At 35.2% G+C, this 72,089-nt stretch overlaps 2 protein-coding genes, 1 long non-coding RNA gene and 1 pseudogene across 3 annotated transcripts; 2 read left to right on the plus strand and 2 right to left on the minus strand.

Moving 5' to 3' along the window:
* Nucleotides 1-10,815: 10,815 nt before the first annotated feature.
* Nucleotides 10,816-12,459, minus strand: LOC107887862 (uncharacterized). Its single transcript, XM_016812083.1, has 4 exons — nt 12,416-12,459; nt 12,104-12,325; nt 11,227-11,782; nt 10,816-11,121 (listed from the first exon to the last, which is right to left on the minus strand). Exons 1-4 carry the CDS (start codon nt 12,457-12,459, stop codon nt 10,816-10,818), a joined length of 1,128 nt encoding a protein of 375 aa, XP_016667572.1.
* Nucleotides 12,460-19,534: 7,075 nt separating this feature from the next.
* Nucleotides 19,535-23,297, plus strand: LOC107887176 (phosphoethanolamine N-methyltransferase 1-like). The gene is made up of 12 exons (NM_001398424.1): nt 19,535-19,804; nt 19,993-20,117; nt 20,419-20,556; nt 20,635-20,772; nt 20,956-21,099; nt 21,223-21,333; nt 21,427-21,568; nt 21,935-22,215; nt 22,397-22,558; nt 22,634-22,687; nt 22,783-22,857; nt 22,945-23,297. Exons 1-12 carry the CDS (start codon nt 19,792-19,794, stop codon nt 23,047-23,049), a joined length of 1,488 nt encoding a protein of 495 aa, NP_001385353.1. The 5' UTR covers nt 19,535-19,791; the 3' UTR covers nt 23,050-23,297.
* Nucleotides 23,298-25,337: 2,040 nt separating this feature from the next.
* LOC107887175 (uncharacterized) lies at nt 25,338-26,365 on the minus strand. The gene is made up of 2 exons (XR_001681049.2): nt 25,902-26,365; nt 25,338-25,648 (listed from the first exon to the last, which is right to left on the minus strand). It is a non-coding gene; the product is annotated as an uncharacterized lncRNA (long non-coding RNA).
* An 11,724-nt stretch (nt 26,366-38,089) lies between these two features.
* LOC107887174 (U11/U12 small nuclear ribonucleoprotein 59 kDa protein-like) lies at nt 38,090-42,291 on the plus strand (annotated as a pseudogene).
* The last annotated feature ends 29,798 nt before the right edge of the window (nt 42,292-72,089 follow it).

Genomic DNA, 72,089 nt, shown 5'->3' on the forward strand with positions numbered 1-72,089 from the left:
AAAAAATACGAGGCATAACTCCACAAATCTCTATCTTGACTCGTATTTTCACATCACCACAGGCTTATCTCGAACTATGTAGGATATTAACTGAGTCGAAGTTGTGTTTAAAAGCTGGAAGTCTTCTAGTCTTCAACTTGTCAAATCAAAACTGACCCAAGTCTGATTTCCATGAATGCAATGCCCTATCTTTTCAGAACCTGCATCCAAAAAAGAACCTTTCTTATTCGAAATAGTTATACCTTTTTCCCTCCTATGACCAAGTTGTCTCCACTTCAAACAAGTCGACTTTGACTCCTTAACAGACAAGGGATGTCTTGTTTCATCGGTCATTGTTGATCCTTCTAGAACATAAAGACTGTCAATCTTTTTACCTTTCATCAAAATGAGAGCCCCACAGGATAAATTAATAATGTTTGACTCGATGTTAATTCTACAACTCTTCGAGTCCAAAATTCTCAAGAAGATGAGATTTTTATTTAAGTCAGGCACATGCCTGACATTTGACAATGTCCTAATTGTCCCATCGTTCATCCTAATATGAACAGTACCAATATCGGTTACCTTACTGGGTGAACCATTCCTCATGCGCACAACTCCACATTCATTGAATTGTATATGGAGAACTAGTCTGTGTTGGGACACATGTGAAAAGAACACCTCAAATCCAAGATCCACTCATACGTAAGCTTGGAGTTTTCACTTATTGACACCAAAAAGAAATCATCACCCTTGTCATTGTCCAAATTAGCACCAATTAAATCTTCCTTACTCCTCTCAGTAGCTCTTTTATTTCACTTTTTGTAGCAATCTGCCTTGATGTGACCTAACTTCTTACAATAACAACATCTCTTGTCCCGATTCCTTAATGTTTCCAAAACCAAGGCCTGTCTATCTAACATGCTATGTCACACCCCTTACTCGTATCTAAGGCCGAAACAGGGTACGAGGCATTACCAGATTTAACCATACACATAGACGAAAACCAGGCCATTAAATTTCATTTAATTCAAAAATGTTCGAACACATGCATAGACTCATATTTAAAGACATATAACGTGGCATAAATGAGCACTTACACATCCATAATCATGCAATAACATGTCATTCAATTTAAACATATATGCTTACCATCCTGTATATAATATACATTCTTACATTAACTAGAACTAGACATGCTAAATCTTATTCTCATTTTATACCATCATAATGTAGTTACCAATTTGTCCATTAAACATCCATATTCAAGGCAACATTACTCATTTCCATTTAATTCATAATCCACTGGCCTGCATTTAACTTACCTGATGTATTACCAATCCTGCATAACAAAAAAAGTTAACTATATCATCACATCAAAACATAGGACATGGCATGATTAATTAAACTTATAAACCATAATGGATAAGGACCACATCTCATGATCATATACGATAACTCAATGCAAACTAATAGATATGGTCAAAGTCATAATAATAATAAATATCACAAACCAACTTCCTATACATGCCACTCACTTGATATTTCTAATATTTGAATTAATTCTCCCAAAAATGATAGTTTGATAGTGTGATTTTGCCTCCGACGATCTCAAACCCCGAGCCGACCTACCAATACTAAAGAAATGGAGAGGATGGGTAAGCTTTACGCTTAGTAAGTCCATATGAAATTAATAAGCAATTACTAACATGCTTTTCAAGATAAAACACTACAATTGTACAATTACACATGTTCAGGTTAAGCTATTTTATCGAGTTATAGTTACTAAATCATTCATATCTGGAGCTAAAAAACTCCAAATTTAGTTTCGTTAATTTTACTTGAAACTAGACTCATATACCTTTCTCCCATAAAGTGTATAGAATTTGTGGTTCAGCCAATTAGTACAGTTAATTCAATAAAGTTTCCCCTATTTCGCTGTCCAACAGTTCTGACCTCTCTTCACTAAAAATTATTTATCTCATATTTCGGAACTCGGATGATGTTCCCGTCCATTCCTCCTTAAAGTAGACTCATTTAGTATTATATTCATATAAATTATAGCTTATAATTATTTTTTTGAAATTTTTAATGATTTTTCCAAGTCAAAACAGGGAATCTTGAATTCATTCTGACACTGTCTCAAAAAAATTAGAATATCACCTAATATAGAATCTTTTGCTCCCCCTGATTCTTTTATATGAAAATAGACTCATTAATATTTAATTCCATAATTTTTTTGAAATTTAATTCAACTTACATAATTTTTGGTTAATTTTCAAACTCACGCAACTGCTACTGTCCAACACTGTTTTACTACTAAAATTCACTCTTACATAATTTCACTTAATCCATTTTGTCTTATCGAAGTTCACTCAAATATCAAGCACATTGCTCATAATTTTCATAAACATATACTTGCACTTATTCATCCTATAATCATGTTCACATGTATTTTTACTTAATCGATTTTCCCGTTGAACTCTTCAGAATAATGACTGATTCTCACTTGTCTGCACATATTTTCACACTTATAGACAAGGTTATCTGGTATGCATAGTAGCCTGCACTTAGTACTACACATGCAACCAATTATCCGGTACACATAGTAGCCTGCACTTAGTACTACACATGTGACCTAACCATCTGATACACGTAATAGCCTGACTTAGTACTACACACGTGATCAAAGTTATCGGGTATGCATAGTAGCCTGCACTTAGTACTACACATGCGACCAATTATCCGGTACACGTAGTAGCCTGCACTTAATACTACACACGTGACCTCACAATAGATCATTCGTATCGTTTCTATTCTGAAGGCTCATTCGGGAAATTCCTCACTTTCTAACATGTTACAAATTTATTCATAGTCCTTTTTCAATTTGTAAATTACAACAAATAATCATTCTATAGGCAACCACATTTCATATGATAACAAAATATAATAAAGTAAAAAGAATTGATAAATTATTTACGTACAAACTTGTCGAAATCTCATAGGTACAACCGTGTAGCAATTCATACAACCCATGTAATAGTAATTTAACATTCAATTCATGTAACAATAATTTGCCATTCAATTTCACATGACACAACAATCATCACATTTTCCATATCATATACACCATCCATCAACTTCTCCTAAACATATTAAATCATACAATTTATGCCATAACAATAGAAAACTACAATTCAAGTATGGCATTGCATTATTATTAACACACGAACTTACCTCGTATACGAAAATGGTCATTTTTACCATTTTGTCCACAACTTGGTATTTTTTTGATTTTATCCCGAATTTCAATTTTCTTCGTATACGAAAATGGCCATTTTTACCATTTTGTCCACAACTTGGTATTTTGCCAATTTTAGCCCGAATTTTAATTTTCCTTACTCTATCATTACAAATATAGCCTAATTAGGACTCACATTATTTAAATTGACCCAAAATCATATTTTGGAAAACTTACAATTTTGCCCCTAAACTTTGTCAAAATTACATTTTTGCCCCTAGGCTCGTAAATTAAACTTCATTCTATTTTCTTATGTTTTATGAATGCTGATAATTTTTCCCTTCTATAGAAATATCAAGTTCACACTCTAACATGTACTTATGAACATTAGGTATTTTTACCGATTATGTCGTTTTACTCCTTTTCACGTAAAATCACTTAGTAAAAGTTGTTTAACACAATTTCAAGCTTCATATTCTACCATAAAACATCAAAATAAACACATTTCACCTATGGGTATTTTTCCAAATATAAACCCTAGGTTAAATTATTGCTAGAATAAGCTTAACCAAGTTGCCGGGATTTCAAAAATGTAAAGAACTTTAAAAACGGGGCTAGGGAGCACTTACAGTAGAGCTTGGGAGTTTGAACAAACCTTAACCATGGCTGCTGCTGGTAGAAACGGTTGAATGAATAAGATGATAGCTAATTTGGCATATTTTCCTTTTTAATTCTTTTAATTATTAGTTTACCAAAATACCCCTAAATTAAAAATATGTTATTTCACCCATTTCATGTCTATTTTTGTCCAGCAATTAACCAATGGTATAATTATCATTTAAGGACCCTCAATTTAAAATTTCATAACAATTGGACACCTCTAGTATGTAGAACTCAACTTTTGCACTTTTTACGATTTAGTCCTTTTGACTAAATTAAGTGTCCGAATGTCAAAATTTTCGAACGAAATTTTCACCAAATTATTCCATGAAATCGTAGACCATAAAAATATAATAAAAATAAAATTTTCATCGTCGGATTTGTGGTTCCGAAACCGCTGTTCCGACTAGGCCCAAAATCAAGGTGTTACAACTCTCCCCCCCTTTAGGGATTTTCGTCCCTGAAAATCTTACCGTAAAAGTGGTCTTCACTTAGATTCCTCAATCTCATACTTGATACCAAAGTACTTCGCTCAGGCGGTGCCTCCAATACATCTCTTTAATTTCTCATATGATTTGAAAGCTTACAGACTCAACTCCTAATTGTTCTTAAATTTTCAAAGGCTTCTCAGTTTCCCATGATATCATGACATAAAACCCGGATCTCAATTTGGTTTATGGAGACTAGAATTCCAAGAAATCCAACAATCAAAGGGACATGCACTCTTCCGAAATAATCATAAAAATTTTCATCATCAATAAATCACAATCCAATAACATCTGAATCAAATTACAGTACACGTCATTACTCTCTGAATAAATAGGCAAATTTTCACTGTGAGATTCGTACAGTTCCTTCTGTATAAGCCTCGGAATAATAATACCATGAATCAGATCCAATCTGAAATTCAACATCAGAAGTCGATCCTCATTGTACTCTTTTAGTTTACTACTCACTATCACATTTTCCTTATTTTCTTGAAACACATCACCCTTCATACCACAGTGCATTACTGAAAATTAGGAAATCTTTACTCAATGCAGACTAGTCCAGTTCAGACGCTTTGTTTAGCAATATTCTCATCTGTCCAAATCTTACTAACATGTAATAAAACTTTCAGCTTTCGCAAGATGAAAACTTTATCATTCTTAGTAGCTTTAACTCATATCAAAATTTTCTAAGAGATATACACTTCTCGTTCAGACTATTTGCCTTTTACCCGTAAAGAAATGAAATTCTATTATCAGATTTGGGAAAAATGGTCCTGACATAATTGTCATATGAAATCTTTCAAATAAATAATTCACACAAATTAAACACTCGAGCCGATTTAAACACCGTTGAATGACATTTCAAGTAATCATTTCTTCTAGTTACTAAACAATTCATCATGCAGTCCTTTACTATTCATTCCTTACGCTAATCAAGACCATCTCAATTGCATTAGCTCAAGTAACCAAAATATCTCAATTGAAGACATTAACTATAATTGACTTACTTGAGAGAAGTAATCCACCATACCGATTGAAACTCGCGCTTTTATCACTTATGCCTTTACTGTTGTCAAATCCTTACATGAAAATTTGAGAAATTCCAATACTAAAATCACCACATTACCAAGATCAAATCGGAAGTATAGTCATGCTTGCCATGATTATCACGAGCTGAAAAACGCACTTCGAACATAAGTCATAATTGACAAATTATGGAATAAAAATAACAAGAAAACCGAATAAAGAAATCTAAGATACGATACCATGCCGAAAAATGAAAAACCAAACTCATAGGAAAATATGAAAGATCTCGAAAATTCCTCAGAGAAAAGAAGTCCAGAAGAAAACATCATTTAATCCCACTGGAATCAAATATAACAAGAATAATGTATCTTCCCATACATATATATCAAATGGAGCATCAAGTAGAAGAAACAGTATCATAATATCATACATATCCTCTCATCAATTCTTATCAGATGAAATGTAATAAAATGCCCGAGGAAATACATCAATACAAATTATAAACCAGTCAGACTACCAATGCTTCTATCTAACATCAAGATTAGAAAACATTCCCATATAACAAGAATTTCTTAAAAAGATCAACAACCATAAAAATTTTTCTGAGAACTTAAAAAGATCAACAACCATAGAAATTTTTCTGAGAACGGATAAATACATAGAACATTTCAGAAGAAACTGTTAAATCTATTCAGCCGTAACTGTCACACTCAGATATTACACATTTCAAATATCATTTCCCACAACTAGTTCTGCCATCACAAATTTCATGTTAGACCTTTCACTAAAGAAGACCAGTTCTGAATAAATTTTGATTTACACTTTTCTCGACCTTGTACCTGAATAACTCAGTTTACCAAAGTAAATTCATTCTCTAACTGGGACAGTGTAGCTCCAATAATCTTTATGTCAACCTGATACTTTGCTAGCTCTGACTTTACTTATCAACTCATTCTCAATCTCTAATCATACTTATAATTATTCTATCATTGAACTCTTTGGTTTTTCAACCGGGAACTTATTCAGTACAAATCTCATGAAATTCCATTATAAGCACCACTTCGATAAGGGGGAGGGGTTGTAGGGCCTCTGACTCGACTTTCTTATACATATACATATGACACAACTTTCATCATCATAGCAACATCGTCAAAATCATGTCATTCATTTCAGGCAACACAACATTCATGTTGGTTTACACCAATTTTCCAATTATCCCATCCAACTTGTCAAGTAAGCCAAGTGCACTACATCATATGAGCATTAAGCAAATATAGATATTTATCACAACATAAACTTTTATATCACATGTTATCACATGTATATCATAAACTTTTATTCATACTTTTCTGTACCGAGACTTATCATAATCATAATTTACTCAAATACCTTCAATCACCTTGAACATGGTCGGTGCAACTCAGTTGGAGAGTACCTTTGTCTAAATAAGACGGTGCTCTTACGCGTCGGGAGACATCACACTATCACGGATCCGTGGCATGTATAACTAGACTTTTACACAGGCTAAGTTAGTCCGAGAACTGACTAAACCATAGCTCTAATACCACCAAAAGTAACACCCCTTACCCGTATCTAAGGCCGAAACAAGGTACGAGGCATTACCAGACTTAACCATACACAAAGACGAAAATCGGGCCATAAAAATTCATTTAATTCAAAACTGTTCGAACACATGCATAGACTCATATTTAAAGACATATAACGTGGCATAAATGAGCACTTACACATCCATAATCATGCAATAACATGTCATTCAATTTAAACATATATGCTTACCATCCTGTATATAATATACATTCTTACATTAACTAGAACTAGACATGCTAAATCTTATTCTCATTTTATACCATCATAATGTAGTTACCAATTTGTCCATTAAACATCCACATTCAAGGCAACATTACTCATTTCCATTTAATTCATAATCCACTGGCCTGCATTTAACTTACCTGATGTATTACCAATCATGCATAACAAAAAAATTAACTATATCATCACATCAAAACATAGGACATGGCATGATTAATTAAACTTATAAACTATAATGGATAAGGACCACATCTCATGATCATATACGATAACTCAATGCAAACTAATACGTATGGTCAAAGTCATAATAATAATACATATCACAAACCAACTTCCTATACATGCCACTCACTTGATATTTCTAATATTTGAATTAAGTCTCCCAAAAATGATAGTTTGATAGTGTGATTTTGCCTCCCACGATCTCCAACCCGAGCCGACCTGCCAATACTAAAGAAATGGAGAGGATGGGTAAGCTTTACGCTTAGTAAGTCCATATGAAATTAATAAGCAATTACTAACATGCTTTTCAAGATAAAACACTATAATTGTACAATTACACATGTTCAGGTTAAGCTGTTTTATCGAGTTATAGTTACTAAATCATTCATATTTGGAGCTACAAAACTCCAAATTTAGTTTCGTTAATTTTACTTGAAACTAGACTTATATACCTTTCTCCCATAAAATTTATAGAATTTTTGGTTTAGCCAATTAGTACAGTTAATTCAATAAAGTTTCCCCTATTTCGCTGTCCAACAGTTCTGACCTCTCTTCACTAAAAATTATTTATCTCATATTTCGGAACTCGGATGATGTTCCCGTCCATTCCTCCTGAAAGTAGACTCATTTAGTATTATATTCATATAAATTATAGCTCATAATTATTTTTTTGAAATTTTTAATGATTTTTCCAAGTCAAAACAGGGGATCTCGAATTCATTCTGACACTGTCTCAAAAAAATTAGAATATCACATAATATAGAACTCTTTTGCTCCCCTTGTTTCTTTTATATGAAAATAGACTCATTAACATTTAATTCCATAATTTTTTTGAAATTTAATTCAACTTACACAATTTTTGGTGAATTGTCAAAGCCACGCAACTGCTACTGTCCAAAACTATTTTACTACTAAAATTCACTCTTACATAATTTCACTTAATCCATTTTGTCTTATCGAAGTTCACTCATATATCAAGCACATTGCTCATAATTTTCATAAACATATACCTGCACTTATTCATCATATAATCATGTTCACATGTATTTTTACTTAATCGATTTTTCCGTTGAACTCTTCGGAATAGTGACTGATTCTCACTTGTCTGCACATATTTTCACACTTATAGACAAGGTTATCTGGTACGCATAGTAGCCTGCACTTAGTACTACACATGCGACCAATTATCCGGTACACATAGTAGCCTGCACTTAGATCTACACATGTGACCTAACCATCTGATACACGTAGTAGCCTGCACTTAGTACTACACACGTGATCAAAGTTATCGGGTACGGATAGTAGCATGCACTTAGTACTACACATACGACCAATTATCTAGTACATGTTGTAGCCTGCACTTAATACTACACACGTGACCTCACAATAGATTATTCGTATCGTTTCTATTCTGAAGGCTCAATCGGGAAATTCCTCACTTTCTAACATGTTACAAATTTATTCATAGTCCTTTTTCAATTTGTAAATTACAACAAATAATCATTCTATAGGCAGCCACCTTTCATACGATAACAAAATATAATAAAGTAAAAAGAATTGATAAATTATTTACTTACAAACTTGTCGAAATCTCATCAGGTACAACCGTGTAGCAGTTCATACAACCCATGTAATAGTAATTTAACATTCAATTCATGTAACAATAATTTGCCATTCAATTTCACATGACACAACAATCATCACATTTTCCATATCATATACACCATCCATCAACTTCTCCTAAACATATTAAATCATACAATTTATGCCATAACAATAGAAAATTACAATTCAAGTATGGCATTGCATTATTATTAACACACGAACTTACCTCGTATACGAAAATGGTCATTTTTACCATTTTGTCCACAACTTGGTATTTTTCTGATTTTAGCCCGAATTTCAATTTTCCTCGTATACGAAAATGGCCATTTTTACCATTTTGTCCACAACTTGGTATTTTGTCAATTTTAGCCCGAATTTTAATTTTCCTTACTCTATCATTACAAATATAGCCTAATTAGGACTCACATATTCAAATTGACCCAAAATCATATTTTGGAAAAATTACAATTTTGCCCCTAAACTTTGTCAAAATTACATTTTTGCCCCTAGGCTCGTAAATTAAACTTCATTCTATTTTCTTATGTTTTATGACATGCTGATAATTTTTCCCTTCTATAGAAACATCAGATTCACACTCTAACATGTACTTATGAACATTAGGTATTTTTACCAATTATGTCGTTTTACTCATTTTCACGTAAAATCGCTTAGTAAAAGTTGTTTAACACAATTTCAAGCTTCATATTCTACCATAAAACATCAAAATAAACACATTTCACCTATGGGTATTTTTCCAAATATAAACCCCAGGTTAAATTATTGCTAGAATAAGCTTAACCAAGTTACCGGGATTTCAAAAATGTAAAGAACTTTAAAAACGGGGCTAGGGAGCACTTACGATAGAGCTTTGGAGTTTGAACAAACCTTAACCATGGCTGCTGCTGGTAGAAACGGTTGAATGAAGAAGATGATAGCTAATTTGGCATATTTTCCTTTTTAATTCTTTTAATTATTAGTTTACCAAAATACCCCTAACTTAAAAATATGTTATTTCACCCATTTCATGTCTATTTTTGTCCAGCAAATAACCAATGGTCTAATTGCCATTTAAGGACCCTCAATTTAAAATTTCATAACAATTGGACACCTTTAGTGCCACGGACTTAGGATTTGTGCCTCACAATCCGTGCGGCCTTAGGCAGTTTCTCCCTCCCGAAAATGCCTAAGTCAGCCTAACTCCCACAATATGAGGATTCAACAGAATTTCTCCACAAAAACCCAACTCAAACGAAAGCAACTCGAAAACCAACAAGATGAACGAAGAACAAAATAAGAACAAGCCATAGAAAATAAGAACACAAGAGAGAGAGAATTTTGAGTGAATGCTCTCAAGAATTATTATTGCTCAAAAAAACTCAAGTGATTTACAATGTGGGGAGAGGTCTCTATTTATAGTTGGGCCTCTCCAAATCTAACGGTACAAATCAAGTACATCAACGGCTACGATTAAAGGGTATCTACAAATCAAATCTCTAAGATTACAAAATCATATCTTCTAAGATTACATATCATATCTAAGATTGCATATCTTCGAAGATCATGTTTCCATATTTGTCGAGCTTGTAGATGGACCTTCAATCTTTTCAAGCAACGGGCCAGTTCGATTGGGCCAAATGACCTCCTTCATTCTTGATGGATCGGACAGATGTGTCATGGTTGCGGGCTCCCATGCGCAACCCATGACATTCTCCCCCATCGAATCTAGCGACGCCCTCGTCGCGTCCTCCGCATGGTACCGATCTATCTTGTCTTGGAATTGCCACAAGGCTTCAGCAGGTTCCAACTTGTCTCACTATCCGAAAATCCCTTCCATCGGACTAGGTATTCATGCCGCGGTCGATAGTACTTCCGTCTGACCGCACGATCCACCTCGATGTTTTCGACCTCTCGATCATAGGCAACTTTTACCTCCATTGGTGCTCGTTTGGACTTGCTTCGATTTGGGTCTTCTTCATCTTCATGGAATGGCTTAAGCATACTCACATGGAATGCTGGATGGACTTTGAGCTTCTTAGGCAACTCAAGCTTGTAGGCCACCTTGCCTACCTTCTTCACAACTCGAAATGGCCCCTCATATCATCGTACGAGTCCTTTGTGTAACCCATCATGTCGTAAAATCAGGTGTAGTTTAGCAAGAACTGGGTCACCAACCTGGAATTGTACATCCCTTCGATTTTGATCCGCCCACTTCTTGATGCGCTTACTCGCCTTATGTAGACAAGCTCTAGCTAGATCGTTTTGCTCTTGCCAATCCCTCGCAAATCGATAAGCTGCTGGATTTGATCCCGCATAACAAGTTGCAACAGCATTGGGTGTAAGCGGCTGTTGCCCCATCACTATCTCGAACGGACTCTGGTTCATTGCACCATTTCGTTGTAAGTTGTACGAAAATTGGGCCATGTCCAACAACTTCGGCCAATCCCTTTGCGTCGCATTTACATAGTGCTGAAGATACGTCTCCAACAATGCATTCACTCGTTTAGTTTGTCCATCAGTTTGGGGATGCATACTAGTGGAAAAGTTCAAGTCTGAACCCATTAACTTGAACAACTCTGTCCAAAACCGACCCGTGAATTGCTCATCTCGATGACTGACGATGGACTGTGGTACTCCCCAATACTTCACCAGATGTATAAGGAACAAGCGAGCTGCGTCCTCAGCGGGACACTCCTTGGTTGCGGGGATGAAAGTTGCATACTTCGAAAACCTGTCCACCACAACAAAAAATACTCACAAATCCATCAACTTAGGTAAACCCAAAATAAAGTCCATAGATAAACTTTCCCATGGGCGCTCCGGAATGGCCAAAGGTTGTAACAAACCAGCAGGAGCCTTCAACTCGACCTTGTCTTGTTGGCACACCAAACATGTTTTCACATAGGTCTCCACATCATTACCCATGTGAGGCCAATAAAACCGATCTTCCAAGAAAGCCAAAGTACAGTGTATACCTGGATGGCCAGCCCATTTGGAATCATGACATTCCTTCATGACTTTTTTTCACAAATTCCCGTGTTGAGGCACATACAGACGTTGCCCATGACTGTATAGTAACTCTCTCTCGAGCCAAAACCTCCTCGTTCTTCCTTCTTTGGCAAGCTCAATCAGATTCTTGGTTGTGGGATCATGGGACAATCCTTCTTGAATGCACGCCAATAGGGGACTATCGGGTTGGCTTATTGTTGCAAATTCCATTTTCCGGCTAAGCGCATCAGGCACAGTGTTGGCACTCCCCGGCTTGTATTCCATGCTAAAATCAAACTCCGCTAGGAAAATCTGCCAACGAGCCTACTTGGGGGAAAACTTTTTCTGGGTTAGGAAATACTATTTGCAACATTACCAGTGAATACCACGAACCTGGAACCCAGCAAATAGTTTCTCCATGTGCGCAAATAGTGCACCACCGCAGTCATCTCTTTCTCTTGGACCGTGTATCTACGTTTCGTCTCATTGAGCTTTCGGCTCTCAAAAAGCAATGGGATGCCCATCTTGCATCAGCACTCCCCCAATTGCGTAATCCGAAGCATCCATGCATACCTCATACGCCTTTGAAAAGTCTGATAACACGAGTACAGGCTCACTCATCATTGCTTGCTTCAATTGGTTGAAGGCTTTCTCATACTGGGGGTCCCAATCCCATACCTTACCCTTTTCAACAAATCCGTCAAGGGTGCAGCGATCTTGGAATAGCCTTCAATGAAGTGACAGTAATAATTTGCTAGTCTAAAGAAAGACCGCAATTCCGTCACCTTAGTTGGTGGCTCCCAATTGGCAATTGCTCTAACTTTACTAGCATCCATTCGAATCGTGCCACTTCCCACAATATGGCCTAGAAATGGCACCTCCCGTTGAGCAAGTGAGCATTTCTCCTCCTTGACATACAGCTCATTTTCTCGTAGGGTTTGCAACACCTCCCTCAAATGTCCCATATGCTCCTCAAGCGTCATATTATACACCATAATATCATCAAGATAAACAACCACAAAACAATCTAAGAAGGGTTGTAGTACCTTATTCATTAGGGTGCAAAATGTGGCTGGAGCATTCGTCAACCTAAACGGCATCACAAGGAACTCAAAAGACCCGTATCGAGTCACACAAGTTGTCTTAGACTCATCCCCTTTGGTGACTCTCACTTGATGGTACCCCGATCGCAATTCCAACTTAGTAAACCATCTCGCGCTACCAAGTTGATCGAATAAATCTGCAATAAGAGGAATGGGGTACCTGTTTTTCATAGTGATCTTGTTTAAGGCTCTATAGTCAATGCATGATCTCAGGAACCCATCATGCTTCTTTTGGAATAACACAGGTGCACCGAATGGGGCTTTAGATGGTCTAATGAACCCGGCATCTTACAGCTCCATCAATTGCTTCCGCAATTCCTCCAACTCAGGTGGGGCCATCCGATATGGTGCCCTTGCTGGCGGTTCAGTATTAGGCAACAACTCAATCTTGTGGTCCACCTCCCTCTTAAGTGGCAACTTTTTTGGCAACTCCATACATCTTGAAATGACTTCAACAACTGTTTCACTTCCTTTGGGATTTCTCCTTCGAATTTCTCCTTCACATTTTCCCTCAAGGTAGCTAGATAGGAGACTTCATTTCTACGTACTCCTTTAGCAAATTGAATCGCCGACAATATTTTTCCTTCCATGCTTCCCTTTCTTTTTATTTGCATCATATATCGATGGTTTGAATCAGAGATCATCATGTAATTCTCAGAAGGATGAATATACGTATTCACTACGTCAAGCAAGCTTAATCCAACAACAAAATCATAATCATCAAGTCGGATTACCTTTACAGATCCACTCGCCAAGTTTGAGTTTCACCCCTTTGGCCACACCCATTATGGGAATGCTTTCCGAGTTCACCGTTTTGATTCATCCCGAATCCTCTTCAACTTTGAGCCCAAGTTCCTTCACCATTTCTTCGGACATGAATAAGTCAGACGCACCAGTATCAACAAGTGCATTCAATCCTCTACCAGCTACGATGATGTCCACGAACATCAACCTATTACTTGTCTTCTCTTCGACACCACCTAATATTGAATTAAGACTTTTGGTGTCATCTTCAGCTTCCTCGCGCGCCTCCATGGCATGGAAAGCGGCTTTTTTCGGACAGACGCTCATTCTATGTGGGCCTTGGCAAAGATAGCATTTCAAGGGCCCCTTTCTATCCCAAGGCTTACCTTGACTAGCCATTGAGCCTTCGCCATTCTTTTCCCTTTGATCTTTGTCTCCCCCACCATTGCCTTTGGGTCTCGACTTGGGCTTGGAAGACTCATTATTATCAAACTTCCTTCCTCTAACATCGTAGAAATTTTCTGCCTCAACCATGGCTACGGTCAATTCAGTGATACCTAGGTGACACAACTCTTGCTTAGCCCACATCTTTAGCCCATCCTCGAACCAATAGAATGCTTCTTTCTCATTCAAGTCTGAGATCTGAAGCATCAACTCACTGAATTCTTGAACATAATCTCGAACGGTGCCTTGTTGCGTAAGCTAGCGCAACTTAACACGAGCCTCCTTTTCAGCATGTTGCGGATAGACTGCTTCTTCAGCTCTCTTTAGAACTCCTCCCAAGTCCCAATAGTTGTTCCTCCACGTTTCTCATCCATGGACCTACGTCTCCACCATAAGAGAGCAACATCAGAAAAGTAAATTAAAGTAGTGTTTATCTTGGTGGCATCATCCACAATGCCCATTGCTCGAAAATATTACTCCAATTCCCACAGGAAGTTGTCCACTTCTCTCGCGAACCTAGTCCCCTTGAACTTTTCGGGTTTTGGAACATCCACATGACGTTGCTTCGGTCTCGAAGCCAACATCCCACTTTCCAGGGTAGCCTTACAAATTGTGAACTCCCCCTTAAGCTCAGCAATCTCCTCTTTCATGGCAGTCACCAGGGCCTCAAGAGCTTCGTCCCTCACCGTCAGTTTGTCCGAAGTGGATCTGAGAGTGTCCAACACGAACTCCTTGCTATCTTCCCTTAGTTCCTCCATGTGGATCAGGACCACTTCGAGTGTCTCCTTCATGTTACCAACGGACTCTTCGAGATTAATCACTCGATTTCCCAAGCTCGACAGCATATCCCTCAATCGACTCACCTTTCTAGCCCTCCCACGGGTCTCCATTGGCTTATTCTGATCGACAACTTCTTTCAACATCTCTCAAAAGTGCTTTCGAAAACTGGCTCAGATACCAACTGTCACAGACTTAGGATTTGTGCCTCACAATCCATGCGGCCTTAGGCAGTTTCTCCCTCCCAAAAATGCCTAAGCCAGCCTAACTCCCACAATATGAGGATTCAACAAAATTCCTTCACAAAAACCCAACTTAAATAAAAGCAACTCGAAAACCAACAAGATGAACGAAGAACAAAATAAGAATAAACCACAGAAAATAAGAACACAAGAGAGAGAATTTTGAGCGAATGTTCTCAAGAATTCTTATTGCTCAAAAAAACTCAAGTGATTTACAATGAGGGGAGAGGCCTCTATTTATAGTTGAGCTCTCCAAATCTAACGTTACAAATCAAGTACATAAACGACTACTATTAAAGGGTATCTACAAATCAAATCTCTAAGATTACAAAATCATATCTTCTAAAATTACATATCATATCTAAGATTGCATATCTTCGAAGATCATGTTTCCATATTTGTCGAGCTTGTAGATGGACCTTCAATCTCTTCAAGCAACGGGCCAGTCCGATTGGGCCGAATGACCTCCTTCATTCTTGATGGATCGCATAGATGTGTCATGGTTGCGGGCTCCCATGCGCAACCCATGACAGTAGTATGTAGAACTCAACTTTTGTACTTTTTACGATTTAGTCTTTTTGACTAAATTAAGTGCCCGTATGTCAAAATTTTCGAACCAAATTTTCACCAAATTATTCCGTGAAATCATAGACCATAAAAATATAATAAAAATAAAATTTTCATCGTCAGATTTATGGTTCCGAAATCGCTGTTCCGACTAGGCCCAAAATCAAAGTGTTACATGCTATTCAAACCAAATTCACTATCGAGTTTTTCTTTACTCGACAGATGACCCTTTACATCTTCGAATGAGAGATTATCTCTGTCATAAAATAGGTTTCCCTGAAAGACTTGTATGAAAGGGGTAAAGAGCACAATAATAGCATAGTTTAATCTTCATTATTAATTTGAATCTTAACATTTTTTAAATCATTCAAAAGAATATTAAATTGAATGATGTGATCTCTAAGGTGCTCACCTTCGTTCATGCGGAACATGCACAACCACTGTTTCAACACTAATCGGTTAGTTAGAGACTTTTTCACGTAAAGGGTTTCTAACATTTTCCATAGGGTGAATGACGTTTTCTCCATCAAAACCTCCTGCAACACATTATTTGTTAGACATAATTGAATCCTAGATAGAACCTTTTTATCTAACCTATCCTGTTCTGATTTATTCATGTCTTTAAGCTTCTTCTCTATAAGGACCTTCTCAAGATCGCATTGAATCAAAATTCTTGTTATCTGAACTTGCCACAGATTAAAATTTGTGATGTCATTGATCTTATCAATATCAAACCTTATTGCTGCCATCTCTGAACAGGTTGATTACGAAAATCAAATTAGCTCTGATACCAGTTTGTTGGGGATCAACTCGGTTAATTAACAAACAAGTAAAATAACAAAGAACGAAAAAAAGATCGAACACAAATATTTTACGTGGAAAAACCCCTTCGAAGAGGATAAAAAATCACGGGTAAAGATAATTTCACTAAAATGGAAAAAACGAAGAGTACAGAAGATAAAGATAAGCTAAACCTTGAAACCGAAAATTAAAACCCTTAAAACATAAACACAAAATTCTCTAAAAGCTTGTAAAAGCTAATACCTAAATATGTAATTGGTTTTTTTCTAAGGTGGAAAAAGGGTCTAGTTATAGGCTAAATTTATAGGTCAAATAATATTAAAATAACCTACACTAATAAGAGTTTAAAAGGAAAACTAATATTAAAAAAACTACACTAATTGGAGTTTAAGTGAGAAACTAAACACATAGTTTAATTGGGAGAGAAAAAGCCAAAAAGTTCAAGGCATAACTCCACATGGTGTAAGCATGAATCATCAACCTTGTCAAATAGAATGTCAGTTATTAAAACGATATCTTTGAGCGCAATGGCCACTTCCTCGTAAGGAAAATGAAATGTAAATGTTTTTGCCATCTATATTTCCCTCAAGGTGGCAACCAAATCCAGAATGACATTCAAATTTGCCATCATAGATGCAACATATAAACTAGAATCCTTAAGGTGTTATCAAATATGATGATTGAGCTCCATAAACTATAAATTGTAATTGATTAAGAACTAGGTCCAGTAAAAATTAAAGAAAATCACAAAAATAAATAAATTTTTCATAAATATATTAAAATTTTATATCATAAAAAAAAACCCAATTAAAAGTTACCCAGTCAATTATTGAACAATTGAGGAGACAATAGGTTGCCATGTATGGAAAGCATCATTCGTTTCTCTAAACCAGAAAATTGGTGTGTGTGTTCCAAATTTCATTTCAAAAATAAACCTTACTGGCAAACAAGTTTCCAAGGATTAATAACACATTCACGCGGAAATTCGAACCCATTTAGAAGAAACTTTTGATAAATATATAGAGGTTGGACGTGGGGTCTATTTCATGTTATTTTCATTCGCAACACCTGTCCCTAAGCTTAACCATTTGTTCACTTGGAAATTGGAATTCATGTGGTATTTGAGAGGATTATATTTAAAATTTAAACTCAAAATAAAAATTGTGGTGCATATTTAAAGTAGACTCAGCATTCAGCACAATAATTCTTTTTAATTGATTATCCCCTATTTTAATATTACTAAGAGAAATAAATCTTTTTCTATGTTTTTTAATTTAAATTTATAACACAACAATTTATTAAAAATGCAATCTCTTTTATTTATTTAAAACAAACTTTATTTAGATAGGTATATTCATGTTGGTCTAATTTATAAGCTTAAAATTTTGTTTAAATAGCTTAAATTTGTAAATAATTAATACAAATTCGATTTAAATATATTTATATATTTTTAATTTTTTATAAAAATATAATATTTTAATTTAATATTTAATAATTTAATATAATTTTTTATCAAAAATATTAAATATAAAAGCTTAACATATATTTTTTAATATTTACAATACAATATCATCATATATTATTATAAATTAATTTCATATAGTACATAAATATATGAAAATCTAGAAAGAGATTCATCAATACGGGTGTAAAACTATGTAAAATTAAAGTTATTCAAACGTGTTTGTGTATATATATATTGTTTAAACACATAGTTTGAAACTAATATTTTTATTCAAACTCTACCCTTATCGAATGAAATTTTGAACAGATGGCACTATTAAGCTATTTTATTGCTTGATTTGTCGTCACACTTTGACCATTTGTGGAGTTAAAATTTATTTGGTATTTGAGAGAATTTGATTGAGTTAGAAAAATAAAATTTTAATCACATTGTATTCATGTAATGTATCATATGATTGAAAAAAATAAACATGTTAAATTAAAAAAATTTGACAGAAAACTACCAACAACAATAATAATTAGATTAGAATTTTTAAATTGAAAATAAAAAAAATTAAAATTTTAACTTTTAAACTAAAATCTCAAATTTATACAAATTTAAGTACTAAGAGCACATTTTAACCCAAATTAAAAGTAAAAGGAGCTTTTTAAGTATAATAAATTCTTTTATGCCATCTCTAAACTAATTATTGGCTTTAGCTAATGAAGTCTTGGTTCAGTTGGCAAAGGCGAAGCCCTTGAGCTTTGATTATTCTAGTTTGAGACTAGTCATTTGCAATTATATGCATGGATCTCGAAGTTCCACTATGTGCAACTGTCATGAGTTTAATTTAATTTGTTGACTATGCAATTCTTAATATGATTGTAAAGTAATAGTTTGATTTTATTTTGTGATTGATATATTTATATAATATTTATACCACTTAAAAAAACTATAAAATTTAAATCTTAAAACGAGATATTAGGAGCTTAAGCTTTTTTTTAACAAAAAAAATGATATTAATAAAATTTTGAACACTATGGAGATAATAAGTTTTTTTTAAGAAAAAATTGATTGAGTCAGTTTACATTTGTGGCAATGGATTCAGTGTTAGTAATATATATATATTAAGCAAAATTAATACAGTTGAATGTAATAAATTTGGATTCGGTTATACAAATCAGTATTTTTACGATTTTCTGATATTGATTTGATTTGATTTGTTTTGTCGTCTACCTAAACAGGCCTTAGATTTGTTAACATAATGCATTGATCCGACCCGACCCAAATTATAATCAGGTCTAGCATTTCCCCAGCCCTTACTCTATAAAAGGCGAGATGAAGCATTCTCAGTTTCCCGCACCAGAAGCAGTAGAAATTGGCAATTGCTGTGTGTGAGAGAGAGAGTGAGAGTAATAGTAGTATCAATAATTTGGCTTAGGTTGCATCTCTGTGTCTGATGCAACAGAGAGGAAGGACTAACAACCGTAGATCAAGGTCTTTCTCCAGATCTCGGCTTGCTGTCGAAGGATTTTAGTTCCCCTTTTCACTCCCCATTAAAAAATAAAAAAAAATATCTTAAAAAAAATCAATTCCTCTCAGAGCTCACTAGAGATCTTCTCTGTTAACCATGGCGGCTAACGGTGAGATCTCCACCTTCATATTGATCATTTCTTGCGTTGTTTTTTTCAACTTAGAACCAAAGGACAATTGGAATGGATTGACATTGTTTAATCAACATTTGCGAACCCACACATGGATCTCTCATCGACCTTTAACTAATATTTAAGAAGAAAATTTAAAATTTGATTGTTCTGTAAATTATATATAGGATTTGTAGGAGATGAACGCAAAGTTCAAAAGAATTACTGGATTGAACACTCGGTTGATCTTACGGTGGAGGCTATGATGCTCGACTCCAAAGCCGCTGATATTGACAAAGAGGAACGTCCCGAAGTAATATTTCCTTTCTTCCTTCCTTTTTGTTTTCTGCATTGTTTTTTTTTTTCTTCATTAAGTTAATTTAACAAGTTCATTTTTAACTATATTTACAGTTTTAAATTTATTTCCTTTTTGGCTTTCATATTTAAGTAAAAATTGTTTATCTATGAATATCTTCAGTTGTTATCATGAAACCATAGTTTAATGAGCATTTATGCTTATTATTGCCTTTTAATTGTTGCTGCTGTTCTTTTGTACTTAATTTTAAACTTCAGTTGTTATTTAGATTCCTAAATTTCATTGTTGATATTTGCAGGTGCTCTCCTTACTCCCACCGTATGAAGGGAAAACCATTTTGGAACTAGGAGCTGGCATTGGTCGATTTACTGGTGACTTAGCTAAGAAGGCTGGTCATGTTATAGCATTAGACTTCATTGAGAATGTTATAAAGAAGGTCATTGAAACTCAACCTGACAGAAAATTTTTAGTTTGCTAATTAATAAGGGACTTGACTGGATTTCATTAATTGCAGAATGAAACCATCAATGGGCATTATAAGAACGTCAAATTCCTCTGTGCGGATGTCACTTCCCCTGATTTGGCTTTTACAGAAGGATCATTGGACTTGATTTTCTCAAACTGGCTGTTGATGTATCTCTCAGATAAAGAGGTGATTTTTGTTGCTTCTTCTTCAATAACATGGAAAAAAAAAAAAGAGAGTTCTTAGGGGCAAATTAGCTATTGATTTCAATTTTTTTTTACTTGCTGAATTCGGCTACCCCATTTTTGGCTTTCAAATTTCTAATAAAGCATATTTTTGAGTATATCTGTCTGAAAGTATTATTAAATGCAGGTTGAGAATTTGGCCGAAAGGATGCTCAAGTGGTTGAAGGTTGGTGGGCATATTTTCTTCAGGGAGTCTTGCTTTCATCAATCTGGTGATTGCAAGAGAAAGAACAACCCAACTCACTATCGCGAGCCCAGATTTTACACTAAGGTTTTACTTGAACTTATCTTTGATTAGATGTCATGTGACCTGAGGACTGAAATATGTATGAAACAAAGTGATCTAATCTTTCTTTCATATTCAAACATACGTTTTTCATGTATTATAACACAGGTCTTTAAAGAATGCCAAGCAACTGATGATTCTGGAAATTCATTTGAACTTTCTCTTGTTGGCTGCAAGTGCATTGGAGCTTATGTTAAGAACAAAAAGAATCAGAATCAGGCAACAGAAAATGATCTCATTGATTAGTATATATATTTTGTTGTTGAATTTTAAATTTACTGACAAGGTGCAACATATTGTTTGCATATTCAGATTTGCTGGATCTTCCAAAAAGTTGTTTCAGATAATGATAAGGGATTCCAGCGCTTCTTGGATTCTGTTCAGTACAAATCTAATAGCATTCTCCGTTATGAGCGTGTCTTTGGACCAGGATATGTGAGCACAGGAGGAATTGGTATCCTTCTTCAACGAAATGTTTTTATTTGTTCTACATCTTTTATTAAAGGAATTTGTTACACATAAGTACAGAAATAGGGAAGGAAAGATGAAACATGCATGTTAAACAGTAAAATTTTCTCACTTACTGTATTAAATTTTAATACCACATACCGGGATTTGTATACCTAGTAGCAGAAATGGTTTTGGAGTAGAAATTTCATCTTTTCCAGTATAATATCTGAACCTCAAAACTACTGAGATTATAGAGGGTATCCGCTGCATTTGTAACTTCCTCTTAGGCTTCACCCTTTGTCATAGTTTCTCTTATTTAGTTAGTTCTATCGCATCAGCATCCCCCTTATATGAACTTGTTTTTGAGCAGAAACAACAAAAGAATTTGTGGGGAAGTTAGATCTTAAGCCTGGCCAAAAGGTCCTAGATGTTGGCTGTGGCATTGGTGGAGGTGACATTTATATGGCTGAGGAATTTGATGTTCATGTTGTGGGCAACGACCTCTCTGTAAACATGATATCCTTTGCTCTTGAACGAGCTACTGGACTGAAATGCTCAGTGGAATTTGAAGTTGCTGATTGCACCAAGAAGGTTTATCCGGACAACAGTTTTGATGTTATCTACAGCCGTGACACTATTCTACACATTCATGTAAGAGGACTAAATAACCAATAAGAAAAGTTTTCCTTTTAAAGTGATTTAAAGATTTAGAAGTTGAGCATAGGCATCAAAATAAGAATGGAAGTTGCTATTTGAAAAACCGTAAATCATTTGGGCTTTTCTCGATCCACTTTGTTATTCTCATATTTTTGCATCAAAAATCGACTTTCAGGACAAACCTGCACTGTTTAGATCTTTCTACAAATGGTTGAAGCCAGGAGGCAAACTCCTCATAAGTGATTACTGCAAAAGTTCCAAGACTCCATCCAGGGAGTTTGCTGAGTATATCAAGCAGAGAGGCTATGATCTTCATGATGTAAAATCATATGGACAGGTATATTCAAATTAATAATCATTTGCTGTTTCCATTTCATACACTTGTTGATCTGCCTTGTGTTATTGTTTGCAGATGCTTGAGGATGCTGGTTTTGATGTGATTCTTGCAGAGGATCGAACCGATCAGGTTCAGATAAGACTATCAAATTGATTTTTAGTTAGTCATGTTTTTGAATATGGTTATGAAAGGCTAATGGAATGTTGTTGTGGTGGTGGTTTTAGTTCTTACAAGTTCTGCGGCGTGAATTGAACCAAGTGGAGAAAGAGAAGGATGCATTCATCTCTGACTTCTCTAAGGTTAGGTTTCCTTTTCCATCATCTTGTTAAACCTATCGAGTTGGGATGTAAGTAATGGTACATAATAATGTTTTGGTGAAAATTCAGGAAGACTATGATGAAATAGTTGGTGGATGGAAGGCAAAGCTGATAAGAAGCTCATCAGGGGAGCAGAGATGGGGCCTTTTCCTTGCCAAGAAGAAGAAGAATTAAATCCTGCTGCCTGCTCATCTTTATGTTAAATAAGTAAATAAATAAATGCAGTTAGGCATATGTGTGCAAGAAACTATTTCCTGCTTGCAATTATCAGTTGTTATTGTAGTTTGATATTTTGGTATTAGTATGAAGTTTGTGGTTTGAATAAATTATCCTTTTCCAGTAGTAATTTGGATGGTCTGAATCCAAATAGTTCCGATGTCACCCAAGTTTTGGTATTATATCTTTCTAACATATCTCACTTCTGAATATGTGATTTTAGTTTAAAGGTATAAACAAATATATAAAATAGTGAAAATAATTTACAAAACGCTGTACAGTATAAAGATTTATCTACTTGAAAAATAAATATTTATAAAAAGGACTTTTAAGAATTAAATAATGTTTAAAAGTTATAAAGTGTATTTTCTTAAAATGAAGTTAAAAACTCTAAACACCAAATCAAGAATTACAAAAAAATCAATAATCAAATAAAATTATCACGGATTATTCAAAACAATTTAAAAATTAGATAATTACAATGTTATTTGAATTAGGGTGAGATATGGATTTGGTGGAGTTTTATAGATTTGTTAAATCCTCCATTATAATTCCATTAGCTTCAATTCTGTTTTCGATTTTTCATATTTATTTTTTAAAAATTTTTTTAGACTTTTGATAAAATAAGTTTTATTTTATGACTTTTGAATATTATTTAATAAAATATCAATGTCTTTTTCATAAAAAATTTTTAAAAAATTTTAAAAACTTTTAAATCATTTTCACTATTTTAAATATAAAATATTTATTTTTACATCATAAAAAATTAAATTAAATTATATATTAAATAAAAATTAGAATTAGGTTAAATTTTGGGTAACCTCAATTTTAAAGTTTCATTACATAAACCAACAAATACCTCAATTCAAATTTTGATTTCATCGGTTTTCTCGCTCAACCTTTATTTAAATTGAATCAATATATTTCAAGCCTAGATAAGTTCCAGATAAAATTTCTTGTCAATAAAATAAAAGTAAATAGATACAAATAATAATCCTTCAATTGATAAAAATGTTATTATTATTTTTCTTTTAATATTATTCATATTCAGAGTTCATAATTATTTCTCTTAACAATATCACCACCTTTTTTTTATTTACCAATTTTTAGTACTTCAGTTAATACTAAACGATTTGGTCGTGAAAACCAACTTAATACTTATTAGGCTGCTTAGAAGAAGTCATGTGACTTTTTCTAAAGAAAGTCACGTCAAAAGAATGATATTTCATAAATAAAACTAATCTAGCGCCTAGAAGAACTGATTTAGTAATAAAGTTTTTTTCTAAATAGTAGTGATATTTTTCTTAAAAAAATAGTTTTAATATTATTACAACTATTTATTAGTGACATATTAAATAAGATTTTTTTTTGTGTCAGTACATTAACTAATCTAATAATACAAAAATGTGTTAAAATTTTAAATATATATTCATCATATTTGATATATATTTTTGTTTTTAAAAGGAATAATATTTATATATTATATATATACCGACGACTCTGATAGTTGATGGGTATAATTTGATAACTGAAAAAAAAAACACTAACTAATTTGATTTTAACTGAAATTCGTTTTAACTAAAACTGAATTCAGTTTTGTTCATTTTAATTAATAAAAAAACAAACTAATTGATGGCTATGATTTGATAACTGAAAATTAATTTTAACTGATTTTTTTTTAATTTAATAAAAAGAACAATGAAAAAAAAAACTTCAAATAATGAATACCTTCAATCGGAATAAGATTATATTTTAACGAGAAAAAAAACCTGTAATTATAAATATATATTTAGTATTAAAGTAGTGCATTATTAAATAAAAATAAAACAACCCTATGAATCAGTCAAAATTTATTTAAAGCAACAGTTAAAACTTAAAAGTATACGTTGAGGTCCCCTCATTTCTTCTGTAATCATATTCAAAAAACAATGATATGAAGCACGATGAGTGAGATAGGCACAAATTGGATTGCGCCACTCCACCAATAATACTGATCCAACAGCACCGAAGGAGGGCCACGGCAAGTTAACGTGTTGGATTCTCGTTGGACCACTCGGTAATCTGCTAATGGGCCATTTAATTGAAGTCAAGTTTCAGTTTTTCCCTAGTCAAATAATTCATCAATCACTTATTTGTTTTTACTGAATTAAAAGTAAAAATAAAATAAATAAAAATCGATTTTCTGTCATCAAATCACATCCATTCAATTTTTACTGAATTAAAAATAAATAAAAAACAAAACCACCTTTTAATGGTATAAGCAGCACTTTGATTTCCTCTTGTGAAGATGTATTTAAAATTTATGTGACCAGCATTGTAGGACCAAATTTAAAACAAACCCAAAGCCCAACAGATTACCCAAAATCTAACCCACATCTCTCAGCCCAATATACAAAACAAAACACAAGCCCACATAATACCTAGCCCAAATACCAATAAAACAAAAAAGGAAATGAGAAACCCAGCATCAGGGAAGCCAGCGCCGCAAGCCTGAATCCGGGCTCCGCACGTCGCGCAACTCCGAGTCGTGCGCCACACCACCTCCCCGCGATCTCCGCTTGGCACCAGCAAGCACGCAACAAGTAGTTAGAAATTAGGCTATATAAACTCGTTTAAACAGTGTATTTTTTTTTACATTTTTTTTGGATTTAAAAAAGAGAATATACGAACAAATACCACAAGACACAGAGGAAAATCGCAGAGAAATTGATTGTTAGGTGATTTTCTTTCAGATCTCACACCTTTTAAGTTTCGATTTGTTTTTCTTTCTCAAAAATAGTACTAGAAAGGGGAAAAATGAATACACTTACCGCGTGTTTTAAAACGGGGTTGAAACCCCTATTGCGCGATGTCGGCCACTAGATCTGGTGGTGGTCCGGCGATGATGGGCGCGTTCACTGGTCCTAGCAGAGGGAAGAAGGGTGAAAGCCCCTTTGTTTTTTCCAGTTTCGGCAAATGGGTTGGTAAATGGGGTGTTTTAATTTTGCTTTAGAAAATGGCAGACAACCCTTTGGTTTTTCTGGTTTTAATTGCAAAGGGAATAGCGCCACTTTACTTTTTTGGTTTTATTGTGCTTTTGATCCTTCTTTGATTTCTATCTTTTCAATGTTTTATATTTCTTTTTTCAAACTTGTCCCAAATTTCTGTTTTGGCCCGATTTTAGTCCTTTCTTAGCCATTTGGCTTACTTTATTATTAAATTAGTTATTTTATTGACATTGTTAATTATCATGTTGTTAAATTAATCAACTTTGTACAATTTTTATCACATTAAGTTTTTATTTACTACTATGACTTTATTATTTTATCACTTTTTTAATATTGTTACGTTTTACTATACTATTAATATATTATTATAACTTATTTAATAGATATTCTCAGCATTCTTTTATCCAATATTTTTATTTCTTTAAAACCTATTACTAAGCTTACTAATGTATATATATATTTTTACTTTTAGTGTTTTTATATAATTACGGTTATATCTACTATTATTATTACTATTTACCTGTTTCATTTTATGTTTTCTTTATTAGTTTCATTTATTTTTTTTTCCTTTTATTATTCTATCATCTATTAGTCTTTCTTTTAAAACTCGTTTTAAACAAGTCATTTTACATTATTAGTTTGATTTTTATATTGTTAATTTGTTTTATCCCTCCATATGTATATATATTATTGTTTTCACCTTATTATTTTTTTATAGATCCTTTCTTTATCTATCTATATATATATTTTATTATTGACTCCATATTATTCTACTTGTATATTGTGTATTATTATTTGTTTATTTTTTTAAATTTTTTCTTAATTGTACGTATACAGCTATTATTTTTTTTTTAAAGATCCCGTTTTAAAATTTATACTTTGTTTATTTCAACTATTTTCTTATTATTAATATGTATATTATTAGGAATCCTTTTTTCCTATTATCTTCCGTTTTATATATTTATATAATTGTTTTATTTCTTTTGTTTATACCGTTATTAATATGTTACCATTACCATTTTTTTTATTTGTCATCAAACCTTTTTGCTACTATGTTTTATTGTTAGTATGCATCGTTTAGGTTATTATGGTAATGTTATTTGCATGTGACATACCATTATCTTCGTTTTTTAATTCAAAGGCAATGTTCAGTATTTAAAGAATTCGAAGGATCGTGCCCTAACGTACTGGGTTTCGCTTTCTTTATTTGTTTTGAATATCAGAATATCCTTTTACCGGTTCACTCTAAAAAATTTTAAACAAGGCAATGTTCGGTATTTAAAGAATTCAAAGGATCGTGCCCTAACGTACTGGGTTTCGCTTTCTTTATTTATTTTGAATATTCAAATATCCTCTTAAAGCTAAAACGAACGTTTTAAAGGTAAAATCACATTTGAGGGTCAAAAATGTTGTGTCCTAACGTACTGGATGTAATGTTTTACCTCAAGGTGAGATGGTCTTTAACACACATTTGACTTACCTAAATGTTTTAAAAGCCAATAAAAGGAGGATCGTATTTTGAACTCTGTCCAAATCTTTAATTTTCGACATTTAGGACTTAATTAATCGATTAAGTACCAATTTTGGGCGTGTCGAGGGTGCTAATCCTTCCTCGTACGTAACTGACTTCCGAACCGGTTTTCTATTTTCGCAGACCAAAATCGTCGTTTTGGAAAATTTATTTGTTTATTAAAAACGACCGTGTTTTGAGGTGATCCAATCACACCTTATTAAAAAACGATTGGTGGCGACTCCCAACTTTTCGTTTTCAAAAGTCGATTTCCCGTTTAAAAAAATGGTTTCGACAAGCATAGTTAGATACGAAGCTTTTATTCTCTCTAATCTAAACAAAAACTTCCACCATTGAAACATAAACTAATTTTCCATTTAGCTTAAACACATAAATGTGTCAATAAGGATAACGCTCTTCAATTGACTATAGAAACCTATACAATTTTTCTATATATATATATATGTATGTATCCTTGATCTCATAATTAAGAAATGAGATGAGCAACCATTACACCACACCTCATAATTGTGGTATGGATCACTTAGAACACACCCATCGGATCCTTTCTAGGTTGATACGCCCCGGCCTCGGTGATGAGAGTCGAGTCGTTGATGTACCCGATCGTGAATTGGAGTAATATCAAGGTTTGTCGAAGATAGGTTAAGAAAGAAGGGATAAAGGCTCAAATTTAGTTCAAAAGGGGTTATGAAGTGTATTGAGGATGATAGGTGAATGAAAACCAAGTATTCAAGTTGAACCAACACAATATAAGTGTGTTAACCCGGGACTTATACGAATACTTAGGAAAGGTTAAATGTTGTATGGATGGAAAACGAATAAAATGGAACCTTGACCCACTATCAAAGATGATAGGAACCTCGGTATAACTTGAACGCCACACTTTGGATGCAAAGTGATAAGTTCGGATAAGAAGAATGGGTTGACGCCACAAGGGTTACTTGATAAGTCAAACGAGTCTTTGGAGAACAATGAGAGTTGTAAACAATCTCACAAAATGTAAAAACATTAATTCAAGGTTCTTCCCCTTACAATGAAATTTAACACATATTTATAGGCAAAACAAAAGGGTAGCCGAATGGGTAAAATTGGAAGCCAAATTCGGCCATGGTGCTTCCTCAATTTGTTCCTTAAATTATGCATGATGTTGGCCAAATGCTTCCTTAAATTCTTCCATGAATTATGCATGATGTTGGTCAAATGCTTCCTCAAATTCTTCCATGAATTATGCATGATGTTGGCCAAATGCTTCCTCAAATTCTTCCATGAATTATGCATGATGTTGGTCAAATGCTTCCTCAAATTCTTCCATGAATTATGCATGATGTTGGTCAAATGCTTCCTTAATTTGTTCCACAAATTATGCATGATGTTGTCCACCTCTTCTTTGTCGTCCATGTACATTGTCCTAGCAAATTCAACAAATTTACTTAGCTTAAATCTCACACATTAATTCGGCTGAACCAAGAAATATTTAACTAAGACTCAAATTAAACTTAACAGCAACTAAGACAATTTAATTAATTATTTCAAAAAAAAATAAAAAATGAATAAGCTAAAAACGAGCTTGTTAAAAATTAAGCTGGAAGAGCTTGAAGTAAAGTGCACGGTTTGCTCATCTTGCTGGTCCATGAGTTTTCAAGTAGACTGGCCACGGATTCACCCCAAACTCGATCAACCAAAGCTGAAATTGTGTCTTTAAACTTCTTAGCCCTAGCTCTGGTAATAGGTCCTTTAGGCAGCTCGAGGGAAACATCATTCGCATTTGATAACTCATGGGGCCCGATTGCATCATTCCCTCCCTCTTCGAGGCGATTTGTCCCCAAATCGCTACCTGCATCAAAGGGAGATAAATCAGCCACATTAAAGCTTGCGCTAATATTGTAATCACCTGGGAGATCAAGCTTGTAAGAGTTCTTATTAATTCGTTCCAACACTTGAAAGGGTCCGTCTCCTCTTGGCAACAGCTTTGACCTTCGTTGGGCCGGGAACCTTTCCTTCCTCATGTGAACCCAAACCCAATCTCCGGGTTCAAACACTATTTGCTTCCTTCCTTTGTTTGCAGCTCGCATATATTGTTCGGTTCGCATTTCAATGTTGGTTCTCACCTTTTGATGAAGTTGCTTCACATAATCGGCTTTTCGTTTTGCATCGGTATGAACAAGCTGATCACGGGGCAAAGGAAGCAAATCTAATGGAGTTAGAGGATTGAATCCATACACAACCTCAAATGGTGAATGTTTAGTAGCAGAATGGACGGATCTATTGTAAGCGAATTCCACATGCGGTAAACATTCCTCCCACGCTTTGAGATTCTTTCGAATAATTGCTCGTAATAAGGTTGATAGCACGCGATTCACAACCTCCGTTTGTCCATCCGTTTGGGGATGACAGGTTGTTGAAAACAACAGTTTCGTTCCTAGCTTTCCCCATAGAGACCTCCAAAAATGACTTAGGAACTTTGCGTCTCGATCGGATACGATGGTTTTTAGAATTCCGTGAAGTCGTACAACCTCCCTAAAGAACAAATTAGCAATATGAACGGCATCGTCAGTTTTAGAACAAGCTATAAAATGTGACATTTTGGAGAATCTATCTACAACAACAAAAATTGAATCCTTCCCCGTTTTAGTCCTTGGAAGTCCTAGGATAAAATCCATAGAAAGATCGACCCATGGTGCGTCAGGTATGGGCAACGGTTTGTAGAGCCCATGTGGATTAATCTTGGACTTGGCCTTCTTGCAAGTTATGCAGTGACTACAAATTTGTTCAACTTCTTTTCTCATTCCAGGCCAAAAGAAATGTTCTTGGAGGGTTGAAAATGTCTTAGCCACCCCAAAATGGCCCATGAGTCCACCACCATGTGCCTCGATCACCAACAATTTCCGTATTGAACTTTGCAGAATACAAAACTTACCTTCGCGAAAAAGAAATCCATCAAACCTGTAAAACTTATCAACAGCTTTGTTTTCACAAGATTTATAAATATCACCAAAATTAACATCATCATTATACAATTCCTTCAAAAAGGCAAATCTGAGCAATTTTGAATCTAAATATGATAGCAAAGTATATCGTCGAGATAACGCGTCAGCCACAATGTTTTCCTTACCCTTTTTATATTTGATGATGTAAGGAAAAGATTCTAAATACTCTACCCATTTGGCGTGTCGTTTATTTAATTTTGCTTGTCCCTTGATATGCTTCAATGCCTCATGATCCGAGTGTATGACAAACTCTTTTGGCCATAAGTAGTGCTGCCAAGTCTCGAGAGCTCGAATTAGAGCATACATTTCTTTGTCATACGTCGGATAGTTGAGAACGGCTCCATTTAACTTCTCACTAAAGTATGCCACGGGCCTTCCATCTTGCATTAGAACGGCTCCAATTCCGACACCTGATGCATCACATTCAACTTCAAACATTTTAGCAAAATCAGGTAACACAAGTAAGGGAGCATTAGTTAAGCAAGATTTAAGAGCAATGAAAGATTTTTCTTGTTCCTCATTCCAATAGAAGGCAGAAGACTTCTTGATCACACTAGTTAAAGGTGCTGCCAAGGTGCTAAAATTTGGAACAAATCGTCGATAGAAGCTTGCCAATCCGTGGAAGCTCCTCACTTGGCTAATGCTCGTGGGTCTAGGCCATTCTTGAATGGCTTTCACCTTTTCTTGATCAACCTCTAATCCTTCCGAGCTGACCACGAATCCTAAGAAAATAACCTTGTTAGTATAAAAAGTACATTTCTTAAGATTAGCAAACAATGATTCTTTTCTAAGCACATCCAAAACAGATTTTAAATGCAACAAATGATCTTCTAAGGAATTGCTATAGATAAGTATATCATCAAAATAGACAACGTAAAATTTTTCGATAAAAGAACGAAGAACATGGTTCATCAACCGCATGAAAGTGCTAGGCGCATTGGTAAGCCCGAATGGCATAACCAACCACTCGTAGAGTCCATGTTTCGTCTTAAAAGCGGTTTTCCACTCGTCCCCCTCACGCATCCGAATTTGGTGGTATCCGCTCTTTAGATCAATTTTAGAAAATATTCGAGCACCACTCAATTCATCCAACATATCATCGAGTCGCGGTATCGGATGTCGATACTTAATAGTGATCTTATTTACCGCGCGACAATCTACGCACATACACCATGTTCCATCCTTTTTTGGCACCAATAAAATCGGTACAGCGCAATGACTAAGACTTTCTCGTATATATCCCTTCTCCATAAGTTCATTAACTTGTTTTTGCAATTATTTGGTCTCTTCGGGATTTGTACGATAAGCTGGTCGATTGGGAATGGAGGCTCCGGGAATGAAATCAATTTGATGTTCTATTCCTCGAATGGGCGGTAACCCATTAGGAATGTCTTCCGGAAACACGTCCTCAAATTCCTGCAAAAGAGAAACAATCGAAGAGGGCAGATTTGGATCCAACTCGTTAGTATTCAAAAGAGTTTCTTTGTACATAAGTACAAGAACCGATTGCTGCATCAAATAAGACTTTCTAAAATCACTCTCTTTCGCATAAACACTCATTTTCTTTTGCTCTTTTTCTTCTCTATTTTTTTGTTCAATCGATTTATTATTTTCTCTCACACTTTTCAAAAGTTTTTCTTTTTTTTCTCAATGTGTTTTTCGCTTTCTTTTTCATTCTCTCGAAATTTTTCAAAAGACTCTCTTAACTTCAATTGGTCTTCATAAACCTGCCTCGGTGTCATCGGGACTAAGGTGACATTCTTGCCTTCAAACTTGAAAGTGTAGCGGTTTGTAAAACCATCATGAGTAGCTTTACGGTCGAATTGCCATGGATGACCCAATAACATATGACCAGCATGCATAAGTACTACGTCGCATAAAACTTTGTCGGAATATTTTCCGATAGTGAACGGCACCAAAACTTGCTTAGTTACTTTCAACTCCTCTCCATCATTAAGCCATTGAAGTTTGTAAGGTTGAGGGTGCTTAGTTGTTGGCAAGCCGAGTTTTTCAACCATTAAGGTGCTGGCCACATTTGTACAACTCCCGCCATCAACGATCAAGCTGCACACCTTGCCTTGGACATGGCAACGTGTATGGAAAATGTTCTCCCTTTGCTGTTCGTTTTCAACGCTTTGAAGACTAAGACTTCGTTTAATGACGAGGATTTCGCCATCAACAGCATATTCAAGTTCGTCTTCTTCTTCGGCGGCTTCATCGGGATTTTCATCATCGTCTTCCTCCGATTCGATCTCTCCATTAGCCCGCAATATCATGTTAGTTCGGTTAGGGTATTGACTTGCAATATGGCCCCTCCCTAAACACTTGAAACACTTTATTTCTCGTGATCGATTCGGCATGACAACTTCTTTACCTTTGCTTGTTTCACCAACGGGTTTGCTCACCTTAGAAGACAAAGGGTGATCTTTAGTGCGATTAGAGAAGTCTTTCTTACCCGTGCCTTGGTTCCACCTTTGAAAATTGTTAGTGCTAGGAAAGGTTCGGCTAGTTCATTTTCTCTTCAATTATTTTTTGACTTTGATGGCAACATGTACCATATCAACAACTTCGACATAGTGTTGAAGTTCCACCACGTTAGCTATGTCACGATTAAGGCCGGTTAAGAATCAAGCCATGGTTGCTTCACGATCTTCATCTACGTTTGCTCGAATCATGGCAATTTCCATTTCTTTGAAGTAGTCCTCCACACTTCCGATTTCCTTGCGTAAGATTCTGCAATTTTTGATAAAGTTCACGATAATAGTAAGAGGGTATAAATCGTTTACGCATTACGGCTTTCATTTCGATCCAAGATGAGATTGGCTGCTCCCCGTTCCTTCTTCGACTCGTTGTGAGTTGATCCCACCATACCATTGCGTAATCGGAGAACTCGATTGCCGCCAATTTCACCTTTTTGCTCTCCGAGTAGTTGTGACACTCGAAGATCACCTCTATTTTTCTCTCCCATTCTAGATAGGCTTCCGGATCAGATTTCCCATGAAAGGAGGAATGGATAGTTTAATACCTTTTAAATCACCATCAACTTGGCCTCGATCTCTAGGACCCCTATTCCTTTGACCTCGTCGTCTTTCGTTTTGATCCAATGCTTGGTCACTTTCCTCCTCGCTTGGCTCGAAGGGATTATCCACAAAGGTCTTGCTCGCCCCCGCTCCCTTCTCAGTCCTTGAGGGTTCCTTCTCGTGTTGGCCCTCCTTCCACTCGATCTAGCCTCTCATTGATGGATTCAAGCTCGTTACGGAGCATTCGTTGAAATTCTCTTAAGAGGGCTTGTTGGCCTAAATCGGGAACTCCTTCTCTTCCTACCACGTTTTGCTCGGTATCTTGAGACATGATTATCTACTAAAAGAAGAAATGTTAAAATAATAATAATAATAACAGAAAATTAAATACCTCACCACAAAATTCTTACCAATTCCTCACAAAGAAAATTTCACACAATTTGGCTTTTACTCCTCTCTAATGGTCTCACCAATCGCTCTTGCCTTTTACCACTCAATTTTCGCCTCTCGAAGTTCTCCGCAAACTAGATAGACGAATCAATACCGTTTGTCGTCGGCTTACAAAATTGAGTTGGCTTGGTGGGCAATGATGCCGGAAATGGTAGGCTATCAAACAAAACTTAAAATGAATTTCAATCACTTTTTTTTTTTAATTCCGAATTTTTTTTTTGAATTTCTCTTTTTTTTTAATACCGAATACAAAAGAAGAAAGAAAAAATAATAAATTGGATAATTTTTTTTTGAAAACGTGAAAATTCACTCAAAGGGGTATAAAGGAGTGTAGATTATGATTCAAAAAAAATTGTTGAAGGGTTTCCAGACTCTTTTTTTTTTACGGAACTTTCACGTTCTTTTCGTTCGCGCCTAGACCGTAGGTAAATTTTTTTTTTGATTTTTTTTACAAAACCATAATATCAAAGATGATGATTCTTACTCCGATTCGGCTTGCTCTGATACCAGATGATACGCTCCGGCCTCGGTGATGAGAGTCGAGTCGTTGATGTACCCGATCGTGAATTAGAGTAATATCAAGGTTTGTCGAAGATAGGTTAAGAAAGAAGGGATAAAGGCTCAAATTTAGTTTAAAAGGGGTTATGAAGTGTATTGAGGATGATAGGTGAATGAAAACCAAGTATTCAAGTTGAACCAACACAATATAAGTGTGTTAACCCGGGACTTATACGAATACTTATGAAAGGTTAAATGTTGTATGGATGGAAAACGAATAAAATGGAACCTTGACCCACTATCAAAGATGATAGGAACCTCGGTATAACTTGAACGCCACACTTTGGATGCAAAGTGATAAGTTCGGATAAGAAGAATGGGTTGACGCCACAAGGGTTACTTGATAAGTCAGACGAGTCTTTGGAGAACAATAAGAGTTGTAAACAATCTCACAAAATGTAAAAACATCAATTCAAGGTTCTTCCCCTTACAATGAAATTTAACACATATTTATAGGCAAAACAAAAGGGTAGCCGAATGGGTAAAATTGGAAGCCAAATTCGGCCATGGTGCTTCCTCAATTTGTTCCTTAAATTATGCATGATGTTGGCCAAATGCTTCCTTAAATTCTTCCATGAATTATGCATGATGTTGGTCAAATGCTTCCTCAAATTCTTCCATGAATTATGCATGATGTTGGCCAAATGCTTCCTCAAATTCTTCCATGAATTATGCATGATGTTGGTCAAATGCTTCCTCAAATTCTTCCATGAATTATGCATGATGTTGGTCAAATGCTTCCTTAATTTGTTCCACAAATTATGCATGATGTTGTCCACCTCTTCTTTGTCGTCCATGTACATTGTCCTAGCAAATTCAACAAATTTACTTAGCTTAAATCTCACACATTAATTCGGCTGAACCAAGAAATATTTAACTAAGACTCAAATTAAACTTAACAGCAACTAAGACAATTTAATTAATTATTTCAAAAAATAATAATAAAAATGAATAAGCTAAAAACGAGCTTGTTAAAAATTAAGCTGGAAGAGCTTGAAGTAAAGTGCACGGTTTGCTCATCTTGCTGGTCCATGAGTTTTCAAGTAGACTGGCCACGGATTCACCCCAAACCCGATCAACCAAAGCTGAAATTGTGTCTTTAAACTTCTTAGCCCTAGCTCTGGTAATAGGTTCTTTAGGCAGCTCGAGGGAAACATCATTCGCATTTGATAACTCATGGGGCCCGATTGTATCATAGGTCTAACAACAATGGGTGACGTAGATAGTTTTTCTGTAATTTCCCTTTCTCTATTTGTGAAACCAACACTAGATTGCCTTTCTCAATTCCTTTTTTGACCTTTATTGATCCCTTTACAATAGTGGATGATCCAAATATTTGCACCATTAAGCTTCCACCAACAATCATACAACCTTCTCTTTCTCTCGTCATATTTCACCATATCAAGTAAATTTGTAAAACCGAAAATAACTTACCAAGCACAAGAGCAACCCCTATCCATTCAGTTGTGCCCTACCGTTCGCTGAGGAGGAACCATGCAAAACCAGCTCCTTATAATGGCTCCATTCTATAAATAATTGTTGTTTCTGTAGCTGATACTTCACACATGTAGCAATCTATCAAAACAATTGCATGGTTATTGTTGAAAGTAGGTTCGAAAATAAGAGCATGAACTGAAAGAATACCTTTATCCAAAGGCACAATTCGGTTGAGAAAAGGCACTACAGCAAAATAGGCTTTTAGCGGTGTTTTTAGCAGCGCTTAAACAAAAAACACCGCAAAAGTTGTACATTAGCGGCGCTAGTAAGAAAACGCCGCTAAAGGTTAGAGCATTAGCGGCGCTTTTTGAAAAATGCCACTAAAGATCGAGCATTAGTGGCGCTTTTGAGAAAATACCGCAAAAGAGTTCAGCAAAACCATGGAATTAGTGGCGCTTTTTAAAAAAAGCCGCTAAAGATCGAGCATTAGCGGTGCTTTTTGAAAAACACCGTTAAAGATTGAGCATTAGCGGCGCTTTTCAGAAAACGCCGCAAAACGCCATAAAAGAATTTTATTTTAAGATTTAGGGTTTATGATTTAAAGTTTAATGTCTATGGTTTTGGGTTTATGATATAATGTTTATTATTTTGTGATTAGAGTTTTGAGTTTAGGGTTTATGGTTTATAGTTTAGGATTTGGAGTTTATTGTTTTATAGTTAGGGTTTTAATAATGTTTATGGTTTTAGGGGTTACGCTAATAAGGTTTAAGGGTTAGGGTTTTTGATAAAATGACAAAAAAATCAATTTATTTTAAGGTTTAGGTAAGCAATAAGATTCTTTTGTAATTACGTTTGTCCCTTGTAATATATATTTAGGGTTTAGGATGTAAGTTTTATGGTTTATGATTTAGAGTTTATAGTTTGAGTTTTTAGGTTTGGTGTTTGTAGTTTAGGGTTTAACTTTTAGGATTTAAGGGTAAAAATGGTGAACTACTTAACTTGTGTATCTTGGATTTTTTTTATAATATAAATCTAAATAAGATAAATATAAATTATTATTTTAAAAATATATATATCAAAATGGGTTAAATCCCAAAAGCATACATGAACTTTAATTTGATCAAGTTCTTGTAAATTATTAACACAATTATTGATATAACATTATTTTATATTTATATATTGCATTATTAACACAATTATTGATATAACATTATTTTATATTTATATATTGCATTATTAACACAATTATTGATGTAACATCATTTTATATTTATATATTGCATACATAAATATTTATATTTATTCAATATAAAAATATATTGATGTATTTTTTTTAAATGTGTATAATTAAATCAAAATTAAGTTTCAACTATATATTTAAACCATAATTAGAATTTCAAGTATACAATTACATATTAAACCGAAATTCATATATAATTCTGAGATGCATCTCTATCAAAATTTAGGTGTATACATATAATTAAATGCCATTTATATAAAAATCTAAACAACAAATGCGGACCATACTTAAAAGAATAATGTTGATGAAAAAAGAAAGAAAAAAGAAATCCTTTCAACAATACTAGACCATGCCATTCCCATCTATCAATTTAATTCCTAAAAGAGTTGATCATGGTAATTAAATTTTAACTTTCAATATTTATATTTTTTATCAATTTGATTCTTATTTTTTGAACCAAAACCTTCTACTTTTTAAAAAATGTTAAATCTCATTTTTAATAGGAATGTAATTGTAAAATTAATTTTTTAATGATATTGACGTGAAAACTTACAAGGTAATTCACATGACATGATACTATTTTTTTATATGTTAATTTAAAAATGATAAAAATATTCAAAAAAATTAAAAATTTAAAAATAAAAAAATTAAAAATTAAAAATTAAAAATTAAAAATTAAAAACTTGAAATTTTAATATTTAATATTTTATTCCATATATCAGTTAAAAAGATCAATATTCAAAATTTCAAAAAATAAAAATTTCAAAAAATGATAATCTTAGCACAAAAACTTTGAAATACAGTGGCGTTTTTGTAAGAATGCTGCAAAAAACTTTCCATCGAAACGGCATGTTTTATTTTCACCCTTCCCCTAAATCCCCAATTTTACGCTGCTAAAATGTTTGGTATTCCTCCAGAGTCCAGGTCCTTAGTTTTAGCGCCATCTTTCGTCCCAAAATCTCGTGGCTTTGTGCTAGGGTTTGAAGTTAACAATTCTTCAGAAAGAAAAATATAAAGCAGGTATGAGTTTTGATATTCTTTCTGTTTTATTGTTTTCCTTATACGAACCCATCTCTAATTTGAATAAAACCTCTAGGTATCCTGTTATTAATTCATCCCACTTAAATCCCGTAAATGTTTGGTGTTTCCTCCATATCCTTAGTTTTAGCACCATCTTTCGTCCCAAAATCTCGTGTCTTTGTGCTAGGGTTTGAAGTTAACAATTTTTCAAAAAGAAAAATATAAAGCAGGTACGAGTTTTGATATTCTTTCTGTTTTATTGTTTTCCTTATACGAACCCATCTCTAATTTTTTAATTCATATTTAGCAATGAATCCGGTTCACTTCCAACCCGCGCCGCCTCCACCTTGGTTCCCAATGTTACTTCCGGAACCTCCGAATTCGAGTACATTTTTGGAGACCAGAAATGTGCGTGATCCCTTAGAGAATTGCAAGATACCCTCAATCTTGCCAACGCCGTGTATGTTAGTTTTGTTTTCTTATATAGTTCGCTAATATCAACTATAAGTGCCGTATGCTTTTGAATTTCCTTTTAACTGCAAGTAAAATCGATTGGTTCCTTAGGCAAAAGGAGTTGGAAATACTGATGATGATAAAAGATGGGTCGATGGACCTTTCTGTTTCTGAGTTCTTGAAGTATCTAGAAGATAGGAGGATTGATTTAGAAACTCAAGAGCTACTGTCTGTGGAAGAGGCGAATGCATTGATGTCAAAGCTAAGAGCTCTGTTAGAGCCCTTTAGATATGTTGTAGATGAAGGGATCCCGCGGGAGGAGAAATCAGCAGTAGCTAGTCTGACCAATAAAATCAAGAAGTCTAAAAGGAATAACCTTTGGAGGAAAAGAAAACAAAAACGAATTGCAGAATTGCTTGCAAAGGTTGTTTTTCTTGGTTTCTCATTGTAAGCTTTCTCCTTATCTTTCTTTTTTTCCCCTATTGGCCTATGTGGGAAATAGCTAATATTTTCAGCTTGTTATGCATGTTAGGATCATGAACAATTTGATCAAGCTGACTGAGAAGCTGATGAGTGGAGAGCTAGGGAGATTGCCAAGGACATTGCGAGCCGCAAGGTACTTGTTGTGTTCTAGGTGGGTTTTCTTGCTATGAACATACTGACAGATTTTCGTTGATTCTTCCATTAGATGCCAAGAACTCAAAAGTCCTTTTTTCTCTTGTTTTTGTAAGCTCACTTGGTAATGACTACTAAGTTGATTTGCAGGTTGAATAGATGAAGGAAATTGCAAAGCTTAAAGCCAAGGAAGAAAAAAAAAGACTGGAATCTGAGGTAAAGGATTTGAAAAACGACAAGTTTCTTTCATCTATGCTGTTAGTTTATACTTATATTGTCGACTTTACAATTTGGTGGCAACATAACAGTTTGATTGTAAAATTTCTAATGCTATACCGATATTTCTAACAGATACCAAAGTTTTTAAAGGAAGATGTTAGATATTTTGGTATCCATTAAAAATTTTGGTATTTGGTTAGAAATTTTGGTATAATCCATTGATATCTATGCACAAGCATGAAAATGAACTTTTGATATGTCAAAATATCTAACATCTTCCATTAAAAATTTAGGTATCCCTTACAAATTTTGGTTCCCGTTAGAAGTTTGGTATCTATTTGAAATTCTCGTATCCATTAGAAATTTTGTTATTTTGTTACCAATTTTTGTATCCATTAGAACTTCGGTACACTCTAATGGTCCCCAATTCGTGTAACGTGATACCAAAAATTCATGTTCTTCACTCTTTAAAACTCCGATCTAACAAATTCAAATCTTTCACTGAAAAATTCAATATTTACAAATTTATTTAAAAAATTTTAAAGAACAATTTTTTTTTTCAAATCCTTTTAATTTTTCCTTAAGATTTCATCTTTTTTCTATTCTCATAAAAATATATAAATTTTTAGAACAATTTCTTTTCAAATACTTTTGGTTTTCGTTCAAGACTTCATATTTTTCTTTTCTCACCGAAATTTAGGAATAATTGTTTTGTAAATACTTTTAATTTTCCTTAAATGCTTCATCTTTTTCTTTTCTCTTTTAAAGTCTACAGCCTGAACCCAAGAAATAGTTTTAAAAACTACTCTTCTCTTCTTTTTTCAAATCAAAACAAACATTAAAATGAATATTTTTAAGAATCTTTCAGTTTTTTTTAACACCCAAGTCTCTCCATGCAAATAAAAATGGAGATGAAAATTCCTGAAAGAAAATAAATTTCTCTCAATCCTTTTGATTCTTGAGGCAAAAACAAAGATGAATTTTAATTATAATGAAAAAAAATTAAAGAATAATTTTTTTTTCTTAAGTTGAAACAATAAAATTTTTCTTTTGTGAGAGAGGGAGAGTTGTAGACTTTTCATACAAATTATGATATTCGTTAAAACTTTTGATATTGCATTATAGATTTTAGTATTAGTTTAAAATTTTAGTATTTAATTAAAATTTTTAAAAATTTATTTTATATGAGAAAGAATATATTAAAAAATTATTTTATGTTAGTACTGATATCTGTGCAGCAAACTGGGTATTTCATTCATTTCAAATAAATAAATAAATAAATATAGAACTGAATTGTCAAGGTAGATAGATAACCCAAGTGGGAGGAAAAGCTTATAAATTAGCTAGGTTGAATTTTTATTTTCTTTTATCATTTTTGTACCTCAAGTTTTGAATAATTATTTAGCCAGGCAACTTGAGCCATAGTTGCTTCTTATTAACAAACAATAATATTCGATTCCTACTAATAAATATTGAGTGTAATAATATTTTATATTACATTTTTAAAAAAAAATAACAAAATTTAAATCTTCAAGTTTTGGCACATGCTTCTTTGCAGAATGATACAGAGTTCATATCTTTGCAGAGAATGGAGAAGTGCTCAGTGATCACTACAAGCTACTTGCATTATAATGTCTGATTCTTGGACACATTAAATGTGTTTTGGCATGGATAATTTCTAGGTTTATTGAGGTCCAAATGTAGATATAATGAGTGTGAAATCAACTATTTAAATTTAGTGATGTGCCATGTTAAAGATTGTAAATTTTAGACAAAATTATGGTAAAGTCAGCATATTGAAGCCACAAATTATCCGATTTATGCTGATTGAAATAGTTTGTGTATGGGGAGTTATTTATGCATACAAACTTTATTTCAAGACATAATTAAAGCAAATACATATAATTATATACATAATCAAATTTTAAAATATTTCTTTTAACTTATTGTAAATATTTTTAAGGAAAATAATGTTCTAATATAATCTTCTAGTTTTAGTGTAAAGCAATTTGATTTTAATTTGTTTCATTTCTTTTTTATGTGGTGTAGGAGGTATGTTGGAATTCACAGTTTGGAATTCAGAGACTTTCTATTGAAATCGGAGCTGCTTCGATTTATTGTGGATTCTGGTTTTGAACATCCTTCCGAATAATACCGTTGAATAACTGAGATTAGTCGAGCGACATAAGTAAAACCATGTATAGAGGTATTATTTGTGTTTCTAGCTGTTGGTTTCAATTAGATGAGGCTAACATCTCTATCACCGGTGTATAGAGGTATCTTCGCCACGTTCCTCGCAGGTTCAAGACAGGTTTCAGGGAAGGTAGGAAAATGCTAATGTCCTTAGGCTCATTGCTTTCTGATTTTAGTTCCATTGCTTATTTCTGTTCTTGTAAGAAATTTTGGGTTTTTTTTTTCTTTCAAAATGTTCTTATTTTTGATTGGGGGTGATGTATAGGTACTGAAGCAGCACCAAGAAAGAAGGTTGCAGCAGCTTCTGCTTAAAAGGCAAATTGTAATGGAATGAGGTTTTGTTTTGGATGAAGCCATGTTTATGAGGAAACATTTAGTGATGAAGAGTGAAATTATATTCTATTGGATGCTTTAGTTGTTATTTAGTTTCTATTTGAATGTAGCTGTCTTAAATTTTGAACAATTATTGGAGCTAATGTTTGACCCTTAATTTCTTCATTGTCTTTTTTTTTTTAAATTTGATTAATGTTCTTGTTTCGTTTATTTAAATTCATTAGTTTTTATATTTAGTTTTGAAGTTTAAATTTTAATAGAAAATTTAATTTAATTAATATTTTTTATTTATCCTTAAAAGTATATAGTTTAAAGTTCAAAATTTAAAAATTAAACATAATATAATATTTATCATGGAACTAAATATTATGTAATTAAAATAAAATATTTTTTATAAATGTCGTTTTTTAGCGGTGTTTGTGAGAAAAGCGCCGCTAAAGGTCCGTTTTATAGCGGCGGTTGTAGGAAAAGCGCCGCTAAAGGCCATGAGTTTTAGCGGTGCTTTTCTCACAAATGCCGCTAAAGGCCATGATTTTTAGCGGCGTTTTCCCCACAAATGCCGCTAAAAGTCATGATCTTTTGTGGAGTTTTTCTCAAATAAATGTAAATTTTTGAGTCATTTGCTTTAGCGGCGGTTTTTACGGCGCTTGTGAAAACGCCGCTAATAGTTATAGCGACGCTTTAAAGCACCACTAAAGGTAAAAAAACGCCGCTAAAAGTCTGTTTTCCTGTAGTGAGGCCAGTGTAGAGTGCAGGTTGCCATGGAAAAGCCATCGTCCAATCCCATAACACTTTCCATGTCAAAGATGATTTATCAAATTATTTGTTACCACTAATCCGTTCTTCAATTACAACCCATAATCTTGAAAACAGAGCAACAACACAAATTTAAAAAGGAAACCATCAAACCTATTCCATTAATAATGCCAATGCCATCCTTAGATTAAATATCCATCCATATGTGTTGAGCAACAAACCTCATTCCTAAGCAGTGCCAAAAAGTTTTCCTTTATGCTTCTTAAAAGATGTCTAGTTCGAAACATGTGAATTTCGTAAAACACGACACTCAAAAAGCTAAATAGATCTCCAATCTGGAAGATATGGTCAAATATTACATGCCTATGATGTTATCTCAAGGCTAAATGCTTAACTTGGGCTCGACCTTTTAGGGGTTGCTCATTATTGCATCATAAAATCTAGAAACAGAATTGATAGTGTACTCTTTTAATAGTTTTGTATCTAGAATCCAAAGATCATTAAGAAAACTCACAATCTTTCCCCATATGACCAAATCACACTATTCAAGGCCTTAAGCCAAATGTTCGACAAGGATTTCCAAAGATAGGAGCATCTTGAACAATTAATGTTTTGTGGTCATCTGCCAACAAATCGATACTTATTCCTAAGAACATGAACCTACATAGTGTCTGAGTTGGATAAGATGCTAAATCCAAGCTTGAGTAAAAAAGCTTTATCAATAATCCTCACTACTATAACATCCCCAATATCCTTGAGTTGGGAACAATGTTAAATTGAGAGTAAATGTGTTAGAATTTGATAAGGTTATAAAATAGAAATTATCAGTGTTAATAGAGGAGAAGATAGATATTGAAGGTAATTGAAGAAACTCTTATACATTGAGAAATAAATTCGGGGTATTGACTAATTTGCAAGATAGTGAAAAGTATTGGGGCAAAAGTGAGAAAATTAAGAGATGGAAGGATTAGATTGAATTGAAGGAAAAAGAAAGAGGGACTAGAGGTGAAATTTTACTAAAAAAGAGTATGACTTATCAATGGAATTGTGGAGAAAGTTGATGGACTAAATGAACAATTTATATTTTAGACAATTATGACATGTTGAGGATTAAGGATTAAATTAGTGTAAAGTTATAATTGGTGGAAATATTTTAATATTTTTTATTTTTAATTATTATGTTAATAGATATTATTTTAGAATTATGTAGGCAAGATGATGACATTTAATCATTCATCTTTTTTATCCTACATGTGACTTCCTTCATTAACAAAACCAAGTTTTAGTTTTTATTTTTTTTGGTCCTTTCCATCAATTCCAAGCCTTCCAAGCTTAATTCTTTCAAGTTCTTTCATAGATTACTAGTAAAATTCATAGAGAAACCTAGTATTCATATTAGTTTCATGAGAAGTGCATCTATAGTCGTCTTAGAGGATTGAGAAAATATGAATTAGGATTTTATTTAGGAGAGGGTAAGGTAAGATTAACATGTTTTTTAAAGATTTTATGTGTAATTTATTTAAAGCTTATGAAACAACATTTGATTGTTTTATTGGTATTGAAACATGTATATTTATTATATGAAAATAAAGAAAAGTAAGACGTAAGTAGGTAATAAAAGAAATGGAATAGTTAAGGAGTGAAGGAATAAGAAGAATGTAACACCTTTAACTCGTATCCATCGTCGGAACAGGGTTTCAGAGCATTACCAGAACTTTCAAAATATTATACAAATAATTCGTGTGAGTTACTATTCATTTATCGAGATCATTCAAAACGTCCCTTAATTGGACCCTTAAGGCCCAATACGAGTATTATAATCGAGTTGGGACTTAATCAGAACCTCTAAGAATTTTTTGCGACATTTCTAAAATTTTTCAAGTTGCAGGGCTCACACGCTCGTGTGGTCAAGACGTGTACTACACACGCCCGTGTCCCTAACCCGTGTAACTCTCTGACTTTTAAAACATGAAGAAATTGAAGTCACACGGCCAAGTCACACGCCCGTGTGCTAGGCCGTGTGGCGAATTTAATTTTTAAAATTTGGGTATAGTTTTCACACGGTCGTGTAACACGCCCGTGTCCAAGGCCATGTCAACGACACTGCTGAGACACATGCCTGTATCTTTGCCCGTGTGCCCAATTCTGAGCATTCTATTTCTCAAAATTATGGTGCAGGGGACACACGGCCTAACCAGATGCCCATGTTACCAGGCCGTGTGTCACACACGGTCAAAATACACGACTGTGTCTGCCCGTGTGGACAAAATGAAGCCATTCCTAGCTTCATTTCTCACCCAAAATTTCACCCAAGACCTGCACTTGAAACACACAACCAATACCACCCAATCCAAGCATTCAATTAAACAAACTTCATCATTCAACAAGGCATATCTTACATGCATACATGTTTGCAATCTTACCTTGGATTAACTAGGCATTAACATCATTTGATTACACGTATTCAACATAACACATATGAATATATCATAATAACCTACTTAATCATACCGGAATAGGCTATTACTAGCCATTCTAATGGCTAGGTTACAAAACATCATTATCAAGCTACTAATGGTCAAGTTGTCCTATACATGCCATTATACCAAAATGATTTTACTAAATATACCCAAAATGACTAGTTGATAATGTGATGATGCTCCAGTGATCTCCAACCCTTGTAAGCTTCCTAGCACTATAAAACAGGGGAAAAATAAAATGGAGTAAGCATTACATGCTTAGTAAGTTCGTATAACGGAAACTAAACTTACCAATCTCGTTTATTAAGTCTAAACATACAATAACAAGTTCTCCATCCATTTGGCTAAATTGCCTAAACACATGCATCCAATCAAACATGTTAGTCACAAAGTTTACATATACATCAAGTAAGAATAGATGAGCTCATCATGCAATACACTTTCAAGACATTATCATTTCATCTCATAATTCTCATGCCCTGTCTAGAGTGATATGTTCGTTGAATCATTGAAATTTTGATGGATTGTTAAGTAGTACACTCGAGGTGTACAATTCCATAATCCGTCAATTCTTATTCGATGGTACCCCCTAGGGTACTTAATTAAGGGACACACCCTCGAGCCACATATCATATAACAAGATTACCAGTCTAAGCTAAATCCTTTATATAACGTATGCTCAAAAGTGTTCAATAAGGATTACCAGTCCAGGCTAAATCCAAATCATAGCGTATACTCGAGAGGTATTATATCCGGATTACCCATTTGGGCTAAATCCTTTCTATAACAAGGTCAATAGGATTACTCGTCCAAAGTAAATCCCGTCCGCAACAAATGCAGGACCTTATTAGTTTCGAGAGAGCACATATAATCATCGGAATTCAATATTCAATCGAGACTTACCCCTTTTTCACCATACCAAGCATGTATTAAATTTCTCATTATAGCATTCAAGTAATGTACATAAATATAAGTCACATTCCATGCAACACAACATTTATTAAACATATTTACATTTCGAATTAAGTTACACGAACTTACCTCGACACTTGTATGCGTTAGAAATCTACTAATTCGAAACCTTTTCTTTTCCTTGATCTAACCTGGAATTAGTGTTGTCCGAATCTATATAAATGAGTTTAACCATCAATTTCACACATTTCATATTTAAATGGACTCAATTTACGCCCTAGGAAAAATTACCATTTTGCCCTTTACAATTTTATAAATTTTGATTTCGTCCTTAGGCTCGGAAAATGAAACGTGTGCAATTTACTCCCTATTCCAAGCCTAACCAAAATCCCATTACAAAATTTACAACACTTATGTTCATAAAAAAATTCAAAATTTTTCTTTAATTTCTCAAGTTTACATCTTAGTCCCTAAAGCATTTTCCATAAAAAATCACTTCGTAAAAGTTGTTTATCTATAAACAACCTTTTATTTTCTACCATAAATTTCTAAATTTTAGCATATACATCCTTTGTAACGCCCCAAATTTCTTATGTCTGCTTCTATAAAATTTTGACACAATTGTGTATCTGCTTCAATGGTTAAGTGTTCTGGGAGTGTCTGAGAGGTCTTGAGTTCAAGCTCTACCTTTAGCAAATTTTGTTCTTTTTGGAATAAAGCCTTATCTCTGGTCAGTGAGCTTATATTAATTATTTGTAAAACCATATCAGAATGAGCCTGCCGGTTCGAGTGATAAAGGAATCTTTGTGTAGTGTGGAGGTTCTGTATTCGAATCCCTGAGCGAGCGTGGGAGTTTATTTTTACTCATTTGACCGAGAGAGTTTTAGTCAAACAAGAATTTTGAGAAAGTTATCAGTAGTGGGGTAGTGGAGTGAATTAAGGGATTTGGGGATAATTCGGTTTTATTCCTTTTTCAAAATTATTTCCAGGAAAAATAACTGACGTTCTTTCTCTTCTCCTCACTACCGAAATTCTGTCTCCCCCTTCTCCATTTCTTTTCTTTTCAATTTGTTTTCTAAATCCGTATCGTTCTTTTTGTGTAATGTTGGGTTGTGTTCGTTCGGTAAGTCTTGTTTTTTATAAGTTTTAATGTTATTAGACTTAGTGATTGATGAAGAGTTTGTTTTGTTACTCTAGATTTAGGCGAAGGGTATGATTCGGCTAGGATTCCTGCAACGATTTAAGTGTTTGGGGTTCTGTTCGATAGCGGTAAGTTTTCGCGAGTGCTGATTAATGGCATAAGGCTTCGATTGTGAATTAATTTTGGTTGTGATTTCGTAAGTGTTATTAATTTGGGCTTTAAAATGTCAATTTCTAGGTTTTAAAAGTCTCGGGATTGTGTTAGTTACGAAAATGAACTAGGTGTATACTCGAAATGCAAAAAAATGAGGTTCGGTGAAAGTTGAAAAACCCTACTTTCGACGCCACACGACCGTGTGGTAGGCCGTATGGTAGGCCGTGTACGATGACACAGCCGTGTGATCGATGAAGGCCAGGCCGTGGGCGTGTAGGCCACACAAGCGTGTAGGCCCACACGGGTATGCTACACAGGCGTGTGATAACTGGGCTAGGCCAATCTAGACTTGTGGGCCACATGGACGTGTGGGCCTACACGGTCAACCCACACGGGCATGTGGGCCCATTGTATTGAAATTTTCTGTAGGGTTGCACAGGTCGTCCTAATCGATTGTGGACCTACTGTAAGGTTAGTAAAGGCTTACTAAACCCTAAAACTATGTGTTTTGTTATACTGAGGTACTGTTATGAGCATGCTTATTTTGTTCACCTGTTATCTGTTTATGAAAGCATGTTAAGCATGATTTACTTGTTACTTCTGTAAACATGTTCAGTTACTGTGATTGAGATGTTACATTTAGCGGTATCAGAGTCAGGTTGTAAAACTTGGCTGTGAATTTTGGGTTGGAAAATTTGGTTTTAAAGAATTGGTTTTCAAAAGATTTTAAGCATTGGTTAGTATATGGTACATCGAGTCTCCGGTGCTGATCCTGTAAGTATTTTTGTACTTGGTTAAACTATTTTGAAACATTATAGATAGTACTTACTGAGACTGTATTGAGATAGTTAAAGAATTAAAACTTCTGAAAATAGCTCTTGAACTTCTATAAATTTTGCATAAAATATTTTTTAATAAATATTGAGCTGATGCATAAAGTTCTTAATTTAGATAAACCCGAATTAGACAATGAGCGCACGAGGTATCCGAGGAAGTGGTACTCAAGGCCGAGGTAGAGGCTGTAGGGGGGCTCAAGTGAGTCCTCATATCTGGGCAGCATGCTGAATCTGGACACTAGTGAGACACTAGTGTCACCTGCCACTGAGACGGGGTCTCATAGTCGTTTGGCTGGGGATGACGCACTGTCCCAAGCCATGCTGAGGATATTGAAGCGGGTTGCTGGACCCAATTCTAGATCTGGGGGCCGAGGGTCGGTGACTGAGCAACTCTGGTCTAGTGGAGCAGTGTTGTTTAGGGGTGTCACAGTCAGGGCCATCCTATACGGAGCAATAGATATTAGTGAGTTCCCTGGTACTAAATCAATACCAAACTGACTTCTCTAACTAGTGGTAACCCAGGCCACTCTTCTGGAAAGACATCCGGATATTCACAAACTATCGGCACTGACTCAATCTTCAATTCAGACACTTTTGTATTCAACACATAAGCAAGATAAGCTTCACAACCTTTCCTTACATATTTTTGGAGCAGGCATCGAAGAAATCACAACAGGTAACTCATCTGACTCATCTGAATCAATCCGAAAAGTTTTACTATTTTCACATTTTAGTTCAATAATCTTTCTTTTACAATTCACTATGGCATCATGCACTATCAACCAATCCATACCAAAAATAACATCGAATTCATCAAATGGAACCAACATTAAATCAGCCAGAAACAGTGACCTCGAATCATCAAGGGACAATTCTTGCAAACTCTATCAACTAATACATGTTTGCCTAAAGGGTTTGACACTCTAATCACAAATTCAGTAAACTTAACAGGCAAGCTCTTACTAGATACCAATTTCACACAAACATAAGAATGAGTCGATCCAGGGTCAATCAATGCAACTACATTAGTATTATAGAGAGAAAAAGTACCTTGATAACATCGGGAGATGTCGCTTCTTCGCGAGCATAGATGGCATAGGCTCTAGCAGGTGCTCGAGCTTCAGATCTCACAGCTATATCTTTCATCACACCTTTACTATTAGCTCTATTTCCGGTAATCCTCGGTGGCTTACCCCTATTAGTAGTATTACTCGGCCTTACACTCTGAAATTTTTCTTTCTCAGCTATTTCGGTGCAATCTCAGATAAAATGCTCTTAAGAACCACACTTGAAACAAGCCCGGTCATTCATCCTACACTTGTCGAGATGTCTTCTTCCACAATGCTGACATTCAGGTCTGTTAGGCTTTACATTACCCACACTTGCTATTGAAGTGGCTTGAGATTTAAAACTCGAGTATTGCTTCCCGCGGTCTCTGTGAGAATACCCAACTGATACATTTGAACAAGAATACATTTCTTTAGATTTCTTTGAATGAGATGGAAATGACTTACCCATCGGTCTTTTCCTCGAATCTTTAGCTTCACAATCAGCTTTCCTCTTTTCTTTATTCAACTATTTGGCCTTACAGGCTCGCAACCAATACCACAAATTCTTCCAGTTCTAAGATCCCAACTAACACACGAATATCCTTATTCAATCCATCCTCAAATCTCTTGCACATGATAGCCTCGGTGGAAATACACTCTCGAGCATATTTGCTAAATTTGACAAACTCTCGCTCATATTCTATTACCGACATTCGACCCTATTTCAGCTCAAAAAATTCTTTACATTTCTAATCGATGAATCGTTGACTAATATATTTCTTTTAGAACTCCTCTTGAAAAAATTCCCACGTAACCCTCTCTCTTGGTACCGATTCCAGTGTATTCCACCAATGATATGCAGAATCTCTTAGAAGTGAGATGACACACATTAAACACTTATCCAATGTCTAGGACAACTCATCAAATACCTTGATGGAGTTCTCGAGCCAAAACTCGGCTCTATTGGGATCATCATCCACATTAGCTTTGAAACCTTCAGCCCCATGCTATCGGATCTTATCAACCGGGAGCTTATTCATTCTTACAAATTCTATACATCGTGGAGTTACGGATACCGGTCAAGGAATAGGTGGGGGTGGAAAAGGTTGGGCATTCGGGTTTGTTTGAACAAACTCTGTATACCACTCATTCATTATGTGGAGAAAGACTTCCCTACCCACTTCTCCCTGACCAGCCGTTGGGGGTCTACTATCAGACGACACTACCCCTTGAGCGGGAGCCGGCACATTACTTTTAACGTCATCAACCTCAGCTAGATTGAGATCCATTTACTATATGAAAAAACAATTTAAAATTATCAAGAGTCATCACACTATCGCAGTTCATTTATGGCATGTATAGCTAGACACTTACACATACTACGTTAGTCTAAGAATCGACTAAACTGTAGCTCTGATACCATTAAATATAATGCCCCTTACCCATATCCAATGCTGAAATAGGGTATGAGGCATTACCAAACTTGTACGCAAGCAATCATACACAATAGAGGCGTAAATTTCCATCTGAATTTAAAACTTTTCAAATACATTCATATCGTCCCTGAAACGAACCTACAAGGCCCATAACATGCATTGGGAGTGGTTCGGGACTGAATCGAGAACTTTAGAAGATTTCACAACACTTAGAAAATTTTTCATGTTTTAAGAGCCATACGCCCATGTGGCTTGGGACACGTCCGTGTGGGCAGGCCGTGTGGTCACACACGCCCGTGTCCCTAACTCGTGTAACTCTCTATTTGTCACCCAAGAATAAATTGAAGACACATGGGCAAGTCACACGCCCTTGCCTGAGATAGTGTCATCCACACGGCTGAGACACACGCTTGCGTCTCTGCCTGTGTGCTCAATTCTGAGCATTCTGTTTTGCAACAATTAAGGTTAGGGGACACACAGCTGGAACACATGCTCATGGGGCAAGCCATGTGTCGCACATAGCCTAGTCACACACCTGTGTGGACAAAAACAATGCTATTTACCAAGCCATTTTGTCACCTTTTTTCACACACCTACACAACAAAATATAACACCAATCCAAGCAATTACAGTCACCCAATTTGAGCCACAATTAAGACATCCACACATTATTCACATGCTACCATTTACCACATACGAACATCACATACTTATCAACTTAAAAAATGCAAATTTCCACATCCTTGAAAACATCATCATATGCATATATACTTAGACCAATATTAGCCAATTCCAAATGGCCATTTAAAAAATAAATTATCAACCAATATAGGCCAACACATTAGGCCAATTCAATTATGACACATAACAAAATAACCAAGTCCCTATACATGCCATAAGACAAAATGTCAAATTCATCGGTACCCAAAATAATCAGTTGATAGTGTGCGTGGATCTCTGACTATCTCCGATCTCCGAGCTAGCTTAGTGACATTATAAGACAAGGGAAAGAAAAAGGGAATAAGCTATATAGCTTAGTAAGTTCCCATGCAAATAATAGGCATCATAAACCAACATTTAACATAAATTAACATGATGATAATTGGCATAAATATTATTAAGATCTTATAATCATAACTTACTCAATCATAACCTTACTGAGGGTTCATCACATAACAAACTCATCACGTATGAGTTTTTCGTACATACTTAAGTCATCTTGAATTAGATTTGTAATATCTTGAATTAGGGCTTAATCGGAATAGTGGTTTCGTGACCACAAATACGAGATAGAAATAATTATTTTATAATTATTTTGATGATTATGATATGATTGCATGATTGTGTGAAAATTTCGTGATGAAATTCTATGCCTAAAGTGCTTAAATTGAAAGTAGGGACTAAATCGAATAAGTTGCAAAATTTGCATTCTAGAAGTTTTTAGTATGAAATTGCATTGAAATATTAATTAGGAGGTATTAAATAGCAATTTGACCAATTTTAAGTTCATGGACAAAATTAGGACATGGAAGGAATTTTTAAAAGTTTAGTAAGGAGGGGCATTTTGGTCATTTGGATATTAAATGAAATAAAATGGGAAAAATAACACAAAATTGGTCATCATCCTCCTTAGTTGCTGCCGAATTCTCCCTCTCTCCATAGCTAGGGTTTCTTCAACTTTCAAGCTCCATAGTAAGTGATTCCAAGCCCCGTTTTTAATGTTCTTTACGTTTTTAGAATCCCGGAAGCTCTATTAAGCTTATGCCAGCAATAATTCAACCTAGGGTTTATATTTGGAAAAATACCCATAGGTGTAATTTGTGTATTTTGATGTTTTATGATAGAATTTGGGGTTTTAAATTATGTTAGAAAACTTGTGCGACTCGATTTTGAGTGAAAACGAGTAAAAGGGCTTAATCGGTAAAAATACCTAATAGTCACAAGTATATGTTAGAGTGAGAATTTGATGTTGCCGTAGAAGGGAAAAGTGATCAGCATGTTATAAAACATAAGAATAAGGAATAAAGTTTAATTCCCGAGCCTAGGGGCAAAAGTGTAATTATGTAAAAGTTTAGGGGCAAAAGTGTAATTTTCCAAAGTTCGTATTAAATGTTGTTTTGATGAATGTATGTATTAAATAAGATTAATTTGGTATTATAGATCAAGAGAAACGAGATTCAAGCCGCGATCGAGGAAAAGAAAAGATTGTGGACTAAATTGCAAAATCTTTATATTTTGGTACCAAGGTAAGTTCACGTGTAATAATGTAGCATAATTGTTATTTTTAAATTATTGATGTTAATTATATGATATGCTGATTTTTAATCGTGAAATATTATGCTTTGTGGTTAATGTTAAGTAATATGCAAATTATGTTTACTACTTGATAAATATGAATTGCTACCGAGTATCAGTTCCGATATTCCATGGAAGATGGCAAATGTGAGATCGAGGGAAAAAGCCCGTTTGAACTTAGGAATAGATTAGGATACAAGTGACATGTCACTAGGATGGTTGAGCATCCGAACTCGTTGAGTTGAGTCCGAGTTCACTTATGGATGCAAATGTCCGAACTCGTTGAGTTGAGTCCGAGTTCGTGAGATGTAACTAGGCATCCGAACTCGTTGAGTTGAGTCCGAATTCATTTATGGATGCGAACGCCCGAGCTCGTTGAGTTGAGTCCGAGTTCACTTAGGGGCGGGTTACATGATTTCTTGATTACATATGTGGCACTTATGTGCAAATTATCCATGTATCCGAGTTATATTCCGATGTGTTCAACGGGTGAAATTTCTAATTTAATGGAAGAGCACTTAAGATATAAGTGACATTTTGGGTAAGTGTTGTGAAATGGACACTTTGGACAGGTATGTTCTTAACCCTCGGGTTGGAAATAGATACAACAACGATAAGATCGTAAGATGATGAATGATATTTAGAAATGTGATAAATGTTTTGGTGATACCATGTTAAGGTTGTTTGGTATGATTGTATTGTTATGTTACTTGTTATTTGCATATGAACTTACTAAGCATTTATGCTTAGTCCTTCCTTTTCATTCACTGTAGTTTTGAACAAGCCGGCTCAGGAATCGGGGCAGGTCGAAAGTTCGATCACACTATCCAAAGGACTTTTATCTTAGTAAATGGCTTGTACAACTACTTAAGTATGGCATGTATAGCAATATACCTATTTTGTGTAAATAATTTTATGATATGGCCATGTTTGGTGGAGAAAATGTTTGATATTGATAAGTCATGGTGATGGCTAATTTAGATCATGTTTGGTATCATGGAAGTTTAATAGGTTATCTAGTTCATAAAAATTCATGGAAAGATGAAACTTGCCTTAAAATAGAATATTGCTGCAGCAATGACATGAATTTAAAAAATCGCTAAAAATAGTATAAATGGAACTAAATGATGAGTAAGTATGAAATTGAATCTTAATGAGTCTATTTTCATGTGGATTGAGCAAAACATGCATATAAATTATATTTTATGAGATATTTAAACTTTTGTGAAACAAGGCCAGAGTGATTTCTAGATCCCCTGTTCTGACTTTAAAAATTCGTACTAAATTTTATAAAAATAATTATAAGTTTTTATTTATATGTACAGATTCCTTATTGAGTCTAGTTTTAATATAAACAAACCTAATAGTCATTGAAATTCTGTATAGAGAGATATCTGATTCGAAATACACAGAGGTTAGAGCAGTTGAACCCTAAAACAGGGGAGAATTTAATTAATAAACTGTACTAATTGGCCCTACCAAAAATTCTATAAAAAAATTAGTAAATAGATATATGAGTCTAGATTCAGGGAAAATTTACGGATCTTGATTTCAAGTTTCGTAACTTGAGATATGATTTTTCTTGTAACTGTGGCGCGGGTAGCTAGAAAGCTGTGAATGTAGAAACAAATGATTTGAAGTTCTTAATTTGATAAATTATGTTCGGTAACCCCTCAAGCTCGACTCCGGCGATGGTCTCGGGTGTGGGAGCGTTAGATTTAATGGTATCAGAGCATGTTTAGTCAGGGAGGATGAGAAAGGGATCGAGAAGCCTTTCTCCAAATGATGAGTGCATGGTACACTGAGTTCGTTCGTACGAACCCAAATGTACGACCTCCCCCACCTCCCCCAATTCCTCAACCTATGCCTCCGATGCCTCAAGGAGTGGATATGATAAAATTTAACAGAACCCCCGTTGATAGAATTCGTAAACAAGGGCTGAAGAATTTAGAGCAAATATTGATGATGATGTAGAGAAAGCAGAGTTCTGGCTTGAAAATTCTATCCGGGTATTTGATGAATTATCTTGTACACCTGAAGAATGTTTGAAATGTGCTACATCTTTGTTGAGAGATTCAGCCTATAATTGGTGGAAGACTTTGATTTCGGTGGTACCGAAAGAGAGGGTAACCTGGGAATTCTTTCAAGAAGAGTTTCGGAAGAAATATATTAGTGAAAGATTTATTGATCAGAAATGTAAAGAGTTTCTTGAGCTGAAGCAAGGTAATATGACAGTCTCAGAATATGAAAGAGAGTTTGTTCGATTGAGTAAGTATGCCAGGGAATATGTTCCTACAGAAGCCAAGATGTGCCGACGATTTGAAGACGGGCTCAACGAAGACATTAAGGTATTTGTCGGGATCCTTGAACTGAAAGAAATGGTAGTACTGGTTGATCGAGCTTGCAAGGCTGAAGAACTACTTAAAGAGAAGAGAAAGGTAGAGGCTGAGACACGAAATTGGAAGAAAAGGCCAATGAGTAAGGCACCTTCACAGCAACCCGGAAAGTCAAGAAATATGAATCCTCGTTCCCAAGTTTCAGCTGGGCAATCATATGGAAATTTTAAGAAGCAGAATGTGGGTCCTAAATCTCAGAATACTTCTGCAGCCAGTGTAGGGAACTCGAGATTTGTTAAACCCGAGTGCCAACGGTGTGGTAGAAATCATTTTGGTCCGTGCAGAGTAAATGAATGTTTTCGATGTGGTTCTCCGGATCATTTTATTAGAGACTGCCCAGAGAGAGCTGAGAAAGAAAAATTTCAGAGTGTAAAAGCTAGTGGTGCAGACTCGAGGGGAAGGTATCCGAGAAAAGCTGAAAGTGAAACAAGCAGTAAGAATGTAGCCAGAGATGCAGCAGTTAGATCTGAAAGAAGAGCTCCGGCTAGAACTTATGCTATTAAAGCGCGTGAAGATGCTTCCTCACCTGATGTGATTACCAGTACATTTTCTCTTTATGATATTAATGTTATTGCTTTGATTGATCCTGGTTCTACTCATTCATATGTATGCATGAAACTGGTGTCTAGTATGAATATACCTGTTGAGACCACAGAATTTATGATTAGAGTGTCGAACCCGTTAGGCAAATGCGTGATAGTTGATAAAGTAAGCAAGAAATGCCCTTTAATGATTCGGGGTCATTACTTTCCGGCCGACTTGATGTTGTTGCCGTTTGATGAATTTGATGTTATTTTGGGTATGGATTGGTTGACATTGCATGATGCTATAGTAAATTGCAAAGAAAAGGTTATAGAATTAAAGTGTTAAAACGGTGAAACTCTGCAGGTTGAATCAGATAAATCAGAGGCATTGTCTAGTGTGATTTCTTCGATGTCGGCTCAGAGATATTTGAGAAAGGGTTATGAAGCTTATTTGGCGTATGTAATTAATACAAAAGAAGTTGAAAAGAAAGTTGAATCAGTGCCGGTTGTGTGTGAATTTGCGGATGTATTTCCAGAAGAATTACCGGGTTTGCCTCCAGTCAGGGAAGTAGAATTTGGTAATGATTTGATACCGGGAACAGCTCCGATCTCGATTGCCCCATATAGAATGGCACCAACAGAGTTGAAAGAATTAAAGTCGCAGTTGCAAGAGTTGACTGATAAGGGCTTTGTGAGACCGAGTTTTTCACCTTGGGGTGCTCCCGTGTTATTTGTGAAAAAGAAAGATGGTTTTATGAGATTATGTGTTGATTATCGGCAGTTAAACAAGGTGACAATCAAAAACAAGTATCCATTTTCGAGAATTGATGATTTGTTTGATCAGCTAAAGGGAGCGACATGGTTTTCAAAGATTGACTTAAGATCTGGATATTATCAGCTGCGAGTAAAAGAGTCAGATGTGCCTAAAACTGCTTTTAGAACAAGGTACGGTCATTATGAATTTTTAGTTATGCCATTCGGGTTGACAAATGCTCCTGCTGTGTTTATGGATTTAATGAATCGCATATTTCAGCCATACTTGGACAGATTTGTTGTGATGTTTATAGATGATATTTTAATTTATTCAAAAGATGAGACAGAGCATGCTGAGCATTTGAGGATAGTTTTGCAAACTTTGAGAGATAAACAGCTGTATGCTAAGTTTAGTAAAAGTGAATTTTGGCTCCGGGAAGTTGGATTTTTGGGTCATATTGTTTCAGGTGATGGTATACGGGTTGATCCTAGTAAAATTTCAGCCATTGTTGATTGGAAACCACCGAAAAACGTAACTGAAGTTAGAAGTTTCTTGGGGCTAGCTGGGTATTATCGGCGGTTTGTAAATGGATTTTCTATAATTGCTGCTCCTATGACTAGACTACTCCGAAAGGATGTTAAATTTGAATGGACGGAAGAATGTCAACAGAATTTCGAAGAATAGAAAAAGTTATTAACTGAAGCTCCAGTGTTAGTACAACCCGAATCAGGTAAAGAATTTGTGGTGTATAGTGATGCTTCTCTAAATGGTTTGGGGTGTGTACTCATGCAAGAGGGAAAAGTGGTGGCTTATGCTTCGAGGCAGTTAAAACCTCATGAGAGGAATTATCCTACTCACGATTTGGAATTGGCTGCTGTGGTATTTGCTTTGAAGATTTGGCGACATTATTTGTATAGTGAAAAGTGCCGAGTATATACCGATCACAAAAGTCTTAAATATTTGATGTCACAAAAAGACTTGAATTTGAGACAGCGTAGATGGTTGGAGTTATTGAAAGATTATGAGCTTGTTATTGATTATCATCCGGGAAAAGCGAATGTGGTTGCCGATGCTTTAAGCAGAAAGTTTTTGTTTGCTTTCAGAGTTATGAACACTCAGTTGAAAATTTCAGATGACGGTTCGATTCTAGCAGAGTTAAAAGCAAGACCGATGTTTTTTCAAGAGATTTCTGAAGCTCAGAAAAATGACCAGGATTTGCTAGCCAAAAGAAAACAATGTGAAGCTGATACGGGATCAGATTTCAGAATCGGTTCTGATGGTTGTTTGATGTTTAAAAATTGGATTTGTGTACCGAAAAATGATGAATTGATTCAAAAGATTTTGCATGAAGCACATAATGGTTGTTTAGCAGTTCATCCGGGCAGTACGAAGATGTATAATGACTTGAAGAAAATGTACTGGTGGAGTGGAATGAAAAGAGATATTTCCGAGTTTGTATCAAAGTGCTTAGTTTGTTAACAAGTGAAAGCTGAACACCAAGTACCTTCGGGATTACTCCAGCCTATTATGGTTCCTGAATGGAAATGGGATCGGATTACTATGGATTTTATATCAGGGTTGCCGTTAACTCCAGGGAAGAAAAATGCCATTTGGGCAATAGTTGACAGACTGACTAAATCGGCTCATTTTATTCTGGTACGTACAGATTATTCTCTTAATAAGTTGGCTGAATTGTATATCTGAGAGATTGTTAGACTTCATGGGATTTTTTTATCAATCATTTCGGATAGAGATCCGAGGTTTACCTCACGGTTTTGGCAAAAGTTGCAAGAAGCATTAGGTACAAAGTTAAATTTCAGCACTGCCTTTCATCCACAAACTGATGGACAATCAGAGAGAGTAATTCAGATTCTTGAAGACATGCTCAGATGTTGTGTATTGGAATTTCAAGGTAGTTGGGAAAAGTATTTACCGTTGGTAGAATTTGCTTATAATAATAGTTATCAGACACGTTTGAAGATGGCACCTTATGAAGCATTATATGGTCGTAAATGTCGAACGCCATTGTATTGGACTGAACTCAAGGAAAATCAGATTTATGGAGTTGATTAAATAAAAGAAACCGAAGAAAATGTGAAAGTGATTTGAGATTGTTTGAAAGCTGCTTCAGATAGACAAAAATCTTATGCGGATTTGAAACGAAAGGAAATGGAGTTTCAAGTTGGTGATAAGGTATTTTTAAAAGTGTCTCCATGGAAGAAAGTCCTTAGATTTCGATGAAAGGGCAAGTTAAGTCCGCGTTTTATTGGACCGTATGAAATAATTGAAAAAGTTGGACCGGTAGCATATCGGCTAGCGTTACCACCTGAATTAGAGAAGATTCATGATGTGTTTCACGTATCTATGTTACGTCGGTATCGTTCGGATCTTCACATATAATTTCACCGACAGAAACTGAACTACGACCGGATATGACTTATGAAGAAGAACCGATTAAGATTTTAGCTCAAGAAGCCAAACAACTAAGAAATAAAAGTGTTGCACTTGTGAAAGTGTTGTGGCAAAAGCATGGAGTAGAAGAGACTACATGGGAACCTGAAGAAACTATGAGAAACCAATACCCACACTGTTTACCGGTAAAATTTTCGAGGACGAAAATCCTTAAAAGGGGGGAGAGTTGTAATATCCTGAATTAGGGCTTAATCGAAATAGTGGTTTTGTGACCACAAATCTGAGATAGAAATAATTATTTTATAATTATTTTGATGATTATGATATGATTGCATGATTGTGTAAAAATTTCGTGATGAAATTCTATGCCTAAAGTGCTTAAATTGAAAGTAGGGACTAAATCGAATAAGTTGCAAAATTTGCATTCTAGAAGTTTTTAGTATGAAATTGGATTGAAATATTAATTAGGAGGTATTAAATAGAAATTTGACCAATTTTAAGTTCATGGACAAAATTAGGACATGGAAGGAATTTTTGAAAGTTTAGTAAGGAGGGGCATTTTGGTCATTTGGATATTAAATGAAATAAAATGGGAAAAATAACACAAAATTGGTCATCATCCTCCTTAGTTGCTGCCGAATTCTCCCTCTCTCCATAGCTAGGGTTTCTTCAACTTTCAAGCTCCATAGTAAGTGATTCCAAGCCCCGTTTTTAATGTTCTTTACGTTTTTGGAATCCCGAAAGCTCGATTAAGCTTATGCTAACAATAATTCAACCTAGGGTTTATATTTGGAAAAATACCCATAGGTGAAATTTGTGTATTTTGATGTTTTATGATAGAATATGGGGTTTTAAATTATGTTAGACAACTTGTGCTACTCAGTTTTGAGTGAAAACGAGTAAAAGGGCCTAATCAGCAAAAATACCTAATAGTCACAAGTATATGTTAGAGTGAGAATTTGATGTTGCCATAGAAGGGAAAAGTGATCAGCATGTTATAAAACATAAGAATAAGGAATAAAGTTTAATTCCCGAGCCTAGGGGCAAAAGTGTAATTATGCAAAAGTTTAGGGGCAAAAGTGTAATTTTCCAAAGTTCGTATTAAATGTTGTTTTGATGAATGTATGTATTAAATAAGATTAATTTGGTATTATAGATCAAGAGAAACGAGATTCAAGTCGCGATCGAGGAAAAGAAAAGATTGTGGACTAAATTGCAAAATCTTTATATTTTGGTACCAAGGTAAGTTCACGTGTAAATAATGTAGCATAATTGTTATTTTTAAATTATTGATGTTAATTATATGATATGCTAATTTTTAATCGTGAAATATTATGCTTTGTGGTTAATGTTGAGTAATATGCAAATTATGTTTACTACTTGATAAATATGAATTGCTACCGAGTATCGGTTCCGATATTCCATGGAAGACGGCAAATGTGAGATCGAGGGAAAAAGCCCGTTTGAACCTTAGGAATAGATTAGGATACAAGTGACATGTCACTAGGATGGTTGAGCATCCGAACTCGTTGAGTTGAGTCCGAGTTCACTTATGGATGCAAATGTCCGAACTCGTTGAGTTGAGTCCGAGTTAATTTATGGATGCGAACGCCCGAGCTCGTTGAGTTGAGTCCGAGTTCACTTAGGGGCGGGTTACATGATTTCTTGATTACATATGTGGCACTTATGTGCAAATTATCCATGTATCCGAGTTATATTCCGATGTGTTCAACGGGTGAAATTTCTAATTTAATGGAAGAGCACTTAAGATATAAGTGACATTTTGGGTAAGTGTTGTGAAATGGACAGTTTGGACAGGTATGTTCTTAACCCTCGGGTTGGAAATAGATACAACAACGATAAGATCGTAATATGATGAATGATATTTAGAAATGTGATAAATGTTTTGGTGATACCATGTTAAGGTTGTTTGGTATGATTGTATTGTTATGTTACTTGTTATTTGCATATGAGCTTACTAAGCATTTATGCTTACTCCTTCCTTTTCATTCACTGTAGTTTTGAACAAGCCGGCTTAGGAATCGGGACAGGTCGAAAGTTCGATCACACTATCCAAAGGACTTTTATCTTAGTAAATGGCTTGTACAACTACTTAAGTATGGCATGTATAGCAATATACCTATTTTGTGTAAATAATTTTATGATATGGCCATGTTTGGTTGAGAAAATGTTTGATATTGATAAGTCATGGTGATGGCTAATTTAGATCATGTTTGGTATCATGGAAGTTTAATAGGTTATCTAGTTCATAAAAATTCATGGAAAGATGAAACTTGCCTTAAAACAGAATATTGCTGCAGCAATGACATGAATTTGAAAAATCACTAAAAATAGTATAAATGGAACTAAATGATGAGTAAGTTATGAAATTGAATATTAATGAGTCAATTTTCATGTGGATTGAACAAAATACGCATATAAATTATATTTTATGAAATATTTAAACTTTTGTGAAATAGGGCCAGAGTGATTTCTTGATCCCCTGTTCTGACTTTAAAAATTCATAATAAATTTTACAAAAATAATTATAAGTTTTTCGTTATATTTAAAGATTCCTTATTGAGTCTAGTTTTAAGATAAACAAACCTCATAGTCATTGAAATTCTGTATAGAGAGATATATGATTCGTAATACACAGAGGTCAGAGCAGTCGAACCCTGAAATAGGGGAGACTTTAATTAATAAAATGTACTAATTTTCCCAACCAAAAATTCTAGAAAAAAATTAGTAAATATATATATGAGTCTAGATTCAGAAAAAATTTACGGATCTTGATTTTGAGTTTTGTAACTCGAGATATGATTTTTCTTGTAACTGTGGCGCGGGTAGCTAGAAAGCTGTAAATGTAGAAACAAATGATTTGAAGTTCTTAATTTGATAAATTATGTTCGGTAACCCCTCAAGATCGACTCCGGTGATGGTCTCGGGCATGGCAGCGTTACAGGATTTAGACAAAATTCATCTTTGACATACTCATTAAATTTGTGGCAGCCCTAATTTGACCCTAGTCGGAAAGTGGTTTCGGGACCACAAAACCGGGTCGTAAAAATAATTAACCATTAAGTTTTGTGTTTATTGTATGTGAAATAGGCATGTGTGAAAGTTTCATGCTCCAATTTTGTCATTAGTATGTGAAATTATTAAATAGGGCTGACCCTTGTTGTTAATTAAGTACCCTTTGGTAATGTGTATTCGTATAGCCATGCGAAAATGGCTCGTATATTTTGAAGTATAACATTATGGTCTTGTGATATGGTTATTAAGTGGTGTGGAAATGTTTGGTAATGACTAGCCATTGGAATGGCCAATCGTGGGCCTATTGGCGCTACGTACGTCATGGCTAATCGGGATTACCCTTGATAATAATGTATGTCAATTTGCTATTCGATTCATGGAAAATTATGAAATAGGTAAAATTTTCCTTAAAATAGATGCTGACAGCAGCAATGATGTAAGTTGGAAAAATCACTAAAAATAGTAGGAATGGAGTTAAATAGTGAATAAATTATGTAATCGAATCTTGATGAGTCTATTTTCATATGAAAGAAACAAAACGACCATATGAGCCGTATTTTATGAGATGTTTAAGTTTTTGTGAAACAGGGCCAGAGCATTTTCTGGATACCCTATTCTGATTTTGAAAATTTACCATAAATTAACCAGAGACAATTAGAAGTCATGCTTTATATGTATAGATTCCTTTTTGAGTCTAGTTTCATTAGAAACAAATGGCATAAGTATTGAATCTCTTTAAAGGGAGATATCTAAGTCGTAATGCATGAAGGTCAGAGTAGTCGAACCTTGAAATTGGGGAGACTTTAACTAATAAACTGTACAAATTGGCTCGAATAAAAATTATATAAAAACATTTGTAGATGGACATATGAGTCTATTTTGAGGAAAAAGTTACGGAATTGGTTTTTGAGTTTTGGAACTCGAGATATGAGTTTTAAAGTAACGTGATGCAGTTAGCCAGCTTGTCTGGAAAATTTAAAATGAACTGTGTAAGTAAATGAATTAAGTCCGTTAACACCTCGTGTTCGACTCCGGCAACAGTCTCGGGTACGGGGCGTCACAACTTTATTGGTATCAGAGCTACGGTTTAGTCGATTCTAGGACTACCGTAATACGTTCGGGTTTAGCTGTACATGCCATTATGTGTTTATTGATAGTGTGGTGATTTCTGACAGTTAAAAATGTGTTTACTTATAGTAATGGATCCCGATCCCAACCGAGCAGTAGCTGATGATGTTGAGAGTGTAGCGCCTGCTCCCGCGCAAGGGACAGCACCGGCAAACTCTCAACCTATTGCTAGTAATCTGAATGATGAAGCTAGACAGGCTTTTTATAGCGTAATGAATGAGTGGTTCAATCAGTACATTCGAACTAATACGGCTATTCCACAACCCCCACTCCCGACCAATACAACCCCTGCACCTGCGATACCTCTGGTAACTGACCAGATAAGGTTAAATAAGCCTCCAGTTGACAGAATCCGAAAACACGGGGCTACTGAATTTAAGGCTACAGACAGCGATGATGCCGAGCAAGCTGAATTTTGGTTGGACAATACTATTCGGGTACTTGATGAACTATCTTGCACACCTGATGAATGCCTTAAGTGTACTATCTCCTTGCTACGAGATTCTGCCTATTATTGGTGGAATACGTTGATTTCTGTTGAGCCCAGAGAGCAAGTAACTTGGGAGTTTTTCCAAACCGAGTTTCGAAAAAAGTATATCAGCCAGAGATTCATTGATCAAAAACAGAAAGAATTTCTTGAACTTAAACAAGGTTCCATGTCGGTTACTGATTATGAATGAAAGTTTGTAAGGCTTAGCCGGTACACTCGAGAATGCATTTCCTCAGAAGCCGTAATGTGCAAACGTTTCGAAGATGGACTGAACGAAGATATAAAACTGTGTGTTGGCATTTTAGAAATCAGAGAATTTGTGGTACTTGTCGAGCGAGCTTGCAAAGCCGAAGAGCTCAGTAAGGAGAAAAGAAAAGCTGATATGGGAGCAAAGGAGTTTCGTAAGAGATCTGCGGGAAAGCCCTTTCAACAGTCATCAAAGAAATTTAGAGATGATTCAGGCCGGTCTAAAGGCACTTCGGGCTTTTCTAGACGAGATCGTGATCGACCCCCTGTGAGTACACTAGTCGCTTCGGTTGCCAGTGTTGGAAATGATCGTCGAGACAGAACAGAGTGCCAGTATTGTGGTAAATTGCATTCGGGGAGTTGTAGATTCCATGATCGCTCCTGTTATAAGTGCGGATCAGCTGACCACTTTATCAAGGATTGCCTGAGACTATCTGAACAGAATGTAAATCAGAGTGGAAAAACGGGTGCTACTACTGCTCGAGGTAGACCATCCAAAAATGTGGGGAATGCTAGTGGCGGTCAGAGAGGATCTAGAGATGTTACTACCAGATCTGAGGCTCGTGCTCCTGCTAGAGCTTATGCTATACGTGCACTCGAGGATGCTTCTTCGCCAGATGTTATTACTGGTACTTTCACTCTCTTTGATACTAATGTGATTGCATTGATTGACCCTGGTTCTACTCATTCTTATATATATGAGACTTTAGCATCTAGTAAGACTTTACCTGTTGAGTCTACTGAGTTCGTTATTAGAGTGTCGAATCCCTTGGGTCATTATGTGCTTGTTGATAAGGTGTGTAAGAAATGTCCCCTAGTAATTCGAGGTTCCTGTTTTCCGGTGAACTTGATGCTTTTACCGTTTGATGAATTTGATGTTATTCTCGGTTTGGATTGGTTGACCGTGCATGATGCGGTTGTGAATTGCAAAAGCAAGATTATTGATTTGAAGTGTGCAAATAATGAGATAATCCGAGTTGAATCTACTGTCTTGAATGGATTGCCAACAATAATATCCTCGATGTTAGCTCAAAAATATGTGAGAAAGGGGTGTGAAGCGTATCTTGCATACGTACTTGATAATGAAGAATCAGGAAAGAAACTTGAGTCGGTACCAGTGGTTTGTGAATATCCGGATGTTTTTCCCGAAGAATTACCAGGGTTACCACCTGTTCGGGAGGTAGAGTTTGGCATCGAACTTGTACCTGGTACTACACCGATTTCGATAGCTCCGTATCGTATGGAACCAACGGAATTAAAGGAATTGAAAGCTCAGTTGCAAGAGTTGATGGATAGAGGTTTCGCTCGACCAAGTTTCTCACCTTGGGGTGCACCAGTATTGTTTGTGAAAAAGAAGGATGGAACCATGAGGTTGTGCATCGACTATCGTCAGCTGAATAAAGTGACAATAAAGAATAAATATCCGTTACCGCGTATTGATGATTTGTTTGATCAACTAAAGGGAGCCTCAGTGTTTTCAAAGATAGATTTGAGATCGGGCTATTATTAGTTGCGAATTCGGGATTCGGATATACCCAAAACTGCTTTCAGAACGAGATACGGTTACTACGAGTTCTTAGTGATGCCGTTTGGGCTCACTAATGCCCCTGCGGTATTTATGGATTTGATGAATCGGATCTTCAGACCGTTTTTGGATCGGTTTGTGGTTGTGTTTATCGATGATATTTTGGTCTATTCGAGAAATGAAACCGATCATGCTGAACACCTGGGATTAGTGTTGCAGATTTTACGGGATAAGCAGTTATATGCTAAGTTCAGTAAGTGTGAGTTCTGGTTAAGAGAGGTTAGCTTCTTGGGTCATGTGGTATCTGCATCGGGTATTCGAGTTGATCCGAGCAAAATTTCAGCCATACTTAACTGGAAGCCCCCGAGAAATATTACTGAGGTTCGGAGCTTTTTGGGACTTGCCGGTTACTACAGACGGTTTGTAAAGGGATTCTCAATGATAGCCACACCAATGACGAAGCTACTTCAGAAAGATGTTAAGTTCGAATGGTCAGAAAAATGTCAGAAAAGTTTCGATCAACTAAAAGCTTACTTGACTGAAGCTCCAGTGCTAGTGCAGCCTGAATTAGGCAAAGAGTTTGTCATTTACAGTGACGCATCCTTACTTGGGTTGGGTTGTGTATTGATGCAAGAAGGTCGAGTTGTAGCATATGCGTCGAGGCAATTGAAGCCACATGAGAAAAATTATCCAACCCATGATCTCGAATTAGCTGCCATCGTATTCGCTTTGAAAATATGGAGACACTACTTATTTGGTGAGAAGTGCCATGTATTTTCGGATCACAAAAGTCTCAAATATTTGATGACTCAATGAGATTTGAATCTGCGACAAAGACGTTGGCTCGAGTTGTTAAAAGATTATGAGCTTGTCATTGACTATCACCCGGGAAAGGCTAATGTGGTTGCGGATGCCTTAAGTCGTAAATCATTGTTTGCTTTACGAGCGATGAATGTACATTTGTCGGTTCTATCCGATAATGTGTTAGTAGCAGAAATAAAGGCCAAACCATTGTTGATTCATCAAATTCGTGAAGCTCAGGAAGTCGATGATGAATTGGTTGCAAAACGGGCTAAATGTGTTTCGAATAAGGAATTAGAGTTTCAAATTGATGATGACGATTGTTTGAGGTTCAGAAGTCGTTTGTGTGTTCCAAGGAATTCAGAACTTATTTCGACAATTCTGAACGAAGCTCATTGTAGCCGAATGTCAATTCACCCGGGGAGTACGAAAATGTACAACGATCTGAGACGTCAGTTTTGGAGGCATGGTATGAAACGAGACATTTCCGATTTTGTTTCGAAGTGTTTAATATGTCAACAAGTGAAAGCGGAACATCAAGTGCCTACAGGATTACTTCAGCCGATCATGATACCCGAGTGGAAGTGGGATCGAGTCACGATGGATTTTGTATCTGGATTGCCATTGTCATCAAGCAAGAAAGATGCGATCTGGGTTGTTGTTGATAGACTGACAAAGTCGGCTCATTTTATCCCTGTACGTACGGATTATTCTCTTGACAAGCTAGCTGAAATGTATGTATCCCAGATTGTAAGGTTACATGGGGTACCAATTTCTATTGTATCAGATAGAGATCCGAGATTCACATCGCGATTTTGGAAGAAATTTCAAGAAGCTTTGGGTACCAAGTTGCATTTTAGCACCGCATTTCATCCACAGACTGATGGTCAATCCGAGCGGATAATTCAGATACTCGAGGATATGTTGAGATGTTGCATCCTTGAGTTTAGTGGTTCATGGGAGCGGTATTTACCTTTGATTGAATTCGCTTACAACAATAGTTTTCAATCAAATCTTAAGATGGCACCTTACGAGGCTTTGTACGGTCGTAAATGCCGTACACCATTGTTTTGGACCGAGCTCGGTGAAAGTAAAATTTTCGGAGTTGATTTGATTAAAGATGCTGAGCAGAAAGTAAAGATAATTCGTGAAAGTCTGAAGGCAGCATCAGATCGTCAGAAGTCGTACGCGGATTTAAAACGAAGAGATATTGAGTATCAGGTGGGAGACAAAGTGTTTCTTAAAGTTTCACCTTGGAAAAAGATACTCAGATTTGGCCGTAAAGGCAAACTGAGTCCGAGGTTCATAGGGCCGTATGAGATATCCGAACGAGTTGGTCCAGTGGCATATAGATTGATTTTACCCCCTGATCTCGAAAAGATTCACAACGTTTTTCACGTTTCGATGCTTCGACGTTACAGATCTAATCCTTCGCACATAATTAATCCCTCCGAGGTTGAAATTCAATCCGATGTGAGTTATGAAGAAGAACTGATTCGTATCCTAGCTCGTGAAGTGAAAGAATTACGAAATAAAAAGGTTCCTTTAGTAAAAGTGTTATGGCACAAGCACGGGGTCGAAGAAGCTACTTGGGAAACCGAGAACTCTATGAAAGAACGATACCCAAACCTATTTACCGGTAAGATTTTCGGGGACGAAAATTTCTTAAGTGGGGGAGAGTTGTGACAGCCCTAATTTGACCCTAGTCGGAAAGTGGTTTCGGGACCACAAAACCGGGTCGTAAAAATAATTAACCATTAAGTTTTGTGTTTATTGTATGTGAAATAGGCATGTGTGAAAGTTTCATGCTCCAGTTTTGTCATTAGTATGTGAAATTATTAAATAGGACTTCTGTGAGGAAATTTAGAAATGTGCTAGGCAAATGTTATAGTGGCCTATTAAAGCATGTTAGAAAATACTTGTACTTGCATGTCAAATTAGCCAAAAGTCTAGATGGTGGCCGGCCATGCTATGGGTTAAAACATATTATAAATATGTTATGTTAACATTTGTGTTAAAAATAATATAATAAAGAGCATGGATAATAAAATAATAGTGGTTAGTAGGAGAAGAAACAAAAAAAAAAAAGAGTTAGCTAGGTTGCTCCTCCATTGCCGTAACTAAAGGAAGAAGAAGAGGGGAAGTTCGGCCAAGGTGGTTCTTTAGATTAAAGGTATGTTCAATGTTGCTTTTGGAGGTTTATACATCTTTTGGATGATTAGCCTAATTCTATCTATCTCATGGATGGAATTGGGGTTGTTGGAGAGTTAGGATTCGGCTAAGAGGCTTCAAAATTTTAGTTGATGCCTTGATACTACTAGCATGTTAGCTATATGGATGTGTTAAGTTACTTGAAATGTTAGATAAATTTGAACTCCCTACCAAATTCTTTAGACAACCCATGTTAGAAATTTCGGTATTGAGATGTCTAGAACTTTCGGCCATTGTAGCTATGGAGAAATAAGGTTTTTGTTTATTGTTAAATTTAGATAAACAAGGGTAGATGAGTGTTTGAACTATACAAATAATCATATGTGAGCATTAGGTGCTAAGGGAAAGGAATCGGCTACCTTATTAGGTACCAAGACCGAATGTGAATTTGATTAGGTTTGAGTAATTATTATGCTTAAAATCGATGTAGTTAAGTACCATGTTCTAGCCGAACATGTAGTTGTTTAATGTTGTGAACAAGTGTCGTTTAGTTGTTCTAAAATTGTCTAAATTAGATGTTTAATCATCTAAGGGTTCTGCATTGTGCATTCTTGTTAAGAGTTTGATTTGAAATCATGAGATCTTATTGACTTGTGTTTAAATGGCATTCGGTCATGGTCTATGGGAGTTTACTAATCCGGTTTAGGTGCCAAATACTTTGTATTGGAAATTTTGATGTGTAAGTAGAAATTAATTAAGATGATATTGAGACATTCGAAAATAAATATGTATTAAAGTTATATTTGTAGTAGTTTAATGTGATTTACCAAGTGCACAAATTTGAAAGCGAGAAGGTGATAGACTTAAGTGGTAATTGATTCAAATAAATTGATTCTAAAATGTATATGAATGCCGTATGATTGTGTTTGATTGGGAGGTAAATTGTTTGATTTAGCTCAAGAGCTTAGAGGATCAACGTTGGATAGGGGAAAGGAAAAAGTAATTGAATAGCCGTTGAAGTCGTTCGACAACGTTCGAGGTAAGTCTTCGAGTAATGAAACTTAGTTTATGATTTGATTAAGTCATGTCATATAAGCATAACAAATAAACGGTGATATAATGATTCTACTTGAATGATACATTGAGGTGATTAGTTTATACCTATGACGGGTAGCCGAATGTGTATAGAGATCATGTTATAAAGCCAATCAAAATCATGCTCTTTGTATGTGGCTATTGAGCCGAAATTGGTAAGGTTTGATAAGTGTCTTGTGTTTGAGCTTTAGTAATGAAAATGAAATATGGATGTGTCATGATTTATTGATATATGTGCATGATTATTCGAATGATATCCGGGCTAAGTCCCGAAGGCATTTGTGCTATTGACTATATCCGGGCTAAGTCCCGAAGGCTTTTGTGCTATTGACTATATCCGGGCTAAGACCCGAAGGCATTTGTGCGAGTTGCTATATCCGGCTAAATCCCGAAGGCACTTGGGTTTGGAAATGAGTGATCTTGCTGTAATAATTTCAATTAATACGCTCATGAAATCCAAAAGATAAGGTATGTTTCGTATATGCATCGGAAAAGTTAATTCCTTTTTAGATAGTACGCGCTCTATTGATTAACAACTTCCGGCCTTTAGTTAGGTTTGATTCCCTGTGTATGAATATATTGGTTGGGGTGTGAAGTAAGTATGATTTTGGGAATATGCGTATATGCAACTATTCATTTAGTCATATGAACGCTACACTTTAGTCGTAAATAATTTCATTACTTGAACTTACTAAGCATTAAAATGCTTACTCTGTTACTTTGATTCTCTGTTTTATAGATTTTGTTCGTCAGCTATCGGACTCGGGAGTGTCAAAGTCGAAGTCATCCACACTATCTAAGCCACTTTTTGGTACTCTTTTAGTTCAATTTTGAAAATGGCATGTATAGGGCTGACCCTTGTTGTTAATTAAGTACCCTTTGGTAATGTGTATTCGTATAGCCATGCGAAAATGGCTCGTATATTTTGAAGTATAACATTATGGTCTTGTGATATGGTTATTAAGTGGTGTGGAAATGTTTGGTAATGACTAGCCATTGGAATGGCCAATCATGGGCCTATTGGCGCTACGTACGTCATGGCTAATCGGGATTACCCTTGATAATAATGTATGTCAATTTGCTATTCGATTCATGGAAAATTATGAAATAGGTAAAATTTACCTTAAAATAGATGCTGACAGCAGCAGTGATGTAAGTTGGAAAAATTACTAAAAATAGTAGGAATGGATTTAAATAGTGAATAAATTACGTAATCGAATCTTGATGAGTCTATTTTCATATGAAAGAAACAAAATGACCATATGAGCCGTATTTTATGAGATGTTTAAGTTTTTGTGAAACAGGGCCAGAGCATTTTCTGGATCCCCTGTTATGATTTTGAAAATTTACCATAAATTAACCAGAGACAATTAGAAGTCATGCTTTATATTTATAGATTCCTTTTTGAGTCTAGTTTCATTAGAAACAAACGACATAAGTATTGAAGCTCTGTACAGGAAGATATCTAAGTCGTAATGCATGAAGGTCAGAGTAGTCGAACCTTGAAATAGGGGAGACTTTAACTAATAAACTGTACTAATTTGCTTGACCAAAAATTATAGAAAAAAATTTGTAGATGGAAATATGAGTCTAGTTTCAGGAAAAATTTACGGAATCGGTTTTTGAGTTTTGGAACACGAGATATGATTTTTAAAGTAACTGTGATGCAGTTAGCCAGCTTGTCTGGAAAATTTAAAATGAACTGTGTAAGTAAATGAATTAAGTCCGTTAACACCTCGTGTTCGACTCCGGCAACGGTCTCGAGTACGGGGGGTCACAAAATTACCCGTTGAACCACTTGGAATACTAAAGGATGCTCGAGAGTTCCGTATACACGGTACCATACCAATGCTATATCCCAAATATGGTCTTACATGGGATCTCGTATTGATGCCAATAGCCCAGCTATGGTCTTACACAAAGTCTTATATCGATGCCATATCCCAGATATGGTCTTACACGAAGTCTCATATAGATGCCATATCCTAAATATGGTCTTACACATAGTCTTAGTAACCCGAATGTCATGACATTTGTATCTTATCTATTCCTAAAGTTCAACCGGGATTTCACTCTTGTCGTAACTTTGTCGAATACGTCCATTAGTCAATCACAATTCATACAATAATAAAGCATTTAAAACATAATTAACACAATGTATTATTTACATAAGAACTTCCCTCGGTACAAAAATAGTAGAAATGCGACTTAATCGTCAAACACTTTATTTTCCCCCAATCTAGGTCTGAACCTCGTTTCTCTTGATCTATAATAGAAAATTTAACTCATTTATTATTCACATTACTCAATTCAGTTCAAAAATCACATTAGGGAAAAAT

This window comes from Gossypium hirsutum, chromosome A03 (assembly GCF_007990345.1).
Source record: "Gossypium hirsutum isolate 1008001.06 chromosome A03, Gossypium_hirsutum_v2.1, whole genome shotgun sequence".
Classification (NCBI taxonomy): Eukaryota; Viridiplantae; Streptophyta; class Magnoliopsida; order Malvales; family Malvaceae; genus Gossypium; species Gossypium hirsutum.

What these genes read in the sequence shown, in the direction of transcription:
- LOC107887862 (XM_016812083.1), bottom strand. Translation starts at nt 12,459, where the DNA reads ATGGAGAAACTATTTGCTGGGTTCCAGGTTCGTGGTATTCACTG. An exon ending in CAGGTTCGTGGTATTCACTG is followed by an intron (nt 12,326 to 12,415) that starts GTAATGTTGCAA and finishes GTTTGATTTTAG; the next exon opens with CATGGAATACAAGCCGGGGA. An exon ending in GAAGGGATGTACAATTCCAG is followed by an intron (nt 11,122 to 11,226) that starts GTTGGTGACCCA and finishes GTTGTGAAGAAG; the next exon opens with GTAGGCAAGGTGGCCTACAA.
- LOC107887176 (NM_001398424.1), top strand. An exon ending in TGTATCTCTCAGATAAAGAG is followed by an intron (nt 20,773 to 20,955) that starts GTGATTTTTGTT and finishes TATTAAATGCAG; the next exon opens with GTTGAGAATTTGGCCGAAAG. An exon ending in CAGAGGATCGAACCGATCAG is followed by an intron (nt 22,688 to 22,782) that starts GTTCAGATAAGA and finishes TGGTGGTTTTAG; the next exon opens with TTCTTACAAGTTCTGCGGCG.